Source organism: Helianthus annuus, chromosome 11 (genome assembly GCF_002127325.2).
Source record: "Helianthus annuus cultivar XRQ/B chromosome 11, HanXRQr2.0-SUNRISE, whole genome shotgun sequence".
Lineage (NCBI taxonomy): Eukaryota > Viridiplantae > Streptophyta > Magnoliopsida > Asterales > Asteraceae > Helianthus > Helianthus annuus.
Window position 1 is genome coordinate 17713165 of NC_035443.2, and position 72089 is coordinate 17785253.

Genomic DNA, 72089 nt, shown 5'->3' on the forward strand with positions numbered 1-72089 from the left:
GGTGGACTTTGAAGTGATATCCATCGGAGACACATTCATTATCTTCAGAGTCTCTAGCTGGATTATATTGACGGAGCTGCCATTATCAACCAATATCCTGCGTACAAAATGGTTAGCCACATATAACGTTATTACTAGAGCATCATGATGAGGATCTTGGACAGTATCCCTGTCATCAGCATCAAATGTGATCATTTTGTCAGTTGTGAGGGTAGTCATCCTGACAGGTTTGTCTCCCCTCTCAGCCTTAGCTTCTTTTGCATGTCTTTTCGCCGCCGAATACGAAGTCCCACAGATGTCGGATCCTCCCGAAATGAAGTTGATTATCTTGGCATCTGCGGGAGGTGAGGCTGCTCATTCAGGATCCTTCTCAGTATCCTGACCTTTATTCTTCTTTGTTCCTAAGAGATCTTTCAGATACCCCTTGCTCAGAAGATAGCTTATTTCTTTTCTCAGGGCAATGCAATCCTCAGTAACATGTCCGAAATCCTCATGGAAGGCACACCATTTGGATTTATCCTTCCAATCAGCTTTTTGTTGATTCTTCCGAGGCCACCTGGCTTTATCTCCCAAACCCTGCATAGCATACATCAATTCAGGAATGTTAACAGAAAAGCAATATTCAGATAACTCAGGATATTCTTCAGGATCCTCGTCTTCAACAGCGTTCACTCTTTTGTTATCATTTCTACCATACGGCTTAGAGCGGTATGGTTTGTGCGAGGATTCTGACTTCCTGTTAGTTAATTCATATGTTGAGGATGCATTCATCCTCTCTTGCATCTTTCTGTCATCCTCCAATCGAATATATCTCAGGGCCCTGTTTCGAGCTTCGTCCAAGTTCCTGCATGGGTTCATTACAAGGTCTTGGTAAAATTGAGAAGCCTTTTGCAGCCCCATCTTGAAAGCTTGCACAGCTGTTGCAACATCAAGATGCGGGATGTCTAAATATTCCCGACTGAACTTGTTCACATAATCCCTTAGGGACTGTTGAGGCCCCTGTGTTATCCTGTAAAGGTCACTTGTTAGTTTTTCAAAGCTCCGGCTGCAAGAAAATTGATTATTAAATAAGTTAACCAAATGAGCAAACGAAGTAATTGAGTGAGGAGGAACGTTTAACAGCCATTTTAAGGCTGATCCTGTCAGAGTAGAACCAAATCCCTTGCACAAGCATGCTTCTTTGAGCTCTGGAAGGATAGGGTTAATCTCCATTCTTTCCCTATACTGGGCAATATGCTCTTCAGGATCCGTAGTCCCATCATAAAGCTTCATGTTTGGAGTCTGGAATCTTTTTGGGATTTCAGCATCACAAATAGGATGCACAAACCGAGATATCCTGTGACTATCCTGGGATACTTCAGGAATTGGCTGAACCACCCCTGGTACACTGGATAGCATATCCTTTAGCTTCTGAAGCTCCCTAGATAATGCTGTGTCACAGCTGTATCCTGCAAAGATCCAACACTGTTAGTGGCAAAAGTATTATTATTATTATTAGGTACGTTACCAGTCTGAGGATTCTGTCCATATCCTGAAGCATATCCTGAGCTCCTCACGGTTGACATCCTAACCGAGGAGGGTATTTCAGAAGTATGATTCTGAGGAAGGCTGGGCACAATATTCCCCCTATTATCCTCAGTGACGATATCTTCGGTGGATCTGCTCGAGCCAGCTTTTAAGAGTTGTATCTCTCTTAACAGCATTTGGTTTGTTTCCTGTTGTTGGCTCATTTGTTCCTGCACACTTCCAAACAAGGTTAGAATTTCATCATTTGAAGCTAAAATCGGAGCAGATCCCTGAATATTCCGAGTAGGGATAATATCCTGAGGTTGTGAAGAAGATTGCATCCTTGGAGGGGGCGGTGGAAGCACCGGACCAGTAGTAGCAGAAGTCATAGCAGACACAGTGGAAGAGCTCATGCTTGATCTTGAGCCCATTGCAGATAATGTGGCAAAAAGTTTTGAAAACAGAAAACCGATTAATGATTTCACAAAGATTTTTAGTAAAGATAGCACCACTTGCCCCACGGTGGGCGCCAAATTGTTTTGGTCAAAAATTACCGAAGCAATTTAGTGATCAAATTAGTTAAGTGAGGTAGTGTGCTAAAAAGTGTATTGAAAATATGCTTGTTCAGTTGTTTGGAAAAACAGTGTTCAGGATACGGCTCAGGATATTGAGCTGTATCTACGATCAAACAATGAGCAAAAAGTAAAGGGGTTGACACGAGATGTACGAGGAAAGCCCTTGATCAATCTAGATCGCCGGCATAAAACCTCGGGAGCTGACAATCGCAGCTGCCTAGTTCTTCTTATTGCTTCAAACATCAGGATACAGTGCAGGATATTGACCAGATCGCTAAGTGTTACAATGATTTGTGTGAGGGTAAAAGTTGCGAGAGAACAAGTGTGTAAGTGTAGTGAGTGTAGCTGTGATGTCCTATTCGATCTGGTATACCAATCAATTTTTAGTAAGGAAATGTAAACCAAAACTCCTATAAACATGGGATGCTCCGAATATTCCAAAGTGAACGTTGTAGGCCGAGTAATGCGGCTTCAACGGCTTCTTGTGAACGACTTGGACCGAGTCTTCAGTAGAAAAGGTCTTCATGAACGTTGCTAGCTTCTAACCCATGTGCCTGCACATAATCCGTTAGTAATCCTGAGGATACTATTCAGAATGTTACCAATATCCTGAATCAGCATCCCGGATGTGAACAGGTATCATATAGACAAGATATAATTCAAGATAATTCTCAGGATATGGGCTCAGAATTTCACCCATAACACCAACCACAACCACAAATTCCTAATCAACCCATGGAAATAGAAAACCTTGGAAATCAAGTAGAAATGCATGATTTCAACCCGGAGGAGATACCTAGGGTACCTGCACCAAATCCCCTAGACCCAAATTACAACCCCTGGTGGGATGATGTTAGGGACTATGTGCAACGCTACCCGATTCACGAAGATGTGCCAATGCCCAACCTAGGAGCCTATCCAGGGTTAGATACTCTAGATCCCTATTTTAATAACGATGCATACATTAGGGAGATTTTAGAAAATCCTTACCCATACCTGGCCCCTATACCTCCATACCAGGAACCCGTACCCCAGATCCCAAACCCAGTCCTAGAACCTACACCCCAATGAGTGCAGAAAACGTACAAGAACTTAGGACTTTTGGTGAGGAAATTTTAGAAAGCAGTGAGAGAATGCGACAGGTGGGAGAGCGTCTCGTATGGAAATACGATGAACGCAATATGGATTTTTGGATGAATCCATATCCCTGAATCGATGGTGGAGACAGTAGAAATAATAATATAATATAATGTAATATAATATAATATAATATAATATAATATAATATAATATAATATAATATAATATATGTGTGTATGTGTTTGAAAAAAAAAAAACTACGGATGCCTACTACTAGTAGTGTAGTTTTAAATTTTAGTCGGTATTGTAAATTTTATTTCAGTACTGGTGTGTAATAGATGCATAATATATGAATAGAGTAAAAGTCGCAATGCTCGACGCTTTTGATCAAAAGTGCGTGTCATGTGATTGGCTATATTCGAATATTATTGGTGATCTTAATATTTGGCAAATGTTTAAAATTCAGATGGACAACGAAGTGAATCAAGAAAACCAGAATGATAATATCCAGAACGACAACCACTCGAATAATGATAATCTGAATAATGAGAATCCGAACAACAATAACAATGGAAACCAAATGGATAATAGTGTCATTCAACACCTAGTGGCACAAGGAATCATAGATGCAATGCCATTTATTATTCAAACGGTTCAAGAAGCGAATAATAAAAGTAAGCATAACAGTAAGTGACCAACTGAACCGGAACACAACGTAAACAATGGACCCGTACTTCAAGTGCCCATTCCCAAAAGAAGAAGAACCATGCCAAATGGTTGTTCTTACAAAGAATTCTGGTCCTGCAAACCAATAGAATTCTCAGGCAGTGAAGGACCCATTGCAGCTCTACGCTGGATAGAAAAGACTGAGGCTGTTCTGAAAATAAGCAAGTGTGCTGAAGAAGACAAAATAATGTTTGCTTCTAATCTGTTTAAGAATTCAGTCCTAGAATGGTGGAACACTATCCTCCAGTCAAGAGAAAGTGATAGGGTATATAACATGGAATGGGAGGAATTTAAAAATATGGTAGAAAGGAAGGTCTGCCCTTCCAATGAAAAGGAGCAGATAGCTAATAAGTTTCTGAACCTTAGAATGACCGGGGTAGATAGTAAGGGGTACACTACTACATTCTTTGAATATGCTAGAATAGTGCCAACCATTGCATCACCTGAACCGGTATTAATCTCCCGTTACATCTGGGGATTAATCGGGGAGATTAGGCATGTAGTCAAGGCAGCTAGACCTCAAACCATAGAAGAAGCTGTAGAACTAGCCAATACCTTGACTGATGAACCAGTGCGTACTAGAGAAGAAGATCAGAGGAGAAACCTAACCCAAAGGCTTACTCAAGAATTCCGTTCTGGGAATTCCAACCGTAGGAATACATGTTCTACCTCTGCACCGTACTGCAAAAACCTGCAGGAAGAAGCATTCAGGAAAATGCTCCACTTACTACAATTTCTGCAAGGCCCCAGGACATAAGGAAGAAGATTGCAAGAAGAAATCCAATAATGGAATGTGTTTCAATTGTGGAGAAAAAGGTCACATCTGGACAAATTGCCCGAAATTGGCTCCAGCTACAAACAACAAGAATCCTAAAAATGCTAGAGCATTTGTCTTAACTGCAGATGAAGCCAAGATGATCCCGGATGTCATAGCTGGTACGTTTTTAGTTAATGATATTTTTGCTAAAGTATTATTTGACTCTGGTGCAAACCAAAGTTTTATTAATACTTCGTTTTGCAAACTTCTAAATCAATCATTAACCAAACTACCACAAGAATGTCTAGTAGAAACAACAAATGGAGAAACCGTTAAGATTTCTAAAATATTGCAAGGAGCAAGAATAGAAATTTTGAATCAAAAGTTTATTGCAAACCTTTACACAATGAATCTGGCAGGATTTGATGTCGTGTTAGGAATGGATTGGTTAACAACCAATAAAGCCAGTATTTTATGTGATCAAAAGTCAATTCAAGTAAATTCACCAAGGGGTGAAAAGATCACAATTAAAGGAGATAAACCATCTAGATCCACTAAATTCATCTCTGTGATGAAAACTGCAAGTTATATAAGAAAAGGATCTATAGTGTATTTGATTTCTATAATCACTAACACTAAAGGAAAAGAACTAAAAGACATCCCAGTAGTGTCTCAATTTTCAGATGTATTTCCAGAAGAATTGCCAGGATTACCGCCAGACAGGGAAGTTGAATTCAGAATTCACCTGTTACCAGGAACAGTACCGATTGCCAAAGCACCATACCGTTTCGCACCCGCCGAAATGCAGGAACTGAAGAAACAATTAGACGAATTGTTGGAGAAGGGATTCATACAGCCAAGTTCATCACCATGGGGAGCACCGAGAATATCATAATTGTCTTCATAGATGATATTCTCATTTACTCTAAAAGTAAAGAGGAGCATGCAAAGCATTTGCATTTACTTTTAAGTCTATTAAGAAAGGAAAAGTTGTACGCTAAGTTTTCCAAGTGTGAGTTTTGGTTAGAGCAGGTACAGTTTCTTGGACACTTAGTCAATCATGAAGGAATTCATGTAGATCCAACAAAGATCGAGGCGATTACCCAATGGAAAACCCCTAAGTCGCCAACTGAGGTTAGAAGTTTCTTAGGATTAGCCGGTTATTATAGACGATTTATTCGAGATTTTTCTAGAATAGCTATTCCTTTAACCAAGTTAACCTGTAAATCCATTAAGTTTGAATGGGGACCAAAACAGGAAGAAGCCTTTAGAATCCTTAAGCAAAGATTAACCCATGCACCCATACTAGCGTTACCAGAAGGAACTGAAGACTTTGTAGTCTTTTGTGACGCTTCTAAGTTAGGTTACGGATGTGTGTTGATGCAATGTTAAAAGGTTATAACTTACGCCTCTAGACAGCTTAAGAATCATGAAGAAAATTATTCAACCCATGATTTGGAGTTAGGAGCCATAATTTTCGCCCTTAAGATTTGGAGACATTACCTTTATGGTAGTAAGTTTACCATATTTACAGATCATAAAAGTTTAAGGTATGTTTTTGGGCAAAAGGAGTTGAATATGAGACAAAGACGTTGGATGGAATTGCTTAGTGATTACGATTGTGATATCCAGTATCATGCAGGAAAAGCCAATGTAGTGGCAGATGCTTTAAGTCGAAAGTATCATGAAAAGCCAAAAATGATATGTTCTCTTAAATTAAATCTACAAGTAGATTTAAATGATCAAATAAGAAAAGCACAAGAATCAGTAATCAAGGATGATACTGAAAAATTAAAAGAAATGACTAAAGAATTAGAACAAGGAACAGATGGAATTTGAAAATTCCATAAAAAGAGAATGTGGATACCTAAATTAGGAAACCTACGTCACCGTATATTAGAAGAAGCCCATAAGTCTAAATATACGATGCATCCAGGAAGTGATAAAATGTACCAGGATTTAAGGAAAAATTTCTGGTGGATAGGAATGAAAAAGGATATAGCAGCATATGTTTCTAAATGTTTAACTTGTTCTCAAGTCAAAGCTGAACACCAGAAACCCTCAGGTTTGTTGCAACAGTTAGAAATGCCAGTGTGGAAATGGGAATTGATAACAATGGATTTTGTTACCAAGTTACCCAAAACAAGAAAAGGTAATGATACAATCTGGGTGATTGTAGACAGGCTAACCAAGTCAACTCATTTCCTACCAATGAAGGAAACTTTCAATATGGAACAATTAGCCAAATTATATGTAAATGAAATTGTTTCATTACATGGAATACCTTTATCAATTGTTTCTGATAGGGATAGCCGTTTTACCTCTCATTTTGGGCAAGTTTCCAAAAAGCAATGGGAACCAAGTTGAATCTAAGCACGGCTTACCATCCTCAAACGGACGGACAAAGCGAAAGGACAATTCAGACACTGGAAGACATGCTTAGAGCTTGTGTAATTGATTTCGGAGGTAATTGGGATGATAACTTATCTTTAATAGAATTTTCTTATAATAACAGTTATCACACAAGTATCAATGCTGCACCATTCGAAGCACTTTATGGACGAAAGTGCAGAACCCCAGTCTGTTGGGCAGAAATTGGGGAAAAACAACTATCTGGACCTGAGATAGTACAGGAAACAACCGACAAGATCATTCAAGTCAAGGAACAACTGAAAGCGGCACGTGATCGACAAAAGAGCTACGCTGATAACCGACGTAAACCATTAGAATTCCAGGTAGGAGATAAGGTATTGTTAAAATTCTCTCCTTGGAAAGGAGTGGTAAGATTCATCAAACGAGGGAAGCTAAGTCCCAGGTATATTGGACCTTTCAAGATTATTAGAAGAATAGGACCTGTAGCCTATCAGTTACAACTGCCAGAGGAAATGGCAGGGATACATGATGTATTTCATGTATCTAATCTCAAGAAATGCTTAGCTGATGAATCAATCGTAGTGCCTCTTAAGGATATAGAGGTAAATGAACAACTTAAATTTGTAGAAAAATCTCTACAGATTGAAGATAGAAAAATTAAGAATCTCAAGCATAAGAGTTTAGTTCTGGTCAAAGTGAAGTGGGACTCCAAAAGAGGACCTGAATATACATGGGAGCTTGAATCAGAAATGCAAAAGAAATATTCACACCTATTCCAGTAGATCTCGAGGACGAGCTCTAATATAAGGTGGGGAGGATGTAACAATCCTAACTAAACCGACACCCTCGATTATTTCCCGACACTCTAATATATTTTAAAATATCCCAATATGTCCCAAAATGTACCCGTATGTGAAAACCGAGCCCGAAATACAATATAACATTAAAAATAATTTAAAATCTGAAACTTAAGCTGAGGTGGGCCGCGTAGAACCCACCTCAACCTTACGCGGACGGTATCAAGGTTAGAACCTGATTTCGTTGATTTCTTTAGTTAAGGCGGGCCGCGTGAGACCCCCATTAAGCTAACGCGGGCCGCGAGAGTTCCAAATGGTGGCACAGGCCGGTGATGACACGTGTCATCATCGTGTCAAGTCTAGTAGATGATCCGGACGAGCTACGCTTTGACCGAGGGTTGACTCGGGCCGCGTAAGCCTAGGCTTATCTTTACGCGGGCCACGAGAGACTTGAATTACAGCCCTATAAATTGGGAGCTAGGGCTTCAGTCCCAAATCGTTCAATCTCTTTCTCTCTCAACGAATTTCTGAAGAAATAATATAAATTCCGGGTGTTATACCCCCTAAATAGCGAGGTTCTGCTACGATGTAAGTATCATAACCCCTGGAGACGTATTAGATACTATGCCCGATTGATCTAGGGTTCCGTAACGGCTGTCGTGGTTCTACCCGACGTAGTCGTTGGAATGCCGTCTCGGGGAGGGTATTACTAATGTTAAAATGGGTTATTATACTAACACACGTACATTTGTGTAATTTTTAGATTATTCCCAGGAAATCCTTACTGAAAACCCTAAAACAACAATATGAGTGATCCTTCTTTTTGTGTAAATCTTTTTGTGAGTAATCCTCTTTTTGTTAAATGTTTTTACAAAACCTCACTTAATTAAATATATACAAAGCAGTTATTGAGTATTTGTATGAATACAATTATAGTGCGTATGTTGGGGTTTTGTATACAAAATTTGTTACTAGCGTGGTAACATTCCACAAGTTGAGTATGACAGTACCACTGATGTTAATTGTTATATCTTGGAAACAAATATAATTGCGGATGCGCCCTCAATACTGTAAAATGATTGGTATTTCAACTTGATTAAACTGGGATTCACTCACCAGTATTTCCCACTGACAAAATGTTTTTAAAACGCGTTTCAGGTAATAAAATATGAAAGCCAAATAGAAGCCAGCTGGACAGCACTGAAGGCTTGGAAAAGTGGCAATAAAGTTACCTAAAAGAAATAGATGTTTTTCTTAAATAAAATAGGGTGTATCCCTATGAAGATATGTGTAATGAAAAACTTGGGTTTTACCCATGTGTTTAATGTTATAAAATGTGGTGGTTTACTCTGATAAAATATTTCCTAACTACGGTCCTGATGAAAATTTCTGCTGCCAAATTAGACAATAACGCGATACCACCGAAACTGGCTCGCGGCCGCCCGTTCCCGGGGATTAGGGATCGGGTGTTGCGACAGGGTAAAAGTAAAAAAAAATCAATTTTTTTAAAACTCACAAGGCGTAAGTTACAACACCCATATGCCTAAATGTTTTAAATTATAGTAATGGGTAGTGGGTAATATTGTGTAATGGGTAATGGGTAATGGGTAATTGGGTAATGGGAATGAGTAATGGGTAATTATAGTATTGGGTAATGGGTAATATTGGGTAATAGGTAATGGGTAATACTGGGTAATAGGTAATTAGGGTTAGGATATAATAGTAAGTTTTTTGGCTAGGAAGGCTAAGAAGTAATCTTGACCATCAATTGATTTAATCAAGGGCTAAGATTAAATGGGTAAAACTGAAGAGAAGAAAGAGGCGCGTGGGTTTATGTATGGGCATTGTAGTAAATCCAGGACAATAGTTTCTCCCTCTTTCAATTTCCCCCCATTTTTTAAATGTTAATAACTTTTTCATATGACATTATTTTTTATAAAAATTGCACCAAAAAATAAGTGTTTTTTATCTTTAAAACGAGTATACTATTGCTATATTTTTGAAATTTTTTTCGAAAACCCAGTTGCGTAAAACGCAATGGAAAAAAAAACCCGTAAAAATGACTTTTTCCTAAAACGCAATGCACAGAAAACACAAAGAAATGTCTTATTTGTAAAACGCATTGGCCAGATAACACAAAGAAATGTATCATTTCTAAAACGCAATAGCCTAAAAACACAAAAGAAAGTATACTTTCTAAAACGCAATGGACTGAAAACACTTCAAAAATTTGTTTTACCTAAAACGCAATACACCAAAAACACAAAGAAATATCTTATTTCTAAAACGCAATAGCCAGAAAACACTTAAAAATGTCTTTTTTCTAAAACGCAATGGACTGAAAACACATAAAATTGTGTTCTACCTAAAACGTAATGGACTAAAAACAGTTCAAAAATGTGTTTTTCTGAAACGCAATGGCCAAAAAACACATAAAAATGTCTTATTTCTAAAACGCAATGGACTGAAAACACATAAAAATGTGTTTTACCTAAAACGCAATGGACTAAAAACACTTCAAAATGTGTTTTTCTAAAACGCAATGGCCAGAAACCACATAAAACTGTCTTATTTCTAGAACGCAATGACCTAAAAACAGAAAAGAAAGTGTTCTCTCTAAAACGCAATAGACTGAAAATACATAAAAATGTGTTTTTACCTAAAACGCAATGACTAAAAACACTTCAAAAACTGTCTGAACTAGGAAGTAGGAGATCAAAAACTGTCAAGAAAAAAAATGTGTTTTCTGGTGCAGTTTTATTAAAGTAATTTAATAAAAAAAATTTCCCCAGCCAGGGGGCTCTGCCCCTTGGACCCCGCCAGGGGGTGCCGCCCCTTGGACCCTGCTCCTAGGGGCGCTGCCCCCGAACCCCCGCCAAGATCGTAAAACGCACTGACTCAATTCAAAACCCAGATCGTAAAAATGCAATTCAAGAATTTCTTACATGGATAGAAGCCGATTTCTTTAACGATTGACGAAATTTGAATGATAGAAACACTTATCAGCAATCAAATCAAACAGATCGAGTGATTCGCTTCAAAATCACGGGAAAAAACGAGATATTGTATGAAGTTAAACTGAGTTTCTTAAAAAAAAAGTTGAAGAACACATCGATTGGGTGTTTGAATCATTGATTGGTGACAAAAATCACACTATAATGTAGTGATTATTGAGATAGAAAGTGGAGAAAAAGTTGAAAATTGTGGGTTTTGAAAATGGTGGGTTTTGAAGTTACTGGGGAGAAGAAGGAAGAAGAAATGATACGATTGACTAAAATACCCTTCCTATTTATTTTAAATTTTGTCACATGTCATAATCCTATTACTTCGTATCTTTTCTAACCAAAATAAACTTACTATTTGATCTCACCCTACGTAATTATAGTATTAGGTAGTGGGTAATGGGTAATGAAATGGCCCATAAACCATACGGAACAAAACCGCTTTTAGCCCATAACCCGATTATTGCTAAAATCCACATGGGCCGTGTTTCCTATATAGAACCTTAGGGTTGGCATTTGGTTCCTTCATCTTCTATATAACCCTAGTCTCCGCAAACAACTTACCACATGTTTTCTTCATAAACTTGCAGTTATCTTAATTTGTTTCAGTTTTGTAATCTATTCACTCTAGATCGAAATGTTTAATATCTGTTAGGTTCGATGCCACGTCAACGGTAGCCAAATGTGCATTGACCGACCGATGATGCTATGATTGAACCGATAATAAACTGTTGTGTGTTTCGCATGTTATAGGAACCTGTGAACTGATTCTTCCTTCATTCACAGAGCCGTTTATTGCGATTACATTTTTTATTTTTATTTTTTTTAACAAATGCCAGTGAGGAATTATATTTTTAAAAGTTGGAATTACTGACCGATTATTATTATTATTATATATTGATGATAGATCGACAGACTGTAAATTTGTTCGAGTGAATATTTGTTTGATTCGTATCATTTTTTTAAACAGAGAAATCACGGTTGTGTAGATTTGTGTTCATATGATTTGGATATTTAATCTTTAATAACCGTGTTCCTTTGTTTAACGAGATGATTTGAATCACTTGTAAAAATTAAATAATTAGTTATAAACTGAGAAATAAATAAAATAAAATATGTTTTAACCTAAACTAAGAGGGTGTTTGGGGTTGAGCTTTGAAGGAGATTTTTAGATTATTGAGTTTTGAAATCGTAAATAATCAGTTTTGAGTGTTTAGGTAAAAGAAAACTTATTATTTGCGTTTAGAAAGTTATAAAACGCAATATGAGATGCTAAAATTCTTAGGTTTATTCAAATTTAATTACATGGATCAACTAATATAAATGTGAAACAACGATCATAGAAGGAGTTAAAAGCGATACAATGGTTGGCTGGAAGTATGATCGCCGTTACACATTTATGTTATAATATGAGATGCTAAAATTCTTTCTTAGGTTTTTTCGATGCGATTCCTATAGTGTCAACAATAACAATAAGAATAATTCCTTATTATTTTCAAATAATTTAAATTCTTGGAATACATTTAAATATTAGTAATCTTTTGTTTGATGGAGCACGGCTCGAGGCAAAACAAAATCGTTTATGTATGAAAATCTATCCTGTTCTTTCTAAAGTCCAGATAGAAAAAAATTATTTCGCGTATTCTAAACTTTCCTGTATGTATGCCGTTCCTTTACATCTCTTTCTTTGATTTAACCCCATATTTTTAAGTAAAAACAACTTTGAATAATAATTGTTATATGAATGGTGTAAAGGAGCATATCATACACAATATGAATGAAAAATAGAGTGTTATGATTTTTAGTACCCATATAAATGGCAGATTATCTAAATTGACGCATCCGAATGGGTCTTGAAACAACAGCCACTTGTAATTGAGAAAAAGGATTTGAAGATGGGTGGGATTTGACGAAACTAAGCGATGGTTCGCCGGAAAACCCTTTTATATCGTTCAAGAATCCTTTCATGAACCATTACGACAGACGTACTTCTTTTAATACCTTCTATTATCGTCGTTTTATCATTGTATCGCTTTTAACGCTTTCTATGATCGTCGTTTCACCTCTAACACCTTCTCTGATTGACGTTTGACGTTTGACATTTATCGTTTCCGGCCAACAATCGTATCGCTTCATCGCCTTTCACATTTACGGCTTCCGGTCAATTCATAGCATCGGTGTCGTTTCGGTATGTGTAGAATGGGTGGCAGTTTTTTTTGTATACTTACCAGAACCGCTGTAAAGGACCAAATCAGAGATAACACGAAATAAAAAATTAATGGTTGAATCATATTCCTTAAAGTCTTTAAAGAATCGAATACACAAAATCATTGTTTGAAAATCAAAATCACAGTTATTGTTAGCCTCTGTTTTTTACTAATCCTGTAAAGATTTTTTTTTTTTTGAAAAAAATTCAAACCAAAACTAAAACTTCATAAAACGTTGAATTACTCTGATTCGAAAAACATCAGAAACATTTTTAATTTTCAAAACCAAACAAAGTTTTTAAGAAAATTAAGATCAGTAAATTAAAAGGTTTCAAATGGAAAACGAAATTGAGTTTTTACGTTAAACACGTGTTCGTTTCAAGAAGGAAATCTGTCTCAAGCGAATCTAATTCAGATTTAGAAATCGTTCAGGATCAGAGGGAGAACAGTTTGACTTTTAGAAAAGTTAGAATCAGTTTTACTTTAATTATCGGAGGAAGAGTTATTTTTACTTTCAATCACAATTTGATATAGGCCAACCATCATATCTCTTGATCTCCTTTTCACATTTACAACTTCCGGCCATGGTGTCGGTTCGGTATGTGTAGAATGGATGCCTGCTTTTTGTATAGTTATATATAATGAAAAAAAGGTAACCTTTCATCAATAACCTTTTCTAATGGACACGACTTTTAAACAAAACAGACGCAACCTTTCCATCAATAACATTTTCTAATGGACGTGACTTTTAAACAAAACATACGTAACCTTTCCATCAATAACATTTTCTAATGGATGCGACTTTTAAACAAAAAAGGTGTCAATAACCTTTTCTAATGGACGCGACTTTTAAACAAAATAGACGTAACCCAAGTTACTTTTTGTAGGGTTAGTAATATATTTTTTTTTTTTTGTATTTTTCTACAAATTTGAGACAATTTGTATAAAATCCAACTTGGTTCGGTTTAAGATTTCTATGGTTCGGTTTTGGTTTTGATTTACAAAAAGAAAAAATTGCCAACCGTTTTAAAAACCAAACAGCGAACACCTCTATATTACCCTGCTCCGTGACTACTACCCTTCACCCTACCCGCCCGACCCATGCGGTAGTCTAGCCGCAATACCCATGTTACTCACAAGGAGTACCCGAGTTGTGCCCCTTGTACTCGTTGCCTTACGAGTATATGTATCTACCGAACCGCCACATCGCGTGTGGAAAACCATCCCACTAGTCCCTACCTAACACTTAGTAAAGTCAGCAATCCATTAGCAACAACTCTTTTAAGCTTTCTTCAATAAACGCGATTACAACTTTTGCTCGTAAATTCTTTAAGTAAAAGATTGCGAGTTGTGACCAAGGTGATCCGGTTTGATCTCTTCAAGCATCTTTAGAACTTCTAACATGTTTGGTCTTTTCAATGGATCTGTTTCTAGGCACATTAACGCTATAATAAAGGCATGATTAATCTCATCCATACGGTTACACCCTAATCGGTCATCAACATAATGTTCTTCCTTCTTATCTTGAACAACTGTTTTCACCTGGAGTTGCATAACACTTCAAATTACTTCATCACTGATGAAAAGAAAAAAAAGTCAAACCTTTGACTTTTAAAGACTTACCCATGTTACAAGCTTTGTTCCCTCCTCGACAAACGCTTCATCCGACGGTTTTCTACCCGTTAAGAGCTCAAGTAAAACTACGCCAAAACTATATACATCCCCTTTTGTTGTTGCTCTTCCCGTGTCGAAATACTCTACAAAAACACATACATCTTTGAATAAAAAGTTTAAAAATTGTTTTTGGGTCAACCCTACCTAGCCGGGCCCATTTCGACCCATACTAAAAATATAAGATGTTTCAACCCGAACTCATTTGGATATGTTTCCCGACCCGCTTGACCCATATCCGAAGATGGTTTCTTTATGCTTATAATAGGTATAGTAAGACCATACCAGGGGCTAAGTAACCGAAAGTCCCGGCTACTAAAGTGGATACATGTGTGTTATCTTGCTCCATGAGTGTCGCTAACCCAAAATCCGAAACACGGGCCTCCATATTATGATCCAATAAAATATTGCTCGACTTGATATCTCGATGAATTATATGAGGAACGCAATCGTGATGAAGATACGATAGTCCCCTCGCAGCACCTACCGCAATTTTGTATCTTGCATCCCAATCTAGCACTTTGTCCATTCTTCTTCCTGCATCATAATATGACTATTAAATCTAATAAGCCTTAATTACGCAGATAGTCCCTGTGGTTCATTGAAAGTAACACTTTTGAGTATATACTTTTTTTTGTAAAAGGTTCATGTTCTACGGTTTCAATTTTGTAACAAGTTGGGGACTATTTGTGCAATGTAGTTCATAACTCATAGATTTTAAAAAAGTCAAAGATTTGACTTTGGAAGTCAAACTCATACCATGAAGTAGTGTATCCAAGCTTCCATTAGGCATCAACTCATAAATCAGCAAATTAAAATTAGGCGCGGTGTAATAACCATGAAGCGTAACTATATTCCGATGCTTTATATCACCCATTGACTCCAACTCTCTCTCGAAACCACGGTCTTGCTCTGTGGTTTCTCTTCTTAGCTTCTTGACAGCAAAAGACGTCGACTCATTTATCGTCAACCTATAAACCGTCCCATACCCTCCAGATCCAATTCTATCTTTACTAGTCAATTTCATCGTCTTTTTCAAGAAACTGTTCGGTTTTAGAGACTTCATCTTCGGTGATCTAAACAACACCAACTTTCCATCTGTATATACACACCAAAACACGTCAAGTTAAATAATGTAAAACATAACTATATATCATCATCATCATCATCATCATGCTCAGTAAATCTCATCAATAGCAAAGCTAAGGTAGGTCTGAGGAGGGTAAGATGTAGACAGCCTTACATCTACCCTGTAGGAATAGAGAGACTGCTTCCAGTGAGACCCCCAGCTCGATATATATAAATAAAATTAAAAAATATATATAAATAAAATTAAAAAAAATACAAAAGTTGTACCGGAAAACCTATCTTGAATCACCAACTGCTTTCGTTGCCATCGACGATAACATAAGACCGCGATTGTGATCTTGGAGATAACGAAAGCTAATACGCATATTGTGATGTATAATCCCAGAAATCTGGAGCTACCCATTTAGTTTTTGGTAGTGTGTTAGGCATGTAAACTTAAATATTGTATCATGATTGAGGAATTCATAAGTGGGACTTGTGTTTCTTTGACTTTTATCAAAGTTTGATAAGTCAAATAATGCAATAAAGAAATGATCAGAATTCACACACTGTGTGTGTGTGTTTCTATAATCTTGAAAATATATATAAAGATATATCAAAGATTCAAGAAAAGTAGAAAACCAGTGAGAGCAAGTTTGGTTATGAGAAATAATAATTGAGATCACTTAAAGGTGATATAACTAATAACTTTATACAATATACATTATTGATTTATATGATTTATTTCACTTGACATTCTGTACCAGTGGCACCTTGTGACTTGTGGGACCATGTCGACAGACACGTGTCAGTGGTCCGATTGGTACGGAGGTTGAATTTAATTAATGTGTACCAAAATACTAGTTTATGACCATTTTGCCCTTGCTAACAAATGAAGTATTTCTGAGCCTTGAGGGTAAATTGGTCCCCTTTTACCAGAAAAGGAAAGGAAACATCTAACATGTGACAAGTTTGTTGCTTGTATATATATATATATAGATAGATAGATAGAGAGAGAGAGAGAGAGAAGATAACAAACAGCTGTTGTTTTAAGGTGATTTTGGTAGAAGTTGGCACAAAATTTATATTTTCAACATGATATGGGCTTTTAACCAAACAATTATGACATAGGTGTTTATATAGATAGGAATGCTTGCAATGAAAATGATTGATCAACTAGATTTGTTCAACATGGAGAAAAGGGTGTATGAATAATAATCATCATTACATATTCTCAATAGCAAAATCACTTTTTGCAATTGACTATTCATTTGGTTTAAGGGTGTAACGGGTGCATACCTAATGAGATGGGGTAAATTTTCCTCTCACCCAATTATATTGTGTCATATCATTTCCCTCTCATTCTTGCATGTTGCCAAAAAACACAAGGGGTGGTTTCCCCCAAACCATTTAAATACAAAACAAAACATGTGATTGGTTGAGAAGATACTCGCCCCACCACTTACCCCTCTCCTCATCTTTGCCGCATGTGGCATGGTTTCCCCGCAAATCTCCTCCCTTCATGTGTACCGCGCGGCAACTTGGTAATGGTAGTGGGGTTGCCGATCGGCAAAAGAGGTTGCCTATCTCTTTGCCTAACCCACCCTGTACACCCTAAGGATAAGGGTTAATACTTGATATCATGGGTGGATCTATGTACAAGGTTCCGGGTTCACCCGAACCCCCTGGATTTTGAATTTTTAGTTGAGCGGCTATATAAAACTACAGAGTGAACCCATAAATAAAATATGGGATGCACCCGCAATAAAAATTTATCCCATTATTATGTATAAAGACCATATGTGTATATATAGGGGTTTCATTAACGTGTTTGGTTGGTCTGTAAGACCCGAACTGTCCAATCGAACCAAAATTTTTAGCGTCCAGTCTAATTAAATTGGATCGTCTAAAAACAGCGAACCCACTGAAAAAAAATTATGGATCCACCATCGCTTGATATTAATAAATCTTGTATAGATTAAGGTTAAGCTCGGGGTTAAGAGTTCGGTTTCTACATGCATTCTTGTAAGTTGTTTCATCAGAGACAGATTAATATATCATTCAAGTATTATAAAACCAATATACTTTCTTATTTTGTGACAAAAAACATTCTACCTAGCCTCCACATATGTAAAAGATAGAAGCCGACAGCTATCGCTGATTTTTTTTTTTTTACAAATATGTGCATTTTAAACAAGCTCAGCAACTCTAATATACCAAAGCCGAGTCATTTAGTGTTGTTCGCGCAAAATAAATCAAGTTAGTTTTTTAGGGTATTAAAACCAATATACTTTCTTATTTTGTGACAAAAAAACATTCTTGATTCTACATAGCCTCCACGTATGTAAAAGATAGAAGCCGACAACTATCGCTGATTTTTTTTTTTTTTTTTACAAATATGTGCATTTTAAACAAGTTCAACGACTTTAATATACCAAAGCCTAGTCATTTAGTGTTGTTCGCGCAAAATGAATCAAGTTAGTTTTTTAGGGTATTAACCCTTAAAAACTTTTATCTTATACATCCTACAAGACAACCACCTAAATGCAATCCACATCAATTTGATACAAACAACTTATTTAGATATCCTTATTTAAAAAAAAAAAAGCTAAAAGAGAGTGCAATATACATCAACTAAAACACCATGTTAAACTAATATATAAGGTAACACACACTAGTATGTAAGAAAACAAGTGGAAATTAAAAAAAAAAAAAAAGCCGAAAACAATGATCATCCCATATGAAAAACACCCACCTCTCTATGAGGCTGGGGCTGCATAAACGTTCCATCAATCGCTATCCGTTCGTTTGACTTCTGTTGACCATGTGTTTGATTGTAATACGGGTTACTATTCACACCATTCACTAACCCTGGTGCCAATTTCCCGTCGGTTGACTTCTGTTGACCCTGTGTTTGATCCCCGGTGTTGCTCCTATATGCGTAGTGCGGAGAGAGACCAATCGTGTTCGTATTTCTAACCATTACCCTTGGATCGTACGCGTCTTTCATGTTTCTACTACTCTCCAACGGAAGAACCGGGCCCACTACTCTTGCTGATCATGTTTTAACAAAAATCACCAGTCATACACACACTTGATTTATGGTAAAAGTGAAAAAAAAAGTTTTAGATGAAATACCATTTTCGACCCCAGACGTTTGGCCAGTTTTGCGACTTTCGTCCAAATGTTTGTTTTTCTGTATCTAGATCCAAAAGGTTTGAAATCTTGTCATTTTCCTCCACTCGTTAACTCCATCCATTTTTCTCCGTTAAGTCGAGGGTATTTTCGTTTTTTTTTAAACTTAGTAAGGGTAATGGAATACTTGTACATTATGCAAAATGCTTGAACATAAAGTGAAAAAGACCGAATTGCCCTTTAAAGTTAACAAAAAAACGAAAATACCCATCACCTAACAAAGAAAATTTGATGGAGTTAACAAGCCGGAACAAAATGGCAAGATTTCAACCCGTTTAGAGATCCAGATGCAAAAAAAAAAAAAAAAAACAAACCTTTGGACGAAAGTTGCAAAACTGGCCAACCCTCAGGGGTCGAAAGTCGCATTTCACTCAAAGTTTTACTTACCTTTAGGCATTCTTGGTGGCGGCCGAGCGGCGGCACTGAAAATATTTCCGGTAGCATCCACATCTCCGCCGCCATGAGACATGCTATCCACCACCGGTCGGTTGTCAAATGCAGCCAAACACTGCTGCAGCTTGGGAGCAGTCGTGCTTGAAGCAATTGTCGACCTGAGTATAAATAAATTGTTAAAAGAAAAACAAAATAAGGCCGTAGACTTTACACTTTTATTATCAACTTTTAATACCAACCGCAATTTAGCTGATTTTTACCTGTCAACTACTAGCTGATGTGGCGCTGATTGATGCCATGCCAGCCACCACATCAGACGTCATATATGCAAAAAAATATGCTTGTGTGAAAAAGAAATGATCTTTTAAGAAAATTAAAATGTCAACTCAAATGCCAAGTGGCATATATTATATATAATATATGATACGATATAACATATATGGTTGATGCCACGCCAACCAGCACGACAAAAGTCATATGATATGTAAAACTAAAAATATATTAGATGTCAGTTAGATGCCAACTAGCGTAGTATTATATACGCGTGTAGGAGAGGGTTCTATGCAAAACACTATATATATTGCGAGAAGCCGAGAACAAGGAGAACAAAACAAATTATTCATTTTTTTCAATCTCAAAACTGTTTAAAATAATACAAGAAAATGGAAGAATCACAATGTTCATTCATCTCTTGAAATTCAATATATATATACACATATATATAGGGTAAGGTTCATGCGAGAACCGCGAGAACCAATGTGAACACAACCTAAAATAGTTAAAAAACCTAACCCCCCCCCCCCCCAAAAAAAAAAAAAACCTAAAAAATTCTAAAAAACACACAAAAAACCTAAAAATAAAAAAATAAAAAAAAACACACACATTTTTTTTTAATATTTTTTACATTAAAATCGCTACTTTTAGTAGGCAAAAAAAAAATTTTTTTTTGGCTACTAAAAGTATCGATTAATTTTTTTTTTGCCTACTAAAAGTAGCGATTTTTTTTTATAAAAAAATATTAAAAAAAAAATTGTGTGCTTTTTAGCTATTTTTGGTTGTGTTCACATTGGTTCTCGCGGTTCTCGCAATAAAGGGTGATTCCTAACGGATCCTTCTATATATATATATATATATATATGAACAAATTATGTTTACATATATATAACCCTACACACTTGTAAATCATGTGTAGGTTATATTTTTTTGTAACAGCAGGTGTAGGTAAATGTTCAAAATATATATAAAAAAAGTTATTAACAAATTAATTAGTTTGATGGCTTTTTATGTGCATAACAAACACTTGTATGTAAGACGTACAAAATTTTAAACACACGAACCATTGATACAAAAAATATCTTTTAACGTTTTACCTTGGGACGGAAACATGTTTCCTCTCTGGGGGTATAACGGGCCCACTTTTCCCAACGTTTTCCTCAAAATAAGCAAATTGCCGTCTAAATTGACCAATCGCACTGCACATTATACTAAACATGTTACAACCAATAGACGATAAAACAAGGCAATAGAGAAAACCAAAAGCAAACCGAATTTTAAGTGTTAACAACCTAGGATAAAGGAAATTCGAGCGATCATTGCCAGCCATGTAATCTTTGAGTAACTGCGGGTGGTATTCTAGAATCTCCCGGAATATTAACTCTCTAATATCGTCTTTCGTGACTCTTCGTCTCTCAAACTCAAACTCAAATTTGGAAAATGACGGACATGACGGCTCGCGTTCGACTTTCGATAGTCCCTTGAAGTAAGGGTCGGCTAGGGCTTGTTCTGCGGTGGGTCGGTCTTTTGGGTCAAACGCCAATAGTCTTTGTAATAGCTTAAGTGCCAACGGGTCGACTTCTTGGAACTTCTCGGAGAACGATACGGGTTTCTTTTTACGCATATCGGTTAAGTATTTTCTTGCCTTGTCATTACGTACCTGCATGAGGTTTAACGAGTATCATATAAGGCGGTGTTTGTATGTGCCATTTTGTGTACTTTTCTATAAAAAAGAGTAAATTTTAATTTACAGGCGCTGTCCTTTAACTAAGGAAATTACACTGGATGTCCTTTATGTTTATATTTTTTTATCGGAAGGTGTCCTTTAGCCAATTAGCCCTAACCCGGTTAAATTTTTGGGTTAAGCCAGACCATGTGCCTCTCACATGAGGGCTTATCGGTCTTTTTACCTTTTTTCTTTGAACAATCTTATGGATGTCATTTATGTTACTATTTTTTTTAACGGAAGTGAAATGACCATTTTGCCCTCACATGAGTGGCACATGGTTAAATTTAACTTAAAAACTAACTAGGTTAGGGTAAAAGGTCGAAATGTGCACAAAAGTGTTAACATAAAGGACATAAGGTGTAATAAAGGACAACGCCCGACGTAAAAGACAACTAAAATTTCAAACATCGTCCATTTTCGTTATTTAGATGAAAGTTTTGGTAAAAAGAACGGCACATAAATAAATTTATTTTCTCTTAAATAATCAAGTGATCATAATCAAAAGCACTTCATCTAAACATTTAAAACACGTCATTGTGACTTTGGCTCATGAAAATCAGATAATAATGCAATAGTCGGTTGCATAAATAACCAAAACTTCATAAACGATGTAATTTAACGTACTCTAGAAATGGTATCTAACGACGGTGTCCCAAGAAGATCAGTAATAAGCTCCAACTGATGAACCACGCTTTTTCCAGGAAAAAGCGGTTTTCCGGTCAATACTTCCGCAAATATACATCCAATGCCCCATATATCAACAGCGGGGGTATACTGCAATTCAAAAAACAATAAATTATCAAGACCTGCAAACAGATTGACACAAGACCACATTTTGACTTTTTAAGATAAGACTGTCAATTAGGCCTGCAAACGAACCGAACGTTCATGAACTCGTTTATGTTCGTTTATTTAATAAACGAACAAACATGAACACAATTTTTTGTTCATTTAATTAAACGAACGAACGTGAACACACATTTTGTTCGTTCATTTATTTACATTTGTTTATGTTCGTTCATTTATGTTCGCTTCAATTAAAATACATAAGTATTTATATTTACATAAGTATAAAAAATAAAATAAACTTTCTATCTACTAATATAAATATAACTAATTGGTAATTGGGCTTTCTAGTAATAAAAATGATTTTTCCAATAAAATTTATCGTAATCAATCACTAATTAATATAAAAATTTAATTTATGTTCGTTTATGTCTAGTAAATTAAGTTCATTTGTATTATTCATTGTTTGTTAAATTATGTTTGTTTAAGCTTGTTTGTTTATGTTCGTTTAGGTTTTAAACGAACGAATATAAACGAACACGAACATACGCCCATTTTCTTCATAAACGAACACGAACATGAAAATGCGTCCGATTATATGTTCGTGTTCATGTTCAGTTAAAGTTAAAATGAACGAACACGAACAGAGGCCGGTTCATTTACAGGCCTACTGTCAATATAACGATATTACACCTTTGAATAAAAAGAACCGCATAGCTCAGGAGCCCTATACCATCTTGTTGCCACATAATCCTGCAATGATTCAAAAAACAAGTGATCGGTGTTAATTCAAATTTAAATGTGCATTGCAAAATATAACGTGTAATAATTGAAAATATAACTTACCGTCCAAAATATTGTCGTCGGAGTATCTGTAAACGCAGCCCTTGCTAACCCGAAATCGCATATCTTGAGTTTGCAATTTGCATTTGCTAATATGTTCTTCGGTTTCAGATCTCGATGATAAACGTTTGCTGATTTCATGAAACAAGAATCAATTTTGGTTCCAAAAACAATTAAATACCAATACCTAACATTTTTATATAACAAGTTAAAAACATTATAAATAAATAGATATATTTGCTGTCAAAATGTTACCTGTATGCATATACTTCAATGCTCGAAGCATTTGATAAAGGAAAAACCGATGATGTTCATGTGTCAAGTCATCATTAGCCTTAATGACTTGATGAAGATCGGATTCCATAAGTTCAAACACAACATAAATATCTTTAAAATCCCGCCTAGATGGCGGCATCATAATGCGTTTAATTTCAACAATATCGGGATGACGTAAAAGCCTAAGCAATTTAATCTCCCGCAAAATTCGAATCGCGTCCGATGAATGTTCAAAAATGTTTGTTATCTTCTTTATCGCAACCTTTTCGCCCGTCTGTGTGTCAACGGCTGCACAAACAACTCCATAACTTCCCTTTCCTATTATTTCGAGGATTTTGTATCGGTTTGATTCACCGTATTCGGTGAAGAACTCCACCTCTTTCGGACTCTGCACAATGTTCATTGCAAATTCAGATCACAATAAATAACATTAAAACAAACAACTTTAATTCTCTACAATCATAATAAATAACCCTAAAAACATGCATTATAACATTATTTAAATTCTAAATTTCTAACAATTGATCACCATAACAGAATCATCAGTTGAGTGACAAACAAGAAACAAGACAGATCTTTAAAATTAAAAAAAAAAAAAAAAAAAAAAAAACAGAATATATAAAGATTTGATCTACAAGCAATAACAGCATCTAAAACACATACAGAAGCAAGCAAGCAACTGTAAATTCAATAATAATCAAAACCCAACTCAAAAAATCAAACAAATTACACAAAAAGTTGATCAAGTTCACACCTTTTTTCGCCGATCTTGCTGCATCTTGTTTCTTGAAACAAAACCCACAAAGAAAAAGGAAAATTCAACAAGAAAAAGTATATATTTCAACAAGAAACAAAGAAAATTACCCACATTCAACCCACCTACCACAACCAAGAATCACCAAACAACAATACCCAGAAATGTATTCAGCAACAAAGCTCTAAAAAATCACAATTTTACTGATCAAATTGTTGAAAACCCTAACCGTAACCCTAAAAAAACCCAAATCCACCGACACCCAGAAAGCTACTTACAAAGAAACAAACACCACAACACTATCATTGATCAATACAACCAAGGGTTATTAGCTATTAGTGACCAAGAATCTGGTACTGAAAGAATTGGTGATAAAGATTGGTTCTTGATCTCAAGATCTTGAGGTGTGAGAGAGAGAGAGAGAGAGAGAGAGAGAGGAGAGAGAGAGAAGGGGGTGAATGAAGTGGGGTTTGATTAAATAGAGAGAATTTGAGAAGTGGGTTCGAATTGTATATCCACCGATGAGTACAGTTGTTGTTTGCTTATAGAGTACGGAGTTTTCTGATTTTGAAGGGTTAACCTAACCTTTGTTATCTCCTTGTCTCACCCAAATTTGTGAGGGTTGTGTAGTTGCTTATCACTTTATGTTTATTTTTCTTTTAAATTGACTACAATTTTGTAATTGGTTTAGGTTATGCGTAGTGGGGCGTCATATTTCCCTATAAAGCCCTATAACGCCCCTGAACACCATTACGGGGGGCGTTATGGGGGGTTGAAATCTTCAAAGCGCTATGTCCATAACGGCGTGAAGAATTTTCAAATTTTTACCCCCACTCACACACACATATATATACACACATATGTATGTATAATTGAAGGGGTTATTAATTAACTGAGTAATGATGAGGTAGGGGCTTTATGACTACGGGCTCTAGTGATATAACGTCCCATAAAGCCCTTGTGTGACGTGGCACGACACGTGTCGCATAACACCCACAAAGGGGCTTTGTGACTACACATTGCCTTATAGTTTTTCTAAAATTACATAGATGGTTCTTGTGGTTTGCGCTTTATAATGTATTTAGTCTTTAACTTAATTTACTCAAACCTTTAGATTTGTTAGCAGATGACTAAATACGTTATAAAGTGTAAACCATGGGGACTGTATGTGTGTTTTTGAAAAGCTAGAGACAAAATCCAAAAGTTGAGTTAACCACCGGGACCATCCGTGTACTATACTCTTTTTATCTATAAGGGTCAGGGCCGGTTCTGAGAATTCGTGTACCCTTTTCGAGCTCGAAAAAACGTGCCTTTACGCATTAACGAAATTGGGTATTAGGCTCAATAAAGGTCTAAACCTAATGTCAATGGGCTAGTAACTAATCTAAACCTTAAGAATAGTTTTGTAAGTGAGATTATGTTGGTGTTTGTATTGGTATACCTTATTAAAAAATATATTTTACATATACATACGGGTTTTTTATAAAATAAAGTGTCATTCGAAATATCGGGCCTTGGGCGGTGGTCCTCCCCACCCACCCCCAAAGCTGGGCATGATAAGGGTTGTTTGGTAGCCTCTTAGACTACACGGAGTGGGCGTGGTTTAGAGGCGTGGAAGCCTCTCCAAGCCGGGCATACCGGTCCATGGGTGGCTTGGAGGGCGGTGTAGGGGAAGGGCCAGGAGATTCTTCACTGGCGTGGGGGGCTTTGGGTTAGTGATGTGGAAACTCTTGATTGGTGGGTGTAGTTTGGCTTTGTTTTGATTGGTTGATGTTTATTATTTAGAACATCACTTTCACGTCCCTCTCACCCCATGTTTTTTTATCACGTCCCTGCTGACGTGGCTATCACATATCGCTTCATGCTCCCCTCCCACTTCGTATAGTCTTAATGATTTCATCAAAAGGCTATCCTTAATCAGTCAAAGATAGAGTTTGTTTGGTTCACTTAAAAGACGTATCTTAATGGTTAATTGAGCCTTCTAATAGATAAGTTTTAGAAACATGATCGATTTAGAGACTATCTCTTAATCGATCAGGCCTTCTAATACTCTGTACAAGATTGTTAAACAGCATCTTCGATTTAGAGACTATCTCTTACTCGATCATGCCTTCTGATATTATTTATATAGTCGTTGTTTATGTTCTTTTTCCTTCTAAAAGCTTAATTTTCAATTTAAATTTAGAAAGCGGACGTATAATAAACGTATGATAAGACGAGAAAAGATATGTTGTCTTACTTTTTGGTTTTAGTTTTAACCTATTTATATATTATTTTATTGTATGACTAATATAATACATATAAATGAAGGTAAAAGACAAAATGAGAGATGACATATAATATAAGGGTTCATATTAGGTGTAGTCGTTGAATCATTAGATTGTATAACAATATTGTAAATTAAAATATATAAATTGTAGCAAGCTTTAATCATTCCTATTAAAAGGTTTGGGGTTTTCTTTGTTCCATGAGTATATAATGATCATTTGGTGAAATGTTTGACACTTCACTTTTGTAAATTTGTAATAAGAAAATAGTAAGAATATAACATATTGTTGAAAGTAAGTTTGTTTGCTAATTTTTTTTTCTAATATAGAATATGTGCTATATCTAACATGCTATCTACTAAAGGCGTGTACTCTAACGGTATCAAAGTTTGTAATAAAAGTGTTTTTATCTCAAAATAGTTAAGGAATCTAGTCCCGTGGTAGGTACAAATTGGTGTAGACTTAGGGTAAGTTTAAAGTGTATGTGATTAGCGGTTGTAAAAAATAAATTTAGCATGCTACCTCAATGATACGTGAACAAAGATTTTTGCTAGTATATTTGTGGTTTGAAAGTTAACGTCAAAAAACACTTTAGACGAATCTTACGTCAATCAGAAAAAATATCTAACTTAAACAGAGTAAGGGTCTGTTTGGTATGGTGTAATGGAATAGATGAGAGAATGGAATGGACGAGGTAATGGAATGGACAACGGAATGAAATTGATCATTCCATTCCATTGTGATGTTTGGTTACTTATATGTGAATAGAATGAATCATTACTTTGTACAATTTGATAAACAAAAAAAAGATGAAGTAACGAAACATAACTGTATTAAAAACGACAAAAATATAATTGTCTCAATAATAATAATAATAATAATATATTAATGATAAAAAAATTAATAATAGATTTTTGATATATATTAATATTAGTATGAATATTAATAAACATAAATATAAATACAAATAAAAATAAAAGTATAAGTATAAATATAATAATAATGATGATGATAATAATAATAATAATAATAATAATAATAATAATAATAATAATAATAATAATAATAACACATTTATTTCCATTCCTTGAAGGAATGAAAAAAAAACACCTACATACCAAGGAATGGAAATTATTATATTTGGAAGGAGTTACATTCCTTTGGAATGCTCCATTCCATTACCACATTATAACCAAACATGTTTCTTTTCATTCCATCAGAATGATCAATTCCATTCCACCTTCCATTCCTTCATACCAAACGCTACCTAAATGTTTTTACCGAGCATGACACATTTTAGGGCCTCAAGAAGCGAAAACACAAATATAGGTGATACTTCTTGATCGGAAAATTGATATATTATTAAATAAGAAAACTTATACATCAAACTCCTTTCTATTTGGGAATTTTAGCATAAGCATGTATGTCGAAATCTTGAAATTTAAATTCTACATATGAGGAATGAAATTAATTGCCTAAAGAAACACATAAAAATCTCAAATCAAAGACCCGGTGTGTTTTATAACCAAATGAAATAGATTAAAACTTCGAAAATTGGGGAAAACCGTCGATTTTGAAAGGGAACTCCACATGGTGAAATCATGACCGAGGGTTTGGGCAAACCGCTCATTGGCCCTGTTTAGATGTGTAGTCCATTACTTACCTCGCAATTCCCAAACGTAGCGAAAGTTATGTCCTTATTAATTTGGTTCGCTTTCGAGCCCACTCGCTAGGTTTTGTTAGCATATTTAAAGTGTGATAACAAACTTCGAGAAACCACAACACTTTAGGCGAATCTCGTATCAATCATGGACAAGACATGTGTTAGGTTAAAATGTTTAATATATCAAACCATTTTACCGAGCATGAAAGTTTGGGAGACACAAACACAAGATACCAATTTTTTTAAAACATGGTTAAGAGTGCTCGAACGATAGTAGTATTAAGATGTGTGACATATTAAGAGTAAGCTCATGTGTGGTGACCAAGAACAAAAGTCTGCGTCAGTGTGACAAGAGCAAAAAATATAATTTTAGTCAGTTCTCTCTCGTTTTCTTAATTGAAGAAATAATTGGAAAATAAAACGACAAGTACAAAAATGAGTAATAACCCCCAGTAGAGGCTGGTACGATTCAATTCATCATTTTGTTCGTTTGGGTTTTTACATTATGGTATCAAAGTGATTGGCGTGTCATTCTAGATGGTGCCATGGTGGAACAAAACCTCCTTATGGACAATGGATGGGAGTGTTTGAAAGACATTAGACGGATCTGTACGAGCCAGAATAGATGAGATGTTGAGTTGAACAAAGTGCATTTCCTTACCAACTTACCATATATGCCACGTTTAAGGTCACACGCATAGCAAATCCCATAATATGGTTCACCTTTTGAGAGGTTATTGTATAATTTAAAGAACGAGAACTTGTGCCACGACCCCACAAGTATACAATATCTATTAGAGAAAATATATTGTCAGAGTTTATTAATGTATTATTAGTTATTACCATAATTAAAAAAATATGATTTGATATTCGATAAGATTTTCTATATATTTATTCGTATAATCACATTCTATCCCTCCCTATATATACCCCGGGGCTGATGTAGCTTGAGAATAGGAGTAGCCCCGACTACTCCTTGACGCTCCGACGTTAATGTAAATTTTAGAAAAATTTAACGTTTTTTCGATTTCGCTGCTACTATAGAAAAGAAAATTTTAAAATGTTGCCTCTTAACGTTTTCTTTAGATCCGCCTTTGTCTATGCCCTGAGAGTTTTCATCATTCTACAATATGATGGCAGCGGCATGTCATGTGATCTCATTACACAAAAAACTACATGTGTCATTGCACTTATAACTTATATGATTTATCATCAAAAACTGACATGTGTGAATTATTAGTATGTGACATTTTTATATATAGTTTTGTCACGGTATCATTTTGGAATATTATAATATTCATTTGGAATCATTTTGTTTTGGATGTATTATTTGGTTGGTTAAGTGTCTTTTTATTAGTAGGTCTGAAGTTGCACACAATCTGGTCCCCTTGATCATCAATACATAAAAAAAATATAGACCTCACATAATTGACCAAGGTGACGTCGTTTGCAACGTGCACCGACCATCTTTTTCACCTTTCGACCACTTCTTATACCTAACGTTAAAACTATGATAAAATGCACGTGGTAAATTTATTTCCAAATCTTTGTTTTTCATTTTATTTAATAACATGTTTTTCATATTTTTAAAGTAGAGTAAAATGCTAAAATGGTCCCTGAGATTATGTTACTTTTGTCACATCAGTCCAAAAATGAAACATTTTGTATCTGGGTCCCTAGGGTTTCTTTTTTGTTGTCATTTTCATCCAATTGACAAACTGGGTTAGAATTTTTTGTTAACTTCTATCCATTTTTTGTTGTTTTTCTCATTTAATTAAAAGATATAATGACATTAAATGACGATTATATCCTTCATTTAAATGAGGAAAACGACAACAGTGAGAGAAGTTAACAGAAAATTGTAACTCAATTTGTCAATAGGATGAAAATGGCAAAAAAATGAAACCTCATGGATCCAGATACAAGAAGTTTCATTTTTCAACTGAAGTGGCAAAAATGATCTAAACTCAGAGTTTTTTTAGCATTTTACTCTTTAAAGTAAGTTAGCATTTTTGGAAACTTATAAACGATTTGTTTTGAACGGCGAAAAATCTCAAGCGTATATATATTATTCAAAAACCAACATTTCCTTCAACAAGCAGCATGGGAATTGATGGTTGATAATCTATCTATTATACTAAAGCAAAATAATGTTGACCATTTGACCATGTGATGTGGCATATCTCTTTAGCCAGATAATTGTTTATTTGGGCGCCATTTTCCTTTATCTCCTTTCTTATTCACTTTCACGAGCGGGCAAAATGAATTTAGACATTCTCCAAACTTTATATGGAAACTGCAATCAATCATCAATCAGTTGAAAATCTTCTCCAAAATTACGAAGACCTTTCCATTATTATGGCTTATATACTCTCTATGCTTGACCAGAGGATTCAAACGCGAATTGTATTCTCCTTCGTGTTCATCTTTTTTTCATCATCTGCAAATCTGAATCATTGGTGAGTGCTGTCAAGCAATTGCTTCTTATATTATCTATTATCTTAATGTTGAAGTTTAATCCGTTAATTGGTGGTATGTTAATGAATCCTTAAAACCCTAATTTCAATTTCATACATCTCTACATGTCCATCGCTGTATTTCTCATAAACCCCAAATCAAGGTATGTTTTCTTCTTAATGTTTGATGTTGTAAACGAATATGTTTTCTTCTTATTCTTTGATGCTGGTGGTCTAGGGTTTCTCTGAGACCATGACGGCTGCGGGTGTAGGTTCCGCTGGTGAGGTCATGATGATTTTGATGGTTCAGCATGTAGTAAGTGGTTCGATTTTGATGGAAACGATTGGGATTTAGGGTACGATAATAGATTGTTAGATTATTGTTCTATCAGTTCTGATCTGTTTTTTTTTTTTTGGTTTGTTAGATTACGATTAATAGATTGTTACTTTACATCACACATATAATTGCTGGTGTTAGGTTCCGAGGGCAACGATGGTGACTCATTCGTTGATTGTTGTGTAGGTATATTTCTGTTCGTTAATCTAATTAGTTGATTCAATCCTCTGATTGTTGTTTGATAATATGTTTATTTCGTTTGAGATGTTGTTTGATTATAGATAGATGATCGATTGAGCAGGCTACAAGTCTTCAAAGGGGATTGGGAACTACACACGCGATTTGAGGTTTTGGGTTTCAATCCAATCCATATAATTCTTCTCAATATCTCTATGATCTTTCCATTTTTTAGGTGCTATACATTATAATCCGCCTAGGCATGCTACTGTTAGTTTACTGAATTTCATGTCAAATGATTCTACATTTGCAATCAAGTTTGAATACTTTTTCAAGAATGAATTCTATTTTTAATGAATATCTCATGGTGCTAAATGCTTAATTATTTGGTCAGGTTGCAGCCTGTCAGCGGAGAAATAACAAGATCACAAAATGCTTAGAACCCATGAATTTGTGGATGGAAAGGTATAATGGCACCTGTTTTAATGCATGATAATATGCAAAATCTTTGTGTGTCTTTGTGTTTCAGTTGAGCATCTTTTTAAATTTGCAGCATGAAAAGTATGAGTGGTTTACTTGCAAAATAGTTTATTACAAAGTGATTAAGGCTGAGAATGTTATCCGAGTTTGTGGAGTTTAGCCACTAAGTGTTCTTATCATAACTACGGGTTTTTAGGTAAAGTTTATCAATTACATTGCTATTTGGGGTTTTAAGTTTCAATCCAGTCCGTATAATTTCTTCTCATAATCTCTCTAATCCTTGCATCGGTTTTTAGGTAAAATTTATCAATTACATCGCTTCAAATTATTAATTTTGTGGTAGATTTTTGTTAATATAATCGTTAATTTCATGCTAGCTGTGAATTTCGTTATGATGTTTGATGATTTGTTGTACGGTTTATAGATTAGGTTTTTGTAATTTCATCAATAATTCAGGTTTATTATTATATTTGTTGATATTTAACGAGTTTACGTTGCAGGGTGTTTAGCCCCCCTCTAAGCTTTTGGTTTTGACAAATGGGTTCCGTTTGCTTGCCAAGAAAAGATGATACTTTAAACATATTGGTTTAAAGTATTGGCCCAACAATATTGGTTTTGTACATACTTTAAACATATTTTGGTTTTGTACACTTTATCACCCGTGTATTTGCCCAACAATATTGGTTTTGTGCTCATCAGAGCGGTTCGCACCTCCTTCTGTGTTTCACATCTTCTTATGCTGGTACGTATTTTAGGTTATCCGTCGACGACACTGGTTTTTAAATTGATATAAATGAGTATTAGATCTTCACTTTCGTATTGAATCTTATAAGTATGTCTTTTTTATTTCATCATCAATATGATTTTGCTTCAACCTTGACTGGGTTCTTGCACTGATGTAAATTGATATAAATAAGCTTCTGTGCGTTGTGATATTGCTTTTTGGGAGGTGCATTTTCATTTACTGTGATCTTATTGCTTGATTTTTTGATGTTATCTGTTCAATATGTACATATTGAATTATGAAAACTTTAGGTGATCTAGAGAATGAATTGGCCAGTTAAGAAGCAAAGGTTACGACAGGTATACACTATACACTTTCACATTTCTTTACTTCTTTTAAAAGTCTTTCACTTTCACATATGATATCCATCTTAATGTTATTTGATTCAAAAGGTGTACATACACTGAGAAGCTACAATTGATGGTTTGTTTTAATACCAGTTTGATATTGATATTATAGGTTTTGTTCTTATTTCATTGAAAATTGTTTTCATGACTTAATACACGTTCATCTGCATAGGGGTCGGAGTAATCCAGCGAAACTGGGGTGGTCAGCTGGTTTGGTTGACGGATCAAAATGTGTTCGGGTCAGAAGTCGTCCAACCCGTTTTTGAACAGAACAGTTTTGGGTCAAATCAAGTTATGAAAGAAATGAGTTGGGGGTCAGCGTTTCGGGTAATAAAATACGTTCGGGTCTGAACGGGTACGAAAGAAATGAGTTACGGGTAAGGGTTTAGGCTAACAAAACAGGTTCAGGTCAAAGCTGGTTAGGAGATAGCTGAATTAGCGTAGTTGTTTTGGAAAAAAAAATCATGTTGTTTTGGGTCCAAATGGGTAAGGGCAATATGGAGTTGGCCTAGAAAAAGGTAAAAAAAAAAAAATAGATCCATTTGCTTTTTTTTTTTTGTGGTGGCAACTGGCGTGCGTGGTAGTCTTATTCTACTTTTTTTATCAAATCAATTTTTCACATATATTGTGTTTGTCTGTTTCATGTATGTGTGATAAAATGAATAAAATTGTTGCTGAAATGGCTAGGGTCTCTTTAAATGTTGTTAAAGTTGCATCTTTATACATGTTTTGCCTAACACAAGTTTGGGTTTAGTATAAATAGATTTGGGTGGACTGAACTTGCATACACGTTTAACTATTTAAGGTCGCCATTTTAAAAAAGTATCAGATTGGTTTGGTCAAAAGGGGTAAGGGTAACAAACAAGTTAAATCGAAACAGCTATTATGGCTAAATATCAATTTTTTTTATTCAAAAGGCTATGAGTAAAATGGGGTCGAGCTAAAATGAGTCATTTTTAGAAAAAGAAGTTACAGAATAGCGATGGAGGTATTATTCTAAGTTTAAGGGTGAAACTAATTGGTTTTCAAAACTGCATTTTTTTTAATTAAATGGCTGCAAAAGTATTTTTGTTAAAGGTTGAATACAGATAGGACAAAAGAAACACGTTTATCGTTATACAGGTTGAAACTGCCACCTCTACAATTTTAGAACAAACAAGTGTTGTATTGCTACATTGTTTTAACTACTTGGTTGATGAAATTAGGCAATGAAGATGCTAAAAAGGTTCGGTTGCATACAGTTGCACAAGCCGCTTAAATGGGTTCAGTAGAAAAGATGGTTGATGGTTCAGGTTCTGAGGATTCAAATGATGGCTCTTAATGAGGTTTTTGTCTTCCCTGCTTTCTTTAAAGTTTTATGAATAATATTATTTTCACAGTTTGAATTCATATTAACATTCATACATTTTACAAATTTGAAGCGTGCTCCAGCCTCCAGCTAAATTTATTAGAATGGTTGAGATTGAGGATCCAATGATGTGAAAAAGGTGAAGGTCAATGGAGGTGAAGAATGTGAAATCCCAGCCCTTATTGAAAAAAAATTAAGACCTATCAAAGATCTTCTAGCACACTCATGCCATTTACCTATTTATGCAGATTGTTATGTTGTTAAGTTGTGCTAACATTCAGATATTTTTACATCTTATTGCTTTAATTATGGTAACCACATTTAGTTATATATTCGTTCATTGCAAGGTCTTGATAGTGCTGGGGTTGAGAAAATCCTTGACCTGGCTTCAATAACCTTAAACAAGAATTCTGGTATCAAGTACAGTTTGGATCTTTTATTTCAAATAGAAATACTGGGCAACTAAATAAATTCATACGTTGTAATACCTTGATTTAATGTGACAGGAGATCACGCGTTGTAATATCTCGATTTAATGTGACAGGAGACAAAAGTGCAGTTCTGCCATGTGGCCTACGTATCGACTCACCAGTTATGATAATCCATGGATTCATTGAACAAGAGCTCTTCTATATTGCCGAATTTGTTCTGGTATATGCCAATTTGATCATTACTCATAAGTTAGTTCTGGTATATAATTATAAAAAAATCATTATGACATACAGATTTTGGTATCCAACTAATATGTATGCTACCAATGGTGGTGGTGTGGTGTTGGCTGGAAAAGGTTAGTTTCATATTGCAAAGGAGGTTCTTACACTACATTGGTTAGTTATAGTTTTTTTTTTCACAAATGCTTTGTAGCTAACAAAAATGCTTAATGTCTTATTTTCTATATTTTCTTTGAAAATCATAGGCCAGAAACTGCAGTTGCAAGTGTATTTGTCCAAATTGCAGACGTGTGGATAAATTTGGCACATGTTCATTTCACTCAACGCAATTTTCATTAGCCATTAAAATGGTACGCTACATGCTTTACCCTGTATTTTATTTTCCTGTAATCTTTTGAATTTGATTTTAATAAAAAAATTCATTTTTCAGTATCAAAAAAGTTTGCGTAAGTTTCATTACGACACAAATTCTTATGTATCTAGCCCGTACACATTACGAAACGGAATAATGGCAAGACTGTAAAAAGACTTTACGTAGGATTGAAGAATCGTCTCAAATTTCATTACCACCACTCAACTTTCATCAAAGAAATAGCTATAAAGAATTTTAAATCTTAAGTAGCTAAACAACGGGTAAGCCTATTTCATAAGGTTAGGAATTCTTAACTAAACCCCTTTTTCTACAAATCGCAACTGAACATCCAGTAACAGTTTCTGTAGGTTTGGTGATTTGTAGTCATTTGAACACCAACTCCATCCCCATTGCTAATAATCTGCTAAGGAAATTATCTTCAACTAGATGCTCTTTATGGTGATATTGTATTGTAGCTTGCAATATAAGGAAATGATAATTTGAATTATTTGAAATGCTTTTGTGGCTTCTTCGGCATTAATGTGAGAGTTATTTAACCTTAGTACATAACAAGATTTACTTTGCATGTAACTTTTAAGGAAACTATTTGGACCAACTAGCAAATTGGGTGGGTCGGGCAGGTGCGAGTCACCGATTAAAGCAACGACTTTGGGTCATAATGGGTTCGGGTCAATATGTGTTTGGATTAAAATGAGTTCAGCTTAAACAGGTTTGGAGCAAAATGAGTTCGGCTCATTTAAAAAAAATATTAATTAAGTTCGGGTCAATATGAGTTTGGAGCAAAATTAGTTTGGGTCAAACGGGTAGTTTAAAGAAAAAAATTCAATTTTTCGAATGTCTTGGAAAAATTAAAGACCAGAGAATCGGGTTGTGTAATGGTGAAACGGGTAGTTTGGATACGGGTTAAAAAAGGTGAGTCAAGTTAATTGATTAGCCTACATTTTTTTAATTTAGTATTAAAATAAGTAGTTAATATTTTAAATATGAATACACTTTATTTTTTTAATTTGGTACTTTGATAAGTAGATGATTCATCTTTAGATGATTAAGATACGACTACGACCTCGGTGAGTTTTTCCGACCACCTGTTATTCGATGCATGTTCTCTTTTCTTCATAGATAAGCCACTTTGTGAGAAAGTGTGTAGTCAAACGTACACAATTACATCACATTGTTTTTGCATGAGGTGATCACTTTGCAAAAGAAGTCTGCCGGTGTTTTTCTAATTAATGGATATTTTTTTTTAAAGAGCTGAAGATAAAGACTAATTGATCCATATGGATAATGGGTTATGATAGCGATTCACACTACTTATTAAATGTTATATTAAAATATGCTCATATATATTTTTAATATGTTTTATCTCATGTAAAAGGAGCCACATAATATACTGTTATTTGATGATTGAATATTATATGTACGGTTTACAGAATGAGCTTTGGAGTGCTTGATACGATACCAGTTGCAGAGTCTTTAATTAAACTATAGGCAAGATGTGAGCTATGTGGAAAGCCCGTTTATTTTACGTTAGGGAAGACAGACGAAATTGAGAGGGAACTGGTTGCTGGTGCAGATGTATACATGCCAGTACGTAGGCATCACTATGCAAGTGGGCAAGTGCTCAAAGAGATTGCAGAAACTGTTCTTCAGACACACACTACTTAGTGTCGTTTGTTGTTATTTATTGATTTAATACAACATTTCTTTCATTTCAAAAAATTATTTATAGACGTATACATGATAATTAATATGAAATGTAATCGTTAATTAATTTTTATAAGATATTATTTATCTTAATATTCAAACAAACCTGTAATAAAATATTTACGTATTAAAGTATAATTTTTTTGTTGTTTAGCCACCCGTGTATTACACGGGGACTTAGACTAGTATATGTATATATACTTATCACATCGGAATGAATTGATGATTCACAAACTGCATGGTATTATTAAAAGAAAATAAACATAAAGAAAAGACAAAAGAAGCAATATACGAACCAGTGTGATTGTTGCATATGACGCTTTAAATTTGCGATGATATACATGTGCATGTGTTCAATAGTTCATGCCAAGTCGCAACGTTTCATAAATTACAAAACTATGACATACAATGAACCGATATATCACTTCAATTAATTAATCTATGCCACATTTACAATACAAATACATACTTTTTTTTTTTAAACCATTGTGTCTTGATAAAGTTATAAATGAAAGATCGTAACTTTTTGCTAACCAGTGTGTGTCTTAAGTTATAATTGAAAGGTCATGACTTTTAGCAAATAAAATGGAACGGTGCAACTAAATTGAACTAAAGGAATGAAACATAACACAAGTTGCTAATTGTATAAGGGTATAATGTCTTGATAAAGTTATAAGTGAAAGATCATAACTTTTTGCAAACCATTGTGTCTTAAGTTATAATTGAAAGGTCATGACTTTTAGCAAATAAAATGAATAAAATGAAAGGGTGTAAGGGGCTGTTTGCCAACTTCTGAATGGTTAAGTGTTGAACTAGTAAGAGATTTGAATCATTAAGTGCTGAACCAGTAAGAGGTCTGAACCATTAAGAGCCAGTATAATGCTTAACCGTTCAGAGGCAAAAGTCTGACCAATTCAGATTAGAGGTCTTAACCATTCAGACTCTGTATAATACTTAACCATTCAGAGGCAAATGTCTAAACCATTCAGACATTTGCTTGCGAAACAAACAGTCTGAACCATTAAGTGCTGAACCAGTAAGAAGTCTGAATTATTAAGAGTCTCATTAAGAGGTAAACAAACAAGCCCTAAGTAAATTGAACTAAAATGTGTAACTTTTAAACAAATGAGACATAACCCAAGTTACTAATTGTGTAAGGGTATAATACAACACACCAACGCCAATTTCACTAACGCAATTTAGACCGGTGGTAATTGTTGTCTAGAATTTTTACCAATCCCATTTTCAAATAATCATAACCAATCTACTTACAAATGTGACACTTTTTTGCACGGGTCAAAACTTGTCCAACTAAAAAATATTCCGGCAATGTTGGGTCTTTCTTCAAAACACTTTATGTCCTAAGTAAAATACTTTAGTTTGGTATTTTAGGCCGAAAATAAAGAAAAAAAAAAAGAATGTTTTGCATCAATTTAAGAATTTTTGCAATCTCATATAATCATACTAAAAAAGATATTAACATCCTGGCAGAACGTATGAATTGGCGTCAACTCGTAAATATGACATACATTACAATATAAGAAATTATCCATGTCTATTTTTTATATATTTAATATGTATTCGTTAATCTTTTGACCTTCATAGAATTATAGTCATAGAATAGGTGAAAATATATTGTGACTCCACCGTTTTTTTTATTAAATCGTACTTGAAAAAACAATTCACTGTTAAATTGCGATATTTGCAGGGACTAAAAGGGTGGTACGGTAATTCTCAAGGGGCGGTTTGGAGGAGAATTGAAAAGATAAATTAAAATTAGTTTTATGTTTATCAGTTAGTTTGAATTATCTGTTTAAGTTTTAAGTATTTGAGTCAAGGTAGGATTATAATATCTCTAGTATTTAAACAGGTCGTAGGTTTAATTTTATGTATGTAATTTTCTGATTGAAGTCTTTTATTAATTAATAAAAAGAGTCACTCTTGTTGAAGCAAGTTTTCTGCGTTCGTATTTTCTGTTCATGGTTCGTGTAGACAGAGTTTTGGTTCTGTAGGGTTGTGTGTCAATCCTGTGCAGAGTTCGATCAAACTGTGTGTTTGTTCTGATTTCACGTGTGAACCTAATCAACAAGGTTGTACAAGTGGTATCAGAGCATCGGGTGCTTTGATTCGGCAAACAAGAAGTGACCAAGAACAGTAAACGATCAGTCATGGCGGAGTTTCATCTTGTTGGTGGCGTGAAGAAACTAAATAACACAAACTACAACACCTGGTCTACCTGTATGAGTTCGTATCTGCAAGGCCAGGATTTATGGGAAGTTGTACAAGGTACAGACACCGTTCAACCGAGGAACGATATTAATGGTGCAATCAACAAGTGGAAGATAAAAACTGGGAAAGCCATGTTCGTTTTGAAGACTACGATTGAGGAGGAATTGTTGGATCATATTCGGGATTTGGCGACCCCGAAGGAAGCCTGGGATGTTCTCGCAGCCTTGTTCTCTAAGAAAAACGACGCGAAGCTTCAACTGTTGGAAAACGAGTTACTAGCAATCGCACAAAAGAATCTTACTGTATCACAATACTTTCACAAAGTTAAAACTTTATGTAGGGAGATTGGGGAATTAGATCCCCAAGCACGTATTGGTGAAGCGAGAATGAAGCGTATCCTGATCTTTGGGTTGAAACCAGAATATAGAACGTTTGTTGCAGCCATTCAAGGGTGGCCTACACAACCCTCTCTGGTGGAATTCGAGAATTTACTTGCAGCACAAGAAGCCTTAGGGGCTGTTTGGTAGCCTCTGAATGATCATCAAGAGGCTACCTCTTAATGGAACTGATGAAATAATGGTTAACCGGGCAAGGTTAACTCACTGATCTCGTCAAGAAGGGTTAATCCCTTCCTCTCGAGGATCGCTGGCTGGATCACCGGTGGGTTGATTTCCTGCACAAGGAAACAAACCGTGACTCGTAACAAGGAGGATGGGGTGGGGGGTGCTCCTTGTTACCACTCTCCGGCATGAGAATCAGTAATCTGCTTGGGAAGCAAAGTAGGATAGTAGTAGTAGTGAGAGAGTTGTGAAGAGATACCTCAAACCTGGTTTGGGGTTGGTATTTATAGCCGAGGAGTGAAGGAGGAGGATGATGGACAGACTGACGACGTGTTGCACCTTTGCAGGTGTGTCAGGCTTGTCGGGTGTGCAGGTTACGCCACGTCAGTCTGTTACTCACGTAGCCCTGACAGATGACTGTCATTGGTGCTACTTGCACTGTGGTGTCAGTCCCACTTGTTGGGTGTATAGGATGCGGTGCGAGCCGCATCGCTGCCTGCGGTAACATCTGATGTTACCGCGTCCCTTGCTTGTGATCAAGAAATGCGCGAGACGCGGTGCCAGCCGCATCGTCGCCTGTGGTGACTGTTGCTGTTGTCCAGCTTCCTTGTATTGATAGAAGTGTTCACTGGACGCGGTGCCAGGCCGCATCGCTGTGAATACTTCCGTTTTCATACACCAGATGTGATGCTATGCTGATCACTCTACCGTTCTCATATTCCAGGTAAGTCCTCCTCCATCACTGGACAGATTGGATTCAACCACTGCGTCGATGCGTTCCCGCACGGACATAAGTAGGTTGTTAGCTAATGGGGGTTTTGATAAGGGTAATGGTCACTCGCGGTCGATGCTGACGCGAGATCTGGGACCATACCCCTTCAAGTCCCCCCAGTCTAGTGTTGCTGCCATATGCAAGTTGCATGTGGGAGAAGTACTGGACTATGGTGTTTAGAAGGTAGTTTGGAGTCTGGAGAAGATCCTAGGCCATGTGGATGGTCTTTGCTCTTTGTAAATCAAGCTGGAGGTCTGGAAGGGTCATTTGATGCCTCTTCCGTACCGGTGAGAATGTTTCGTCTGATGCGAAATTCTCAGCCTCGGGTTGGGTGCCACCTGTTGGTGTGTCGAACCAACCTTGAGACCTTGCTGGGCGTATGCACAAACTTCAAACCAATCTCTGAGATGGTGGTTGAAGGTGTGCACAAACTTTGAACCAACCTTTGAGGTGGTGAATGAAGAAGAGAGTTTTCTGATGTCATGATTGGACGTCAAATGATGATCCCTTTTGTGGGGTGTTCATGTTCTTCCAATTAGCTCTCTAGTAACCGCACGTCCTTTGCGGTTACCTCGTTGCTTGACATTGTTGGCCACAGTTGTGGGAACAACGTTGAGTACTTGCGTCATTGTTGGCCATGTTTGGTCGAACAATGTGATTCTGGATAATGGTCAAATAAACATGGTCATAGGCATGGTAATGCCCACCATTGTTTATTCTACCCGTCTTACAAGTAGGGTAACAAAGTCATAAGCAGACTTGTTACCGCTTGTTCGATCGCTTGTTGTTCGACGAGATCTCGTATGATCATTGGGGATCTCGTCCGCATCTCTTCCTTAGCCACCTTCCTTCACGCTCCAATACCGAGGAGTTTTCCTTGAAGTAGTTTCGTTCCTCGATGTGAAGACTTAGTTGTGGCTCTTACGTAGCAACCGTTTGCGGAAGCTATGGTTGTGTCCGCAGCAACTCATGAGTGTCTGCGGTTTTGTCACCCCATATTCGCTTGAAACGGGTGTGTTGCTCGGATGTGGCTCTTGAAGGATCAGGACTCAGGGTTGCTGATGTGCGTACGCGTACATTCCCTTCCTTCTTCTCGTTAAAGAAGTTGTTTATGCACCCTCTGTGGTTGTGAACCGGACAGGAGGGATTTGAAGCTTGAAGAGAATGAAGGCAATGCGGTTTACCTGTTTCTGAGATGCGGTTCAGACCAAAGAACAACGCTGGTTCTGAGTATCTGACACACCTGTACGGGCTCGTGTGTGTCATCTCCGCATATTCCACGTGTGCTCGTGGGTATGTGCGGATATGTTTATACCCCCTTAACCATGGAAAGATATAATTTTTGGCTATTTTATGGGGTATGTAAAAAAAACGACATGCGGTATGGGTTATGGTGCGGTATACCAGAAAAACCGCATGCCGCTTATAATTTGGATAATGTAGTCGCTTTTTGTTGCATACGTGGCTGATCACACGTGTGAGTTGGTGGAAGTTGGTGAGATCTTTCTGGCATGTGCTGAAATGAAAGGACATTTGCACTGCCCGAGGCATTAAATGCACTGTAGCAAGGAGTGTAAACGTCTCTCTTGTCAGGCGCGTGGGCGGCCATGCGCGCGTGATAACCGTCAGCGGAACTGTGGGTGTACACGTGTTGCCGCATAATTGGTTCTTTTTGAACGTGATGATTCGCTTTCTCCCTCCGCATTAATTGCGATGGGTATATAAGGGGAAACCGTTCATGGTTTCCCCTCACTTGTTCGAAATTTCAAAAATTTTCCGGTGAGAGAAACATTTCCTTTGTCTTCTCCGAAGAGATTTCCTGAACTTCCGGTGAGGTTATTTTGAGTTTTTAGTGCTCATCTTCTATACTTCTGATGGCTGAACCATCGAATCCACACAATGTGGAAGGTGAGAACCCTGAACAGCCGGTAGTGGCGGCTGATGAAGACGAAGATGATGACGTTGATGCTTCCGGTGGTGGGTTACCGGTGTTGAAGTGGTCAAAGGGTGGTTTTCAGAACTTAATGACCACTGTACAAATGGCTGATGATTGGAAAGCCACTTACCCACAAGAGGGGGACACCGGTGCCGATGCTCCGGCCAGTTATATTACCATGTGGGCAGATTTTTTCACCGAAGGCAACCTTCAGTTGCCGGTGACGGTGTTTGTTGCGGAGGTGTTGGAGTACTATCATCTCCATATCTCCCAACTTAGTCCATTTGGGATGTTCCGAATCAGGAACTTTGAGTATACCTTTCGTGCTCATGGCTTGCCCATTACTGTTGAGAATTTTCGGCGGTTTTACCAGTTGACGGTGAACACCGGTTTTTTTTCTTTTACTCAACGTCATGGGAGTTTGAAGTTGATGACACCTCCGAAGGGTGTGACCCATTGGAAGATGAAGTTCTTCTACGTTAAAGCCTGTGCGGTATATGCCAATATGACTTTCCGGGATGTCAATATTGGTGTCACTGATGAGGATATTCCTGTTGCCACCGCGAAGACTGTGGACTGGTTCTCTAGGTTGCGGCCTATTGAACTCAAAAAGTTAGACAACAACCAGCTGTGGGTGTTGCGGATGATGCTTACTAGGCCGGACAGGAAGGCAAGGCCCGTTCTGCGGGAAAAGAGTGGTGGTAAGCCTGTTACTCTTTATTGTTTTCCTTGCTTCATTATCCTTGTAGTAATGTGCATGCATGTGTTGTATCAGAGACTGCGGTTGGTCTGTGGAGGATGTTTGAGCCCGATTTCAAGGGCAAAGTTGAGCTACGGGAAGGTTTTAATCTAGAAATTGTTGGCAACTTCCGCGTACCCAAACGTGATGTGTTGAAGGCACCTGTACCAGAAGGCGAAAAAGGTATTTTCTAAGTTGTATTTGTTTTCCAAGTTCACCCTTGTAATTTGTTTGCTCGATTTCTCCAATGCAGCTATCCTTGCGGACTTGGGGAAGTTTGAAAAGCGCATCCCCAAGAAACATGTAGAGAGGAAGCAAGTGAAGAAAACCACGCGGGGTCGTGGTAAGGAGAAGACTGAGGGTTCAGTTGCCCCTCCTCTGGTGTCTGAGGCCGCAGGTACCTATCGATCTTGTTATCGCAGATATACCGATTACGTGGTAGTATCTGATACCCTTGAGGGTTTGGGTGTTCTAGGTAGTGGTGCGGCTGCGGGTGGAACCGCTGCGGGCCCCCCGTTGTTGGTAAGAAGAGAGAACCAGAGCAAAAGGCTGCTGGTGGTGGTGAATTGAAGCGTCGGAAGCTACAGTCTAAAAGGGCTGCTCCGGCGCAAAAGAAACCTACGGTTGCAGCTGGTGAGTATAACTTTTTTCAGTGGTTTGCATGCACAACTTGTTAATTAATAGTTATTGCTTTCTTTGTATTGCAGAACCACAAGATGCAGGATTTTCTTTTTTTGATTTTCCTTTGTCTCCCTCGCATACCGCAGCTGTAGATGCAGGAGTGCCAAAGGAGCCTGCGGCACTTTTTGTTGAGGTGATTCCTGATCCCACCGTGCAGGTGGAGAAGACGGTCGAGAAGACTGCTTCCCAGATTTTTGATACTGTGGATTCCTCCAACAATCTGATCAGCGCAAATGATGGCGATGGATTGGACTTGAGGTTTTCGGATGCTGGGAAGCAGAAGTCGGATGCTGAGCCGCAGAAATCTTCAACTGCGGAGAAGGTTCCTAGTTCCGTATCTGGGGGTACGGGTTATGAAAGACCTCCAATTCAGCGTGGAGAGTCTGAACTGGAGTACTATTACCGCACGTACACCTCGGATCGGAGCACTAGCTATCATCGACCCCCCTGGCTTGTTATGCAGGGGGATGATATTTCTAATGATCCTTCTGCGTGTAAGGAAATTCTGGGGGGTCTGGGCACCCCATTTGAAACTGAACGTGCCCGCTCTGCACCTCGTGAACTGCGCATCAACCAACTTTCCACCATGTTAGTGGGAAGTTCCATTGTGGCGAATGCCATTTTGGAAGATTACAAGGTGCTAGGCCGCAGGGAAGAGGAAGCTGCTCGTTTGCGGGCCGAAGCGAAAGAGTTGGTGAAGGCTGCTCGTGCGGGTGAGGAGCAGCTTGAAAGGGACCGGGCTGCTTTTGAGAAGCAGAAACAGACTGCAGAGTGGGCTGCCACTGCTGAGCTAAAACAGGTTCGTACTCTTGCCAAGCTTCTTTCTGATGAACGCAAGAGTTGGAACGAAAAGTTTTCCAATGAGCGCAAGAAGTGGAACGAATCTTGGGCTAAGCAGAATGACAATCTGTTTCGTGCTTGTCAGGAGTTGACGAATGCCAAGGCAGCGAACGCTGCTTTGGGCAAAGAGAAGGCTGCAGCTGAGGTGGTTGCGGTTAAAGCCCAACAGGCGGAGGCCCGGGCTGCAAAGGCGCTTGAAGAGGCCAAAGAAGTGGGGGCTCGTGCTGCAAAGGCCCTTGAGGAGGCCAACGAGAAGGAGAGTCGTGCTTCTAAGGCTCTTGAAGAGGCGAACGCTGAGCGCACCCGTTTGAATCAAGTTGTTGTCAGCCTTCAAGTATGATTTGTTATTCCGGTTGTATTTTTCTTTTTGTCTTTTGAGAGTGTTTACTAATTTTGTGTAAACTGTTTCTTGTTCTTTGACAGGCTGAGGTTCAGACCCGGGAGGTCGCGGTTACAGACCTCACAGCCTGCGTGACTGTAGCGGAAGAGCGGGCTAATGCTGCTGTTGAGGCCAGGGAGGCTCTGACTTCTTTGTTCCACCAACTGGAGGCTGACCGTGAGTGGATGCGGAGTCATGGCATTGCACATGTAAGTGTTTCGTGACTTTGTATCGAAAGTTGACCATATGTTGACCTTATTATTTTTTTGTTGCAGATTGTTCAGGCCATCATGGATGCTCTGGAAACCGCAACTGGCATAGATCTGATTAAGCAGCGTGCTCGTGACGCTGGGTTTAAAGCTGGTTATAACCGCTGCATTGGTCACATGAACGTTATGTCTAAGGGCGGCTATACTGATCAACGGTCCGGGTTCCATGGTGTGGATACCGAAGCGCTTCTTAATGCGGCCGTTACATCTTTTTATGATACGACTCTCTCTTGTGTGGAGAAGCTGGACGAATGTTTAGAGGCCGCCGATTATGTAGACCGGTTGCGGATGCTCTATGCCGATGCGGAAGAGGAAGATCCTGCTGGTGGTGCTCGATATGATGCGGGAACCAGCGGTACAAAATAGGGTTTAGGTTGGCCAGTGTGCCCCTTTTTTGTTTTCCTCTTGTGTATGTTGGAAACTTCATGTAAATCCATTGAGCACCGCGTGGGTGCTTGAATTTTTTGAATATAAAGTTTGTTGTTCAGTTTGTACAAGTGTTTTACTTTCTTGCATGTTTGAACGTGTATATGCTGGACTCTACCCATTGTGAATGGGGTCGAGTATACTCCATACTGCTGTCGTATGAGTATGCGTCAATTCCATTGTTTACCTTATCAAGGTTCAGGAATTGTGTTAAGGTTAATAAAAACTTGTCTGTCCTGCCGGATAGATGCTTAACATTCTGCCTTTTGCTGGCCTATTACAATATTTGTGTGTGGTTATCACTTTGTGTGGGTATCGCGAATGAAGATTTTGCCAATCTGTTTTTGCGGATACCGCAAAGTGGAATACGCATTTGTAATAGTAGTAACAAACAATGTTGTATTAAATTGCTCATTTATTTATTTGCAAATGGCCTGCGGCCCAATAGGTTACATAGAAAATGTAAGAACATGGCTTACATATAGCAGCGTCGAAGCTGTTGTGCATTCCATGTTCGTGCGATAGGTTCGCCTTCTAACGTTTTTAATTTATACGCGCCTTTCCCCAAGACCTCTTTGATGAGGTAGGGTCCTTCCCACTTGGGGGCAAGTTTTCCTGGGCGCTCAACATTAGATGCTTCATTGTCGCGTATGACGTAGTCTCCTGGATTGAAAGTACAAACGCGGACGCGTGAGTTGTAGTACTTTTCAAGTTTGGATTTGTATTTTGCCTCGTTGATGGCAGCGTTTTCGCGCCTTTCTTCCAAGAGGTCCAAGTCAATCCTGCGTTCTGTATCGTTGTCCATTTTTTCAATAGACAACATTCTGGGTGAGGGGAGGCCTACTTCCGCGGGGATCACCGCTTCTGAACCATAGACTAGGCTGAAGGGTGTTTCCCCATTGCTCGTTTTTGGGCTTGTACGGTGAGCCCATAAGATACTTGGGAGTTCATCGACCCAACCACGTCTGGCTGTTCCCAACCGTGCTTTGATGCCTTCGACTAGACTTTTATTGATACTCTCGACTTGGCCATTCCCTTGCGGGTGTGCCACTGATGAGAATATGTGCTCAATATGCAGTTCTTCTAGCCATTTTTGGAATTCGTCGGCAGCAAAGTTGGTGCCGTTATCGGTGACGATGCACATTGGTAGACCAAAACGGCAGATGATGTGTTCCCATATGAATTTTCTTGTTATCATAGCAGTGGTCGAGGCGAGCGGTTTTGCCTCTACCCATTTTGTGAAGTAATCAACCGCTACTATGATAAATTTGACCGCACCTGGTGCGTCAGGGAAAGGTCTCACAACGTCGATTGCCCATTTCTGAAAGGGCCATGCGGTGGTGACCGGGACCAGGTTGTTCTTGGGGTGCAAAGTTTTTGGAGCATGTCGTTGACAGTTGATACATTTGCGCAACTCTTTGATGGCGTCCAGGTGCATGCCGGGCCAGTAATACCCAGCATTCATGATTTTAGCCACTACCATGCGTGGTCCTGCGTGTATGCCGCACATACCCTCGTGTATCTCTCTGATGAGGTATGTGGCATCCTGGGGGTTGACGCATCGTAGGAGTGGCCCTAGGTATGATTTGCGGTATAAGATACCGTCTCCCATTTGATAATGGCACGCTTTGTATTGCAACTTGCGTGCGTCTAACTTGCTTTCGGGAGTCACACCTGATTGCAAATATGCACTAATTGGTGTCATCCAAGATGTTATGCCGTATTGGATGACATTGACCTGGCGCAGGGGTACCGAAGGGTTCTGCAGGATTTCGATGCGTATCTCCTTTGCCAGGTGTTGGAAGCTGGTGGATGCAAGTTTTAATAGTGCATCTGCGGATTTGTTTTCACTTCTATTGAATGAAGTGAATTTTGATGTTAGTTGCAGGGCTTGCTCGAGGTAGAGGATCATAATATCCCCCTTTGCGGCATAGTCGCCGCGTATTTGTCCCGCAACTAACAAAGAGTCAACGTGTGCTTCCAGATGTTGCACGCCGAGCTTAACTGCTAAACGTAGCCCTGCCAATAGAGCTTCATTTTCTGCCTCCTTGTTTGTGCTTTTAAAATCGAGGCGGATTGCATATGTAAGTTCTTGACCATCGGGGCTGACGAGTCGCAGACCTGCGCCTGCACCTTCTTCGTTGGAGGCACCATCGGTAAATAGTGCCCATGTTTCTGAGGAAGATGGTGTTGGTGCAGGGTTTTATGCTTCTTCGCATTCTTGGAAGCGATTCACCGGTACTTCGGCGGCGAAATCAGCTAAGATTTGGCCTTTAATCGCGGGGCGTGGTTTATAGTTCAACGTGTGCGCGCCCATCTCTATTGCCCATTTTGCTAATCTTCCAGAGATGTCAGGTTTGGATAGGATCGGGCCGATCTTGTAATTGGTTAGCACTATGATGACATGATTTGCGAAGTAGCGTCGCAACCGTCTTGAAGCGTGCACCAATGCTAATACCAACTTCTCCATTATTGAATATCTTGTCTCTGGGTCGTTGAGCTTCTTGCTGATGTAATAGATGGGTGTTTGAACCCCCTCCCGCTCCACTATCAACACCGCACCTACCGCGTTGTTCGCGGCAGATAGGTACAATATGAGTGGTTCATCCTTACGTGGTGCGCTTAAAGTTGGGAGTTGTATTAAACACTCCTTCATTTCTCGGAAAGCGTTCTCAGCCTCTGCGGTCCACTGGAATTGTTCCTTCTTTAAAAAGTTCCACAGGGTCTTGATGAAAGGGTAAGACTTAGCTGCATGGTTGGCTAAGAATCTGTTGAGTGCGGCTAGCCTGCCGGCCAGTCACTGCATATCTTTCATTGTTGAAGGCGATGGCATGCGCTCGATCGCCTGAACTTTCTCCGGGTTTACCTTGAATCCATCTTTAGTCACGATGAACCCAAGGAATTTGCCTTCTTCCATTCCAAACGAGCATTTCCCTGGATTGAGCTTTATGTTAACGCTTCGCAGAGTCTGGAATGTTCTTTCAATATCTGTGAGCATGGTATCTTCCTCCATGCTCATGACGACTAGGTCGTCCATGTAGATTTCGACACTTTTGCTTATTTGCCCGCGGAAAGTGTCGTTCATCAGTTTTTGGTAGGTTGCGCCCGCGTTGCGCAACCCAAACGGCATTTTTGTAAAACAGTAATTCCCGGTAGGAGTGCGGAATGCCGTTTTGTCTTCATCCTCGATTGCCATTTGTACCTGGTGGTAACCTTTCTAGCAATCGAGGAAAAACTTCCATCTGAATGGTGCGAGATTATCGACTTTTTCGTCGATTTCTGGAAGTGCGTAACAATCCTTGGGACAGGCTTTGTTGAGGTCCTTGTAATCGACGCACATGCGCCAGCCCCCGGATGGTTTCTCTACCATGACTGGGTTAGATATCCAAGTCTGGTATTTAACTTCCCGCAGGATGCCTGCGGAGAGCAGTTCTTCCACCTGCTCTTGCATCGCCTGGTTTTTAGCGGATTCAAGGTGGCGTTGGCCTTGGATCACCGGCTTGATACCTGGCAAGGTATTCAAGTGATGTTGCGCGATATCACGTGGGACCCCTGTCATGTCTGCGGGTGTCCACGCAAAAATGTCTTGGTTCCTGAAGAGAAGCTGCTTCAGGTGCGCTTTGGTGGTCGGGGACAAGGCGTGACCCAATGTAACCTTTTGTTCTGGGTATCTCGCGTTGAGAACCCATTTTTCTGATTGGTTGCTGGGGGTGGGCCTTGCGACCTTGGTCGGACGTATTTCGTCCGACATCATGACGTCTCTGAGTGCGTAGATTATTGCGATCCCCGATTCGGTTGGGAAACCGACAGCAGAGTGGGGGACGGACGTAATCATATTGAAATCGCCTTGGGATTCCCTCCCAAGGAGTACGTCATATCTGGAGGTGTGAGGTAAAACCATAAAATTTACCTCTTCTGTTCTTGTGTGCCTTCCGCTGGTAAGACGCACAGGAAAAGTTATCTGGCCCAGGGGAAAGATAGTTTCCCTGCGAACCCGGCCAACGGGTAATCTACTGCTTGCAACCGATCTTTGTCCTCCTGGTCGAACTGGTTGAAGCATTGTTCGTAGATTATATCAGAAGTACTGCCCGGGTCGATGAATAAACGCTCGGTGCAGTAATGCGCCAGTTGGCCTGTAATAACGACGGCTCGCCTGTCGCGCGGTCCGCCTCGGACTTTTGGAAAGACGACTTGCTCGTCTTTCCAATCATTGTCCGGCCTTCTCGCTGCTTTGTGCGGCCTACCTTTACCTCCGTTGATCATGTGGGTGGAGGCCACGTGCATGGTCTTCTTCCCTGAGGAGGTGCCTTCGCCATGAGGGGTGATGCGCTTGGTGGGTTTTTGTCCACCTGGCAAAAGATGTTGCAGTTTCCCCTCTTTTAAGGCTCGCTCAATCTCCAGCCGGAGACTGATGCAGTTGTTTGTGGTGTGGCCCGAGTCCTTGTGGTACTCACAATAGAGTGTGAGATCTTGATTTTTCTTGGACTTCATTGGTTGGGCCGGTCGCAAGAGCTGTGCGTCCGTAAGAAGGACTTCGCTTGGCGACACAGTGATCTCGGTCCAGTTGCGGTCCCGAGAATCCTTCTTTGGTGCCCGGTTGTCCCGTTGGGGTTTGTAGTTCCTTGGATCAAACGGGTTGGTCCGCGGGAAGTATGGTTTGGAAATATCGCGATTTCCAACGTCCCGGCTGCGTTTATTGTTACGCTTGGACCCTTGGTGGGAGGTTTCGGCTTGGGGCTGTGCCTTTGCCATATGCGGTTCGAGTGGCCGCTGCGTCTGGGCGTATGTCTTGACCGCGGCCATAACATCTTCCCATTTTTTAGGCAAGCCCTCCTTGCCAGAGATGGTCATAACCATCTGCCTGTCCCTGACGGCCTTGATGAAATGGTTCCGTGCCATTTGGTCTTGCACGTCACCTATCTCTAGGCACTTTTTATTGTACCGGACGACGAATGCTTCCAGAGATTCGTCGTCCCTGCGCAAGATATTCATAACGTCCAACGAATCACGTATGTGACTTCGTTGCTGGCTGAAATGAGCGAGGAACTTTGCATGCAAGTCCTCGAATGAGGCCAGTGATCCCACTGGCAAAGAATCGAACCATGCCCTGGCCAGGCCCGTGAGGGTCTGGGGAAAAAAATTACACCAGGTGGGTTCGTCCCACAGGCCGTTGCATCCTGCACCCATAAAAATGTTCATGTGGTCGTCCGGGTCGGTCGATCCACTGTACTTCCCCACATTGAATGGGAATTTTGTTGTGGTGACATGGGTTTGTGCAATCCGCGGGGCGAATTTGGAATTTTCGGCCGCAGCCTTTGGCCTGTAGGGTTGATTCTCAGGGCGCTTTGCAGCCCTGAGGTATGTATTGCGGGGGTGAGTGGGAGGGACATAGTTGCGTCCTCCCGGCCTGCTGCTGGTGTCATGCGAATCTCCGCAATATGTATGGTCGTCCGGGTCGGTACGACCATACCCTTCGGTGTATGGCTGTGGGCACAACCGGCACTGAATTCCTGAGCCGTGTCGGGATGCGGACCATCGCCTGTCCTCGCTGTAAGGACCTAGGCGGTTATGCACTGGTCCCCTGGTGTGGGACCCGTACGAGGAATCGTCCTCGTTTATTGTGCGGACCTCACAGTAAGATGATCCGCGGTCTTCACGTCTGCTTCTCGAAGCTGGACGTGAATGTACCCTGCCTTCGTATTGTAGAATACGATCGGCAGGGGTGTGCGGTGCTGGGGTAGGGCCAGCTTGTATTTGCGCTTCCGCACAAGCGCGGTTGTATGTTGCAGTCAGCAGGGCTGCCTGCTGGTCATACCAGGTATGAAGGTCCATGCCTGGTGGGATCACAGATGCGTACTGTGATAAGTCATGTCCGAATGTAAGGGATGGGCCCCTTTGCGTGGCGTGCTGATGTGTCCGGGTTGCGAGGTTGAGGGATTGACCCCTACCAGACCTAGGTTTGTGGGATTTTGGTTATCCCCAGTGTTGTTTTGGTGATCAGTCATGATCTTGTGAGAGGGAAAAGGGTGGTTTAAAAAGTGCTAAGAGTAGCGGTGGGCGCCAATGATGAAACAATGGTTAACCGGGCAGGGTTAACTCACTGATCTCGTCAAGAAGGGTTAATCCCTTCCTCTCGAGGATCGCTGGCTGGATCACCGGTGGGTTGATTTCCTGCGCAAGGAAACAAACCGTGACTCGTAACAAGGAGGATGGGGTGGGGGTGCTCCTTGTTACCACTCTCCGGCGTGAGAATCAGTAATCTGCTTGGGAAGCAAAGTAGGATAGTAGTAGTAGTGAGAGAGTTGTGAAGAGATACCTCAAACCTGGTTTGGGGTTGGTATTTATAGCCGAGGAGTGAAGGAGGAGGATGATGGATAGACTGACGACGTGCTGCACCTTTGCAAGTGTGTCAGGCTTGTCAGGTGTGGAGGTTACGCCACGTCAGTCTGTTACTCACGTAGCCCTGACAGATGATTGTCATTGGTGCTACTTGCACTGTGGTGTCAGTCCCACTTGTTGGGTGTATAGGATGCGGTGCGAGCCGCATCGCTGCCTGCGGTAACATCTGATGTTACCGCGTCCCTTGCTTGTGATCAAGAAATACGCGAGACGCGGTGCCAGCCGCATCGTCGCCTGTGGTGACTGTTGCTGTTGTCCAGCTTCCTTGTATTGATAGAAGTGTTCACTGGACGCGGTGCCAGGCCGCATCGCTGTGAATACTTCCGTTTTCATACACCAGATGTGATGCTATGCTGCATCACTCTACCGTTCTCATATTCTAGGTAAGTCCTCCTCCATCACTGGACAGATTGGATTCAACCACTGTGTCGATGCGTTCCCGCACGGACATAAGTAGGTTGTTAGCTAATGGGGGTTTTGATAAGGGTAATGGTCACTCGCGGTCGATGCTGACGCGAGATCTGGGACCATACCCCTTCAGGAACCATTAAGAATTTTACCAATGAGAAGGTAGAAGAATGTGACATGTGATGATTTACCATTCAGAGGTTATCTCTTAACCATTCAGATTTGAGGTTACCTCTTATTCATTCAGAGGTTTTAAACCATTAAGAGGTAGCATCTGAATGGTCATTAAGAGGCTACCAAACAGCCCCTTAGTCACCCAGATGACTGAAGTCAAGACTGAAGATTCAGTAAAGAAGGAGGACACGGCTATGTATGCTGGCCGAGGCAAGGGAAAATTTCGAAAGGGACCAGGTCAAAGACACTTCAATGATCGGAACAAAAAGAATGAAAAAAGTCAAGATCGTGAAGGCACCAAAGAAGTAAGTGACAAGAAAGATCGATATCAAGGTAAAAAGTTTCCCTACAGGTGTTATGGGTGTGGTAAAAAGGGACATATGGCGAGAAATTGTCCGGAAAAGAAAGACGAAGAAGGTAACGCCGCTGCTACATCCGAAGAAGAACCATGGGATGCCGAAGCTTACTATGCACGAGACAAACTAGTGTATGCCTTAACAACTACAACTGAGAAACAAGGTACTTATGTTGATGACTGGATTTTTGATTCTGGATGTTCTAATCATATGACCGGAGATAAAAGAAAACTTAAAAATCCAAAGAAGTACGAAGGAAGTCGAGTTGTAGTAATTGCTGACAACTCAAGGCATAATATTGCTCACATTGGTGAAGTCCAGATTGAGGATAATGAACCTAGGTTCAGTCTCGAAAATGTCTACCATGTGCCTGGTATGAAGAAAAACCTACTTTCTGTACCCCAAATAACCGAAGTTGGAAGGTATGTCTTGTTCGGACCTAACGATGTGCAGGTATTTGATGAATTTGAAACAAAGTCTAAACCGGTGTTGTGTGGGAAGAAGAATGAATCTGTTTATGTGTTATCAGTGGGAACAGCTTATGTGGACAAGACTAAATCAAACCAAGGGTTTGATATATGGCACCAATGACTCAGGCATGTGGGGTATGATCGGCTAGAACTAATAGTTAAACGAAATTTAGTTGCTGGAATCCCAGATGTTGAAGTTAAGAAAAACATGGTTTGTGCTGGGTGTCAGTATGGCAAGGCTCATCAATTACCATACGAGAGCTCAAATTATCATGCAACCAAACCGTTGGAACTTGTTCACTCGGACGTGTTTGGACCTGTTAAACAAAAATCAATAAAAGGAATGAGGTATATGATAACCTTTTCTGATGACTATTCGAGATATGTTTGGGTTTACTTTATGCAAGAAAAGTCGGAAGCGTTTAGTAAATTCAAGGAGTTTAAAGCCGAGGCAGAACGAGAAACAAAGATGAGTGTTGGATGTCTTCGTTCAGGCAACGGTGGGGAATACACATCAAAAGAATTCAATGAATACTTGAAGGAGTGCAGAATTAAAAGGCAACTAACATGCTCGCATACCCCTCAACAGAATGGGGTATCCGAGAGGTTAAACCGAACTCTAACAGAGTTGACCGGTAGCATGACCCACGATAAGAACCTTCCAGGTCGGTTATGGGCTGAATCGATGTTAACAGCAGCGTATATTCACAACCGAATCCCTCAACAAGGCTTAAAATATAAGTCACTGTTCGAGAAAATGTTCAACAAGAAACCCAATGTAAGTTATTTCCGAGTCTTTGGATGTGTATGCTATGTTTTCATTCAGGATCATCTGAGGCATAAGCTTGAACGAAAAGCAATCAGATGTATTTTTATTGGTTACGATAGCGAGAAGAAGGGGTGGCGGTGTTGCGACCCTAAAACCAATAAATGTTATGTGTCACGGGACGTGATATTTGATGAAGCATCAACATGGTGGTCGGATAATTATGAGCAGCTACCGGATACACAAGTTCTGAAAGACGAACTAGACTCGTATATAACGTTAAATATAAGTGAACCAGAAACGACTACTGAAGAAGAAGTGGAACCGGTTATTGAAGGACCTAGTTCACGACAAGGCCCATGGCAAACTAGGATGAATAATCAAGGTCAGGGTGGTGGCATTCGAACAGAAGGTGGCGGAACAAGTTCTCACGAAACAAGAAGATCCACTCGTCCACACAAGCCGAATCCAAGATATGCTAATCTAGCTGTTTTGGAAGATGTCGAAACGGAACCAACTACCTTTGAGGAAGATGAAAAGAAGGAAGAGTGGATGAGGGCAATGAAAGAAGAAATCAATGCTCTTAGACAAAATCAAACCTGGGAACTTGTGTCAAGAGTAAAAGATATGGATACGGTCTCTTGTAAGTGGGTGTATAAGATTAAACGGAAGGTTGATGGTTCAGTCGATAGGTATAAAGCTCGCTTGGTTGCCCGGGGGTTTTCACAACAATATGGTTTGGATTATGAAGAAACGTTTAGTCCGGTTGCTAAACTCACATCTGTACGAGTATTACTTGCAATTTCTGCGAGTAAAGGGTGGAGACTATGGCAAATGGATGTTAGTAATGCATTCTTGTATGGGGATTTGGATCATGTTATTTACATGGACCAACCAAGAGGTTTCGAAAGTGCGAAACATCCAAATCATGTGTGCAAGCTAAAGAAAGCCTTATACGGCCTAAAACATTCGCCGAGAGCATGGTTCGGTAAGATTGGCGAGTTTCTAGAAATTAATGGGTTCAAATCTGCTACATCCGATGCAAGTTTGTTCATACGAGTAGAAAATAATAAGCTGGCAGTGCTTCTGGTATACGTAGACGACTTAATTATTACAGGTGATTTGGAAGATGAGATTGAACAATTAAAGAAGAATCTGTGCATTCGTTTTAACATGAAAGACTTGGGTATTTTGAAGCATTTTTTGGGCTTGGAATTGTGCTACAGATCTGATGGTATGATCTTGCACCAACAAAAATATTCAATTGAGCTGCTGAGTAAGTTCGGGCTGAATAGTTTCAAACCAGCTATAACTCCTATGGATTGTAATCTACAACTAAGTGCTGAAGAGGGAAAAGACTTAGAAGACGCCACTATGTATCGGAAAATAGTGGGGAGTTTGATTTATTTGACTATTACGAGGCCTGATATTTCGTACGCAGTTGGTGTCCTAAGTAGGTTCATCCAAAGGCCGAAGAAACCACATCTCGATGCAGCAAGACGAGTACTTCGATATGTTAAACATACACCTAGCTATGGTGTATTGTTCAAGAGGGAGTCCAAGGTGAAGTTGTCAGGTTTTTGTGATGCTGACTACGCAAAGGATCCGAGTACACGTCGGTCAACAACTGGGTTTGTTTTTATGGTTGGGTCAGGGCCTGTATCGTGGTGTAGTAAGGGTCAACCAACCGTGTTTTTGTCGACTACCGAAGCAGAATATAGGGCAGCAGCTATGGCGGCTCAAGAGTGCACCTAGTTGATTCGTTTGTTGAATGAGCTAGGTCAAGAGGTGGACTATAAAGTGGATTTATATGGTGATAATATCTCGTCTATTCGTTTAGCGGAAAAACCCAACTTTCCATGCTAGAACAAAGCATGTTGAAGTGCATTATCACTTTATAAGGGAAAAGGTGTTACTGGGAGAAATCAATTTTGAGTATGTTAATACTCATGATCAAACAACAGACATGTTCACTAAGGCGTTGACTAAAGAGAAGATGATCAAGTTCTGTGAAAGCTTGGGACTGGTAGAAGCAAATATCGAGAGGGAGTGTTAAATTGCGATATTTGCAGGGACTAAAAGGGTGGTACGGTAATTCTCAAGGGGCGGTTTGGAGGAGAATTGAAAAGATAAATTAAAATTAGTTTTATGTTTATCAGTTAGTTTGAATTATCTGTTTAAGTTTTAAGTATTTGAGTCAAGGTAGGATTATAATATCTCTAGTATTTAAACAGGTCGTAGGTTTAATTATATGTATGTAATTTTCTGATTGAAGTCTTTTATTAATTAATAAAAAGAGTCACTCTTGTTGAAGCAAGTTTTCTGCGTTTGTATTTTCTGTTCGTGGTTCGTGTAGACAGAGTTTTGGTTCTGTAGGGTTGTGTGTCAATCCTGTGCAGAGTTCGATCAAACTGTGTGTTTGTTCTGATTTCACGTGTGAACCTAATCAACAAGGTTGTACATTCACATACTCGAAAACAAAGTAAAAATAAAAGGGTTGGGCTTTCGAAGAATAATCTGACCAATCATGTTAAATGAAATTGCTTCACGTGTTTGATAGTTTATACATATAAAACTTGTCTAACGTTAATATTGTCCTATAATAAATAATTTTGACAAAAAAAAAATCTTCACCACTAAAGATACTCAACTCAATGGTAGTTTTTCAGTCTTATGTAAACTTATTTTTATATAATTTTAAAGAATTTTACAATTTTTTAACAGTAAATTTATTTCAATTTTTGTCGTCTCTTGTACTTTGACACAAGACCTCTCATTTCTACAGATGTTTAAAGGTTTTGCTTTTACCAATAAACCAACTAAGGGTACAGGGTATAGGATCGGTGACTTGAGCGGGGACTTCAAGGTTAGCGATCGGTGACTATACCGAGTGAAGGAGAGTGTTCGGTGAAGGGGAGAGAGGGTGAGGAATTCGGTGAGTGTTTACCGAAAAGGGGGAGAGAGAGTGATTGAGAAAATGGTGGGTCCCAACCCCTTTTAACCAATCACATTTTTTTTAACATACTCAAACACCCTAGGGTGATTGACTATACCCCTTGATTGAGTGCAAAATGGGGAGTGGAATGAAGAGTTAACATGGCATAATATTATTGGGTAGGATTTCACTCAAACACCCTAAGGTGTTTGACTATACCCTCCACCCTAAGTCAATCAATGAAACATAACCGAATCTTAGTTATTATTTTATAATAATTTCTAATAGACAAATATATATGTTTCATTTATTTTTTTGGAAACTTTTAGTTCCGTACAATAATAGTAAATTGCCATTAGGTTTTTCTTAAATTGTCATTTTAGTTCAAATAGTTTTTTTCTTGTTTGGGTTCCCGAGTTTTTCATTTTTTAACCATTTGGTCCAACCCACTAACTTCGTTAAAAAATATCAATTAACTCACACTAAATAGTTTGGTACTATCCATTTTCATCCAAAAACCATTTTTTTCTTTTATTCAGTTATATCTATATAAAAAACTTTAATTAAAAAACCCATAAACTAAAAATAAAAATACATATTAATATATAAAAACCTTTAATTTTTTAAAAAGGGGATATTAATTAATATATATTAAAAAAACCCTTTAATACGTGCGAGGTGGGCGGTGATGGGTGGTGGAGGTGTGTGGCGGAGGTGAGTGGTGATGGGTGACGGAGGAGGTAGAGGTCGAGGTGGAGGTGGGGGTTGTGGACCTGTGGAGAGAGAGAGAGAGAGAGTGTGTGTGTAACACCTTAGGAAATTTTATCGATCTATATGTCAACACGTGTCCAATCAACTCTCGATCATGCCAAGTTATTTGGACGAGATGGACTAAATGTGTATAATAGTGGAAGATTGGATGTGGAGGGACTGAATCTGTCAACATGCCAGAGTTTTGGCCTCTGAGTGACCCTTACGGACCGCAAGGCCTAAAGCTTTACGAATTGTAAGGCAAATAAAACATTGTATCTGGCAATCGTTTACGAACCGTAAGGATTAATACCTTACGGACCGTAAGCATTTGAAAACCATGGGCGCCAAGGGTCCTTATGGACCGTACGCTACCAACCCATACGATCCGTAAGGGGTTTTAGCTGGTAGAAGTGGCAGTCTGCCATGGCAGCCTGCATGTTAAGCCAAGTATACACGAATTGCCACTCTAAATCTGGTTCTAACACCTCACATAATACATGTACATATATGAGAATCCCTCATAACACTTGGCATGATCCTACATCTCTTGTTTAAGTATAAATAACACCCTTATTCATCCATTTTCTTTGCTCATTCACTTCTTCTCTTCTCTTTCACTCTTGGAGTTGTTTCCTTATCAAAGGAAGCCCCCCACTAAGTTCATATTTCTCCTAGGACACTTGTAAGTGTTATTTCATAGCTCTTTTCTTTTCTAGGCTAAGTAATTAGCCGGAAGTCAAGCAAATTGACTTTTGCTTTGACTTCCGGATATCACCATTATGGTGCAGCCAATGTTCGAATTGAACATGGCTACGTGATCGTAATATGGTAGGTGATAATCCCCTATGAGAGCACCTACTGAAGATCACGTTAAGTTGGTCAAATGACGGGTCAAAATTATGTTAAAATAAAAGTCAAAACGCAATTTTTTCGAAAAATGTATAAAACGAACTTATAAACATCTAAACACCAATTTTTGACATTACTAGATGGAACCCTTGCCGCGTTGCGGCCGGGCCACTTACAAATTAAGAACGTATACAAATGCTAGATGGAAGCCCTCGCGTTGCGATAGAAAATGTTAAATAGTATTAAATATTAACAATGTAAAACATATGACATTTAAAAACTTCAAAAACATCAATTAAGTTGAATTATACAAACAAATAGACACGTTTCATAAGGAAAGCAACATTACATCATACAATGTTGATTTATGGTGATAATCTATATTCTTCGCTCCATGCCGATTCAAACACGATCCACTGAAGATCCTATCACCTGTGAGCACCTTCATTACTTGTGAGCACCTTGAAGTAGGTAAACAGAGTATCAGTTTGGGAAGATTTGTAAAATGATTCATGATTCATGATAAAGAGGGATTTGCACATTCCAAAAAGCAACATGGGTTAATAATAAGATAAGCTCAAACATTACACATTAAAAATATATAAAACTAATAATCATTCACATAATTCATAGGACATAGCAGATTATATCTAAAAATAATTCTGAAAAACTTTGCTCTTGTTTACTACTCTACATAACAAATTAAAGATAAGGAAAATGAAGTTGAATAAGAAGAAAGATGGTGTGTGTGCATAAACTCACCCACCTATGTATACATGTTAACAAAATTTGAAGCAAATTACCTCATTCACAACTAAATAGGAAGCATTTCACATAGCAAATTACACCTAATTAAATCAACAACAGATAATATTATTATTCGCGAAAGTACATTTACATAACATAAGTAAACTAACCATCCTTCTTTTCAATAACCTCAAATGGCTCCTAAGGGGCATCATGGTGCACCGAGCGCCGAAGAATGGAGAAATAAAATATATCACGCGACTTCTTTGGGAAAAAAAACACTCGCCCTGAGACTTAACGCAAAGAATGAGAACATGAGGGGTTGCGACAACACAACTAATGTTGTAGCCAAAAGGCTTGGTTCTACACCAAGGGGGCCTATGTCAGAGACCAAACCAACTCGAATGCCAAGGCAAAGCACGGGATATGAGAACATACCTGCCATGGTTGCATACCAAACTGCTGTTGCCATGTGATAGCAAGCTCAGTTAAGAAGATATATCGAAGCTTAATAATAATAAGTACATGCCATTATAACGCGCAACATAAATAATGACATATGAAACATTTTACCTGGACAGGATCTCTGACAGGAATCCTTTGCTTCTTGCTTTTATTGGTGCCGGTTACCTGGAAGAAAAATATATAAGATCTCTTAAAAAAAACTTAACACTAATAAAAACATCAAAAATTTATTTTTCTAGTGATCTAAAACAACAATCTTTTTAATAAAACTTATATTAAATGTACCTTTGGCTCATATAGAAGTTATGCTCTTGATTAAGTTGTATACACTTGATTAATATCAAATAAATAGTGCATTTTTTCTTCAAGTTATCCAGACTATTAACTTCAATAAGCCTCCAATTCACGTCAACCTAAACCCTTGATTGAAATACAAACTAACAAATTAAATAATGACTCAAAACAGTTTAACACATTCGAACCTTCATGCTTGCACGCCAAGTCTTTTTGTAAACCAAACAAAAATAAAATGAGAAGTGAGAAGCTGTGAATCGGTTGTGAGAGAATCCATATCAATTGAAATAATCTGAGAAACCAATTCTCAACTTCCATTGTGATTTGTGAGAAAATGACCGATTTAGCAAATCCAAGGGTAAACGATTTTGCGAATCTAACTGTACAAGATCTAGAAGCAATAAATTACATATGCATATTAAGTGTTTGTGTTTGTATCTTTAAATACATCCTCTTCATACTAACAACACACTTCACGCATCACAATCAATACCACCACCTATAATCAGAATAATGCTTAACTATATCTAGAATTAGCGATTAAACAGCAAAGTAACACACCAAGAATGACTTCAACAGTAATTATTACCAAGAATCAAGTAAACAATAAACAAACAAAACCTGCTTGAAAATAACATCAGAGCTAAGAGGAAACTCCTTAATCCTCCGATGCGCCGGAGAAGACGACCGATAGCAATAACGCAACACGTTCGTTTCACATCCGATTCAAATAATGACATGCAACCATAGTTCGTAGATCGATCGTTAACAGAATCTAGTTCACCGAAAAAAGAATTAAGGTTTGGGTTCTTACCATCTTTGCCGGAAACAGACGGAGACCACCGGAAAACCCTTGAGCCGCCACCATCTTTACCCTCTCCCTCTCCGTCTCTGTTTCGACTTCGAGCCACCACCTCATCACCGCTCTCATCCCCGTGCATCTTAGGTTTCATGGGTGGTAGGCGAGCATTCGTAAGGCCGTTCGCCGGAGACCGGCCGTTCGTCGGAAACCTGCCGTTTCCTGAACACTCGCTCTTACAATACACACATCGGCCACCATCGCCACCATCCATCGTCGTCTGAACTAGAAACCTTCATCACTGACCGACGGCCAGAACGTCAGGACAAAGGCGGCGGCGGGCGGCGGCGGGCGGCGGCGGGCGGCGGATCTGTGTTCATCGGCATTCCATCATCCTCTGAAACCAGAGACCATCGCCACTGGCCGACGGCCGTAACGACAAGACACAGACGGCAGCGGGCCGGTGGATTTCAGCGGCGTTCCTGTCTTTCTGTTTTGCGAAATGAATAAGATAAACATGGGTGTGCTGATGGAGACCTTTTGTTGCCCTCATTTACTGTTGGTTACTGTTCATTACGTTTAGTTTTTAATATATGTATAATATCAGTTACTATAACATATTAGAACATGTTAAAGCATGTTCAACCCGTCATTTCTAGTTTATAGTTCCACTTGCAACCGAAAGTCAAGCAGTTTGACTTCTGCTTTGACTTTCGATTCTGAACTGATTTAGCTAAGTTAGCTACTGATTTGAAGTTGCATTATGATCATATTAATGTATAGAATAACCCTTTGAGGTTATACCATTTGATCATAATCAGTTGTCGGGTTTTATGCAAGTTCTTATATTATGCCATAAAAATGTCGATTTTGCCCTTTCGTGCATAAATTGGATTTAAATCATAATGAACATATAAATTGTAATACCTACTGATGTGGTAACTTAATAAAGATGTTTTGGCGTAATGAACTTGGCATTGACTCATCCGATCACCTGATACCGCCTATGCGCGTATGGTTGACTTATATAACTTAGTTTATATAAGATAGCCGAATTAAGTCAAATTCCTTCAAATTCACTTCTAATTAGAATGTATTATTTTTTGCCCTATATAATACAAGTCTTAGTACTTTTGAGGGTTTAAACTATATTTTATCCGGTCACCGCTTAATCTAGCGAACCGTACCGTTTTCTTTTTATTAGTTAACCGGCCCAGGTCTATGACTTGAATAAGACCCGTTAACATTCTAATGGATATTAATTCCACTCATTCCAGACTAAGGGCGTCCAGTAAATTGCAACCTTGATAGTTGTCTTGTTTGAACGGTTGTGCTTAAATTTGTCTTTGGATTGTAAAGACTTAAGCCCAAGTAAATACTCTTAACTTATTTTCCCTATACAGGCTTGGGACACAGTAAATTATTACCGCCTGGTCGGGTATGGGATCAATGACCTATTATGTGTCCAAAATCCGAATAACCCGTTTTGATTCATTTGCTTGATAACTTAAACATTGGGGGGTTAATGCGACCGTGTCCTGGATATCCTCGGCTCATTTAATTGCAAGTAGCCATGACTTAAGCACGAGGTGTAGGCATACACCTAACAGATGCTAATGCTATGATAAAAATATTTTTCTTACCCTTTTATTGGGATACCCTTTTATGGGTTAAAATGGTGTGTCGGTTAATCATGTCTCGGAGTTTAGTTCCGGGCACAACATGTGTTGACAAGCATGTAATACTGATAACAAGAGATATAGTTTGTACCAAGTTATTTATGAAACTGATATACCTACGGGATATAAAAACATTTTTGAAATATTTTCAAAACGTGTCTGTTATTTGTATTTACCAGTGTAAACCACGTATCTTCAAAAGACTAAGCGTAGGTTGCAAAGTACGTAAATAGGCTGGAAGCTACCCGGTAATTGCTTACTGGAACTTGCAACTCCATGCAAGAAGCCTAGTAGTCTTTTTATATAATCATTTGTTATTCGATCCGCCTGTGGATCTTTTATACACTTTGGTCTGTATAATATTTTTGAACTTTCAGACAATTGTAATTTGTAACAATTATTTTATACTCCCAAGACTTCCGTTGTGTTATTGTGAATATCTATATCAATTTGTCATATATCCCATGTCCGGGCCCACCGGGAAATCATGGTGTGACACAGAGAGAGAGAGAGGCAGGTGGGTTACGGATTGGTGGATTCTTATTATACATAAAAATATTTTTAAAAAAATAAAGGTTTTTTTTAATATATATTAATTTGTCACACCCCGATTTCCACGTGTCTCACCGGTGGGGGATTACCGTGACGTGGTTGGCAACATAATAGTCAAACAACACAATTATATCAATGCACAGCGGAAGCAAAAGGTAAAATATATTACAATCCGAATATAAGTAATATCCAGTATTACAACGGAGAGTAAAAAGATCCACAGGCGGATCGATAATAAAACAGAAACAATAGTTCAACAGACTTTGACATCTAGAGCTTGCGAGACTTGAGTAATGATGTCTAGAGTAGCCAGCCTATTACGTCTAGCACCTGCACTTAACCTTTTTGGAAAATACGTCAGTTTACACTGGTAAATACAACTCAACTGAGTCGTTTTGAAAAGAGTTTGTAAATTGATTTGAATGCACTTCGGCAAAAATATCTTTATAACTTGGGACAATTATTTGTATATAATCTTGTATACAGATTTACTTATTTGCCGTCCATTAGTACCGGTTAGAAGAGCCGGTTTAAGTTATCTGACACGCCACCGGTATAATGCCCACAAGGTAGATTCCTTTAGTGGATTACCAGTTTTTACATAATGCATCTGTCAGGTGTACGCCTACACCCCGTGCTTAGGTCGTGGCCATTTCGTAAAATGATGCCAAGGATATCCGGGACATGGTCATTTAACCCCAAGGGCCATACATCAAATAATACAGAACAAAGCGGGTTATGTAAATACATTAATCGCAATCCGATTTAAATGACTACATACCCGACCAAGCGGTACTTTTATAGTACCGTATCCCAAGCCCGTATAGGGAAATAAGTTAAGAGTATTTACCTGAGCAAAGTATATAATCCAATACAATAAATGTAAGTACTTTTACTGCGCTCCTAATCTGGAACGAAGGTTTATAATAACCTATTAGATTTCTAACGGGTCTTTAATTAAGCCTTAGCTTAGACCGGTTAGTTTTAATGATACGGTTCATACACACAATTAAGCGAAGACCGAATAGAATGTGATTTAGACCCGACAAGTTCGGAGACTTGCTTAATGTGGGTACTTCATACACACTCTGGATTTTGAGACAAAACCGATAAGAGTTGACCCGTTTAGGCTAGTTTATGTAAACTAGTTACACAAACCGAACCGAACGCGTAATAAGCGTAACGGGTATTCATATGAGCCATTTGCAGGTTTCCTAAGTTAATATGCTCCAATAGGTTGTGACATCAGTAAGATATCATTCATTATGCCCGAAACGTATTTAAACACAAACTATGCCCCGTAGGGGTAGTTTAGTCATTTAAAAGGTTATAAAAGAGTTTAAGTATTCACCTGAGTTACAGGTCTGATGTAATCAGTAAAAATACTTATTTTACTAAGTTATAACAGTAGGGTAAAGTATATATGTGAAATTTATCAATTATAACCAAATTATGCACCGTAGGGGCATTTTTGATAATTTCACATAAGCCGAAAAGCTCAAAACTGAAGTCTGAGTTTAACAACCTTTGCTTACTGTTAAAATATTATAACTTGCCTCAAACATCAGTAGGTATCAACCCTTGTATGTTTAAAATAGTTATAGCACATATTATGCGTTAAAAACGCTTAAAAAGGCGATTAGAGGCCATTTCCGGGTTTGATACATAAATCTAATATTTTTATATTTCCAGAAGGCTTAAAATAATTTATTTATCATATGTGATCAGTAGCAAAAGGTTTGGAGTCGTTTAGATATGTAAAACTCATTTTATAGCCCGTAAGGGCAAAACCGACATTTACCGGATTAAGCCTACGACTTATTAGTTATGCTCAGCCTAAAATTTATTAAAAATCTTAAAAATCCCAAAATAATATATTACATCAGTGGGTAAAGAGTTTGATATCAAAAAGTATGTTTAAGTAGGCTATACGCTGAATACGCCGTTTAATTAACATAAAGCTTTAATTTTACGCTAACGAGCATAACTCTTAATCTACACCTCAAACTGATGTCAAACTTTGCATACAAGTTTATATATCAGTAACTAAGGTTTCTACACTTTTACATTTTCAAAAATCACGGTTTAAGGTGAAAAGGGCATAATGGTCAACATATGAGCATTTAACGGAATCACGCATATTAATTGGATAACTAATGATCCGAGGTGTATAATCACAGAGGGTTATACTTGCATGAAACCTGGTCCAAATGAAGCTCTAAGGTATTTCTAAAACATAACATGACGGGCCAGAACTGAAAGTCAAAGCATAAGTCAAACTATGCGACTTTCGGTTCCGAACCGGGTCTAAACAGTAAATTATCGGATCAAACAAGCTTAGACTAGTTAATATACTTATTATCATGTTATATGAGTGTTAAAACAGGTTACACACCATCTACATTACTGATTATGCATAAAATCGCAAAATAGCATTTCTGTTGACTTTTTTCTAAGCACGTTTGACTCGACATTCGGACTAGTTAGAGTGGGAATCAGAGGGTGCCCTTTTAGGGGTTTAAAGCCCACATGATTACCAACTTATAACTACCTACGATTCGATAAACCACCTGACCATTTGTGATTTATCGTGAAGTCAATCGTTAGTTACGACGGTATGACTTCTAAGCTAAAACTAAGTGATAACTCAAATAAGAAAGGAGTAGAACACTTACTGAAGTCCTATGCACGAAATGTGACCACTTGAGAGAAGGTTTGAGCTCCAGAAGTGATCCAAGAATGCATATGAAGGTGTGAACAATGGGTTGCACATCATGGCCTTTATATAGTCCATTTCTCACCATAAGAAGTTGACACACAACTCTACCACTGACCACAACTCATCAACATGTGTCCCTAATGCTTAGGGATTGTTTAGGGGTCACTTGGAAGGTTTTAAATGCATTTCATGACGTTTAGAAGGCTGAACAGGCAAGTTAAACATTTTTCTGCATCTGTGACTTTCACGCGGCCCGCATTAAGGATCAGGCAACATGGACGTGGGCCGCCTGAATCCTAATGTCAGGAACCGTATCTACAGATGGCTCGCGGCCCGCATTAAGTTACCCAGATCTTTAACGCGGCCCGCCTCAGGCCTGTAAATCAAGATTTCCAAATCTTTTGTCATGATTGGCCTGACCTTTCGGTTTCGAAGGGGTAACTTTGCGATTTGGCCCTCGATTTATTACAAATAAGGGCCTCGTGACTTTTACCCGCATTGTTAAGTCCCCGGTTAGTTTAATTACTATCCGAAAAGCCTTAACTTTTATTTTTGACGCTTTTAACCCCTCGCATACGAATTTGATCATAACTTTCTCGTTTTTAAACGGAACTTCGCGAAATTTATATCGTATATTCTAGTGAGCGTATCTTATTGTTACAAAGTCTCGGGTTCGTCAAATGGTCACTCAGAGGTATAAATTAAACATGTTGACACATTTAACCCCTGTAGTTTGTAATCTCCCACTTTCTTCCGCGTTTCGCTCCGTACGATCCATGATTTATTCGTTTGAAGGTACGAGCATCATTTAGGGTTACTATACAGTATATTTACCCCTCGTTGACATTTCTAATCCTCGAATTTACATACTTTCAAGGTTTGTCAACTCTAGTCCTTTATTTAGTATTTAATACCACGTGTAAACTCATGACACGTGTCAACACATTATTGGACACAAAATTTCGAGGTGTTACATCCTTACCCCCTTAAAATAAATCTCGACCCGAGATTTACTGAAACAAATAAGGGTATTTTTCTTTCATCGTGGATTCAACCTCCCATGTGAATTTGGGACCTCTACGGGCATCCCATTTGACCTTAACAATAGGTACATGCTTCCTTCGAAGCTTCTTTACCTGTCGATCTTCAATCGACAAAGGTTTTTCCACAAATTTTAAGCTCTCATCTATGTGCACCTCTGTATGGGGTATTACCAGTGATTCATCAGCGAAGCACTTCTTCAGATTGCAGATGTGGAACACATTGTGAATTCCATTGAGCTCTTCGGGTAAGTTTAACTTATAGGCAACTGACCCGACACGTTCGGTAACCTCGAAAGGTCCTATGTATCTTGGGCTTAGCTTGCCTTTCTTACCAAAATGCATCACACCCTTCCAGGGTGATACTTTAAGCAACACCTTTTCACCTACTTCGAAGTGAAAATCTCTACGCTTTGGATCTGCGTAACTTTTCTGCCTACCTCGGGCAGCCTTGAGACAGTCTCGAATCTGGAAAATCTTGTCTGTCGTTTCGAAGACTATCTCTGGTCCTGATAATTGGACATCTCCAACTTCCGCCCAATAAACGGGCGATCTACACTTTCTACCGTATAATGCCTCGAAGGGCGCAACCTTAATGCTGGTATGGTAGCTATTGTTGTAGGAGAATTCGATTAATGGCAGGTTCTTATCCCAACTACCACCCAAATCGATCGCACACGCACGTAGCATGTCTTCCAACGTCTGAATAGTACGCTCACTCTGACCGTCTGTCTGAGGATGGTAAGCCGTACTAAAATTCAAACGCGTGCCCAAAGATTGCTGGAAACTTTTTCAAAAATGCGACGTGTATCTAGTATCTCTGTCAGAGATAATAGACACAGGTATGCCATGTAAGGCTACAATCTTATCAACGTATAATTGGGCTAACATGTCGGAGCTGTAAGTCTCCTTGATGGGTAAGAAATGTGCTGACTTAGTCAGTCTATCAACTATAACCCATATTGTATCATTTCCTTTCCTCGTCTTGGGTAACTTGGTAATAAAATCCATAGTTACACATTCCCACTTCCATTCAGGAAGTTCAGGCTGTTGTAGCAAACCTGACGGTTTCTGATGCTCGGCTTTGACTTGCGCACAAGTCAAGCATTTGGCTACATAAGCGGCTACAGACTTTTTCAAGCCTATCCACCAATAATTTGCCTTTAGATCCTGGTACATTTTATCAGCTCCAGGATGAACGGAATATTTGGAACTATGGGCTTCCTGGAGGATAACATCTCGTAGTCCTCCATAAATTGGAACCCATATTCGTCCATTTAATCGTAAAATTCCGTTCTTGCTAAGAGTTAACTGCTCCTCAGTTACTCCTAGCTTTTCTTTAGGATAGTTAGCTTCCAACACAGCTTCCCTCTATGCCGCTAACAACCTTTCAATCAAATTATTCTTCACTTCAATGCTCTTGGCATTGATTCGGATGGGTTTCACCCTTTCCTTTCTACTCAAGGCGTCAGCGACTACATTCGCCTTGCCGGGATGATATCTGATTTCACAATCATAATCATTTAAAGTCTCCATCCAACGGCGCTGCCTCATGTTTAAATCCTTCTGATCAAATAGATGTTGAAGGCTCTTATGATCAGAATAGATCACAAACTTGATACCATACAGATAATGCCTCCACAGTTTTAGTGCGAACACAACGGCACCCAACTCCAAGTCATGGGTGGTGTAATTCTTTTCATGCACCTTTAACTGTCTTGAAGCATAGGCAATAACCTTGCCCTTCTGCATAAGCACACACCCCATGCCAGTGTGTGATGCATCGCAGTAAACTACGAACTCTTTGGTACCTTCAGGCAATGTCAGTACAGGAGCGTTGCTCAACTTCTGCTTCAGAATATCAAAGGATTCTTGCTGCTTAGGGCCCCAAACGAACTTTACTTTCTTCTTGGTCAAGGAAGTTAAGGGCGCAGCAATCCTTGAGAAATTTTCAATGAAACGCATGTAATATCCTGCTAACCCCAGGAAACTACGAATCTCTGTAGGCGTCTTTGGCTCCTGCCAATTCATGACAGCTTCCACTTTAGCAGGATCCACTTGGATACCACGCTCGCTGACAACAAGTCCTAGGAATTGGACTTCTCGAAGCCAGAATTCGCACTTAGAGAATTTGGCATAGAGTTTCTCATGATGCAGGAGTTTGAGAATACAGCGAAGGTGTTTCTCATGGTCAGCTTGGTTCTTCGAGTAGATAAGAATATCGTCGATGAAAACGATGACGAATTTGTCTAAGTATGGCTTGCAAACGCGATTCATGAGATCCATGAACGCAGCCGGTGCATTAGTGAGCCCAAAAGGCATCACTAGGAACTCATAATGACCATAACGAGTCCTAAATGCGGTTTTATGTACGTCTTCATCTCTAACCTTCAGTTGATGGTAGCCTGACCTCAGGTCAATCTTCGAGAAATAACTTTCCCCTTGTAACTGATCGAACAAATCGTCGATCCTCGGCAAAGGATACCTATTCTTTATCGTGACTTTGTTAAGCTCGCGATAATCGATGCACAGACGCATCGATCCGTCCTTCTTCTTGACAAACAGGACTGGTGCTCCCCAGGGAGACGAACTAGGTTTGACGAAACCTTTAGCTAGCAGTTCATCCAGTTGTGCCCTTAACTCCTTCATTTCGGTTGGTGCTAACCTGTAAGGTGCTCTAGCAACAGGAGCTGCTCCAGGGATGATGTCAATTCTGAATTCCACTTGCCTATCTGGTGGCAAACCAGGTAGATCTTCAGGGAAAACTTCTGAGTATTCAGAAATGACAGGGATGTCTTCTATCTTAGGTTTAGGCTCATCAATAATTACTTGTGCCATGTAGATGACACAACCCTTCTTTAAACATTTTGAAGCCTTGAGCATAGTCACTTGCTCAGGCCGTCCATATTGGATATCTCCCCGAATGGTAAGCGATTCACCAGACGGAGTCTTTATCACCACTTGCTTTCTGTTGCAGACGATTTGGGCCTGGTTGTGAGATAACCAGTCCATACCCAATACTTTGTCAAAACCGGCCAATTTAAAGGGAAGTAGAGATAGAGGAAAAGAGTGGTTCTTAATGGATATCACACATCCATCTAACAAAGTGGAGACGGTTTCTATGGTGCCATCTGCTAACTCTACCTCATAGTTTATACTCAAGGTTTTGACAGGCATATTCAGCAATTTGCAAAATTTATGATCTACGAAAGACTTATCAGCGCCTGAATCAAAAAGTACTCTTGCAAAGATATCATTTACAAGAAAAGTACCTGTGATCACGTTATCGTCTAGCACAGCTTCTTTCGTATCCATCCTGAAGACTCTAGCATTTGTCTTCTTGACCTCTTTAGGCTTCTTGGCATACTTAGGGCAGTTGGTTTTGATATGCCCTTTCTCATTGCAGTTGTAGCATGTGCATCTTTTATCTTCTTGCACTCTATCGACTTGTGTTCTCTAGACTTGCATATTCCATATGCAGGTGCTCCTGAATTAGAATTGGACTCAAGTTTGCACTTTCCAAAGTGGCATTTCTGGCAACTCGTGCACTTTGGTTTTTCCTCTGTTTGCTGACTGTTCCTTCCAGACCCAAACTTCTTAGAAACAGTGTTTCCCTTGCGCTTCTTCTCTGACCCTCGTGAGTTATCATCCTCACGCTTCCTCTTACTTTCTTCAGATTTCTTTAGCGATCTCAACCTGACCGCATCTAAAGTAAGGGATAAGGAGAGATCAGCTGTTGACCTAACGTAGCAGGTCTTGAAGCCTTAACACTGGCCTTGATTTCTGGGGCTAAACCCCCAATGAAGCGAGCAATTCTCTTGGGCTCTGGTGTTACTAGGTAAGGAACCAGTCCGGACAGGGTATTGAAATTGGTGAGGTAAGCTTGACAATCTAAGTTTGTCATCACCAATGACAAGAAGTCAGATTCAATTCTTTCGACCTCATGTTGAGGGCAGTAGTTCTCCATAATGAGAGTAACAAACTGCTCCCATGTCATGTTGTAGAGCGGGATCTTCCCAGCAGCTTGAATGAGAGACCTCCACCATGCCAGTGCCTCTCCTTTGAACGATTGGGATACATACTTTACTACATCCCTTTTCCCCACTGAAGTCCTATGCACGAAATGTGACCACTTGAGAGAAGGTTTGAGCTCCAGAAGTGATCCAAGAATGCAGATGAAGGTGTGAATAATGGGTTGCACATCATGGCCTTTATATAGTCCATTTCTCACCATAAGAAGTTGACACACAACTCTACCACTGACCACAACTCATCAACATGTGTCCCTAATGCTTAGGGATTGTTTAGGGGTCACTTGGAAGGTTTTAAATGCATTTCATGACGTTTAGAAGGCTGAACAGGCAAGTTAAACATTTTTCTACATCTGTGACTTTCACGCGGCCCGCATTAAGGATCAGGCAACATGGACGCGGGCCGCCTGAATCCTAATGTCAGGAACCGTATCTACAGATGGCTCGCGGCCCGCATTAAGTTACCCAGATCTTTAACGCGGCCAGCCTCAGGCCTGTAAATCAAGATTTCCAAATCTTTTGTCATGATTAGCCTGACCTTTCGGTTTCGAAGGGGTAACTTTGCGATTTGGCCCTCGATTTATTACAAATAAGGGCCTCGTGACTTTTACCCGCATTGTTAAGTCCCTGGTTAGTTTAATTACTATCCGAAAAGCCTTAACTTTTATTGTTGACGCTTTTAACCCCTCGCATACGAATTTGATCATAACTTTCTCGTTTTTAAACGGAACTTCGCGAAATTTATATCGTATATTCTAGTGAGCGTATCTTATTGTTACAAAGTCTCGGGTTCGTCAAATGGTCAATCAGAGGTATAAATTAAACATGTTGACACATTTAACCCCTGTAGTTTGTAATCTCCCACTTTCTTCCGCATTTCGCTCCGTACGATCCATGATTTATTCGTTTGAAGGTACGAGCATCATTTAGGATTACTATACAGTATATTTACCCGTCGTTGACATTTCTAATCCTCGAATTTACATACTTTCAAGGTTTGTCAACTCTAGTCCTTTATTTAGTATTTAATACCACGTGTAAACTCATGACACGTGTCAACACATTATTGAACACAAAATTTCGAGGTGTTACATAATTAGAGTTAAATGCCATTTTAGTCCGTGGTTTGTGCCATTTTGTCAGATTAGTCCAAAGTTTCTTTTTCGCCTGTGGGTCCAAAAAGGTTTCACCGTTGCCATTTTAG

General features: G+C 38.8%; 3 protein-coding genes, 1 long non-coding RNA gene and 1 other non-coding gene across 55 annotated transcripts; 3 read left to right on the plus strand and 2 right to left on the minus strand.

Annotated features, from left to right (window-relative positions):
* Positions 1-11470: 11470 nt before the first annotated feature.
* LOC118484623 lies at positions 11471-11625 on the plus strand. Its single transcript, XR_004873729.1, has one exon. It is a non-coding gene; the product is annotated as a small nucleolar RNA snoR2/U65 (small nucleolar RNA).
* A 2651-nt stretch (positions 11626-14276) lies between these two features.
* On the minus strand, positions 14277-16447 carry LOC110889793 (receptor-like serine/threonine-protein kinase At1g78530). The gene is made up of 5 exons (XM_022137358.2): positions 16051-16447; positions 15454-15792; positions 14980-15231; positions 14647-14780; positions 14277-14565 (listed from the first exon to the last, which is right to left on the minus strand). Exons 1-5 carry the CDS (start codon positions 16184-16186, stop codon positions 14353-14355), a joined length of 1074 nt encoding a protein of 357 aa, XP_021993050.1. The 5' UTR covers positions 16187-16447; the 3' UTR covers positions 14277-14352.
* Positions 16448-18322: 1875 nt separating this feature from the next.
* Positions 18323-24621, minus strand: LOC110889792 (mitogen-activated protein kinase 20). 2 transcript variants are annotated; one of them, XM_022137357.2, is made up of 9 exons: positions 24012-24621; positions 23237-23645; positions 22985-23112; positions 22832-22891; positions 21977-22126; positions 20916-21283; positions 20721-20822; positions 19345-19508; positions 18323-18816 (listed from the first exon to the last, which is right to left on the minus strand). In XM_022137357.2, the coding sequence occupies exons 1-9, from the start codon at positions 24033-24035 to the stop codon at positions 18494-18496; spliced, it is 1728 nt and encodes a 575-aa protein (XP_021993049.1). In that variant the 5' UTR covers positions 24036-24621; the 3' UTR covers positions 18323-18493. The 2 variants fall into 2 exon arrangements, with proteins under 2 accessions (XP_021993049.1, XP_035835519.1); XM_035979626.1 differs by having other exon boundaries at positions 24290-24510.
* Positions 24622-30166: 5545 nt separating this feature from the next.
* Positions 30167-36756, plus strand: LOC110889790. 50 transcript variants are annotated; one of them, XR_004872171.1, is made up of 11 exons: positions 30168-30400; positions 30636-30753; positions 30876-30920; positions 31016-31081; positions 31306-33847; positions 33944-34025; positions 34218-34290; positions 34415-34521; positions 34596-34657; positions 34787-34891; positions 36345-36756. It is a non-coding gene; the product is annotated as an uncharacterized LOC110889790 (long non-coding RNA). The 50 variants fall into 50 exon arrangements; XR_004872152.1 differs by having other exon boundaries at positions 34218-34283; positions 34377-34521; XR_004872158.1 differs by having other exon boundaries at positions 33954-34025; positions 34377-34521.
* A 2030-nt stretch (positions 36757-38786) lies between these two features.
* On the plus strand, positions 38787-39374 carry LOC110887883. The gene has a single exon (XM_022135444.1). It carries the CDS (start codon positions 38787-38789, stop codon positions 39372-39374), a length of 588 nt encoding a protein of 195 aa, XP_021991136.1.
* Positions 39375-72089: the final 32715 nt, after the last annotated feature.

What these genes read in the sequence shown, in the direction of transcription:
- LOC110889793 (XM_022137358.2), bottom strand. Translation starts at nt 16,186, where the DNA reads ATGGGTAGCTCCAGATTTCTGGGATTATACATCACAATATGCGTATTA. An exon ending in GATTCAAGATAGGTTTTCCG is followed by an intron (nt 15,793 to 16,050) that starts GTACAACTTTTG and finishes GTGTATATACAG; the next exon opens with ATGGAAAGTTGGTGTTGTTT. An exon ending in GAACAAAGCTTGTAACATGG is followed by an intron (nt 14,566 to 14,646) that starts GTAAGTCTTTAA and finishes ATGCAACTCCAG; the next exon opens with GTGAAAACAGTTGTTCAAGA.
- LOC110887883 (XM_022135444.1), top strand. Translation starts at nt 38,787, where the DNA reads ATGGCGGAGTTTCATCTTGTTGGTGGCGTGAAGAAACTAAATAACACA.
- LOC110889792 (XM_022137357.2), bottom strand. Translation starts at nt 24,035, where the DNA reads ATGCAGCAAGATCGGCGAAAAAAG. An exon ending in AGCAAGATCGGCGAAAAAAG is followed by an intron (nt 23,646 to 24,011) that starts GTGTGAACTTGA and finishes AACATTGTGCAG; the next exon opens with AGTCCGAAAGAGGTGGAGTT. An exon ending in AAACATGTTTCCGTCCCAAG is followed by an intron (nt 19,509 to 20,720) that starts GTAAAACGTTAA and finishes ATTTATACTCAG; the next exon opens with GTCGACAATTGCTTCAAGCA.